The sequence below is a fragment of the Amblyomma mixtum genome, chromosome 9, assembly GCF_055824585.1.
Source record: "Amblyomma mixtum isolate Tamu chromosome 9, ASM5582458v1, whole genome shotgun sequence".
NCBI lineage: Eukaryota > Metazoa > Arthropoda > Arachnida > Ixodida > Ixodidae > Amblyomma > Amblyomma mixtum.
This window is the reverse complement of record NC_143020.1, coordinates 97,012,756-97,084,844: the sequence shown is the minus strand read 5'-3', so window position 1 is coordinate 97,084,844 and position 72,089 is coordinate 97,012,756. Positions and strand designations below refer to the sequence as shown.

The following is a 72,089-nucleotide window of genomic DNA, read 5'->3' as shown; positions in this document are numbered from 1 at the left end:
TATTTCTCAGAAGTTTCGGAGCTTCGTGTAGTGTATATTACGCGAAATGTCGCAGCAGAAATGGCCATAGGAAGCGAGAAATTCACGATTAAAGAAATGGCCCCAAAAGCCAGCGTTACGCATTGCTGTTTCGCTGATCAGTGAAATGCTAAATCAACATCTGGTTAACCTACCTTTGCGATTTTCAGTCCTGCGGTCTCGGCAATCCGTCAGGTGGCGCCACGGACGCATGCTCGTAGCTGAAATGCGAGCTCGCCCATAGAACTCTTTGATAAAAGCCAAGCCGATCGCATGCAGTTTCCATGTTTGCCCCATTTTTTCATATACGGAAACTTTATTCAGCGCAGTTTTATTTCTCTGAAGTTTCGGAGCTTCGTGTAGTGTATATTACGCGAAATGTCGCAGCAGAAATGGCCATAGGAAGCGAGAAATTCACGGTTAAAGAAATGGCCCCAAAAACCAGCGTTACGCATTGCTGTTTCGCTGATCAGTGAAATGCTAAATCAGTTACCTCGTTAACCTACCTTTGCGATTTTCAGTCCTGCGGTCTCGGCAATCCGTCAGGTGGCGGCACGGACGCATGCTCGTAGCTGAAATGCGAGCTCGCCCATAGAACTCTTCGATAAAAGCCAAGCCGATCGCATGCAGTTTCCATGTTTGCCCCATTTTTTCATATACGGAAACTTTATTCAGCCCAGTTTTATTTATCAGAAGTTTCGGAGCTTCGTGTAGTGTATATTACGCGAAATGTCGCAGCAGAAATGGCCATAGGAAGCGAGAAATTCACGGTTAAAGAAATGGCCCCAAAAACCAGCGTTACGCATTGCTGTTTCGCTGATCAGTGAAATGCTAAATCAACACCTGGTTAACCTACCTTTGCGATTTTCAGTCCTGCGGTCTCGGCAATCCGTCAGGTGGCGCTACGGGCGCATGCTCGTAGCTTAAATGCGAGCTCGCCCATAGAACTCTTCGATAAAAGCCAAGCCGATCGCATGCAGTTTCCATGTTTGCCCCATTTTTTCATATACGGAAACTTTATTCAGCCCAGTTTTATTTCTCAGAAGTTTCGGAGCTTCGTGTAGTGTATATTACGCGAAATGTCGCAGCAGAAATGGCCATAGGAAGCGAGAAATTCACGATTAAAGAAATGGCCCCAAAAGCCAGCGTTACGCATTGCTGTTTCGCTGATCAGTGAAATGCTAAATCAACACCTGGTTAACCTACCTTTGCGATTTTCAGTCCTGCGGTCTCGGCAATCCGTCAGGTGGCGCCACGGACGCATGCTCGTAGATGAAATGCGAGCTCGCCCATAGAACTCTTTGATAAAAGCCAAGCCGATCGCATGCAGTTTCCATGTTTGCCCCATTTTTTCATATACGGAAACTTTATTCAGCGCAGTTTTATTTCTCAGAAGTTTCGGAGCTTCGTGTGATGTATATTACGCGAAATGTCGCAGCAGAAATGGCCATAGGAAGCGAGAAATTCACGATTAAAGAAATGGCCCCAAAAGCCAGCGTTACGCATTGCTGTTTCGCTGATCAGTGAAATGCTAAATCAACACCTGGTTAACCTACCTTTGCGATTTTCAGTCCTGCGGTCTCGGCAATCCGTCAGGTGGCGCCACGGACGCATGCTCGTAGATGAAATGCGAGCTCGCCCATAGAACTCTTCGATAAAAGCCAAGCCGATCGCATGCAGTTTCCATGTTTGCCCCATTTTTTCATATACGGAAACTTTATTCAGCCCAGTTTTATTTATCAGAAGTTTCGGAGCTTCGTGTAGTGTATATTACGCGAAATGTCGCAGCAGAAATGGCCATAGGAAGCGAGAAATTCACGGTTAAAGAAATGGCCCCAAAAACCAGCGTTACGCATTGCTGTTTCGCTGATCAGTGAAATGCTAAATCAACACCTGGTTAACCTACCTTTGCGATTTTCAGTCCTGCGGTCTCGGCAATCCGTCAGGTGGCGCTACGGGCGCGTGCTCGTAGCTTAAATGCGAGCTCGCCCATAGAACTCTTCGATAAAAGCCAAGCCGATCGCATGCAGTTTCCATGTTTGCCCCATTTTTTCATATACGGAAACTTTATTCAGCCCAGTTTTATTTCTCAGAAGTTTCGGAGCTTCGTGTAGTGTATATTACGCGAAATGTCGCAGCAGAAATGGCCATAGGAAGCGAGAAATTCACGATTAAAGAAATGGCCCCAAAAGCCAGCGTTGCGCATTGCTGTTTCGCTGATCACTGAAATGCTAAATCAACACCTGGTTAACCTACCTTTGCGATTTTCAGTCCTGCGGTCTCGGCAATCCGTCAGGTGGCGCCACGGACGCATGCTCGTAGCTGAAATGCGAGCTCGCCCATAGAACTCTTTGATAAAAGCCAAGCCGATCGCATGCAGTTTCCATGTTTGCCCCATTTTTTCATATACGGAAACTTTATTCAGCGCAGTTTTATTTCTCAGAAGTTTCGGAGCTTCGTGTAGTGTATATTACGCGAAATGTCGCAGCAGAAATGGCCATAGGAAGCGAGAAATTCACGGTTAAAGAAATGGCCCCAAAAACCAGCGTTACGCATTGCTGTTTCGCTGATCAGTGAAATGCTAAATCAGCACCTCGTTAACCTACCTTTGCGATTTTCAGTCCTGCGGTCTCGGCAATCCGTCAGGTGGCGGCACGGACGCATGCTCGTAGCTGAAATGCGAGCTCGCCCATAGAACTCTTCGATAAAAGCCAAGCCGATCGCATGCAGTTTCCATGTTTGCCCCATTTTTTCATATACGGAAACTTTATTCAGCCCAGTTTTATTTCTCAGAAGTTTCGGAGCTTCGTGTAGTGTATATTACGCGAAATGTCGCAGCAGAAATGGCCATAGGAAGCGAGAAATTCACGGTTAAAGAAATGGCCCCAAAAACCAGCGTTACGCATTGCTGTTTCGCTGATCAGTGAAATGCTAAATCAGCACCTCGTTAACCTACCTTTGCGATCTTCAGTCCTGCGGTCTCGGCAATCCGTCAGGTGGCGCCACGGACGCATGCTCGTAGCTGAAATGCGAGCTCGCCCATAGAACTCTTTGATAAAAGCCAAGCCGATCGCATGCAGTTTCCATGTTTGCCCCATTTTTTCATATACGGAAACTTTATTCAGCGCAGTTTTATTTCTCAGAAGTTTCGGAGCTTCGTGTGATGTATATTACGCGAAATGTCGCAGCAGAAATGGCCATAGGAAGCGAGAAATTCACGGTTAAAGAAATGGCCCCAAAAGCCAGCGTTGCGCAGTGCTGTTTCGCTGATCAGTGAAATGCTAAATCAACACCTGGTTAACCTACCTTCGCGATCTTCAGTCCAGCGGTCTCGGCAATCCGTCAGGTGGCGCCACGGACGCATGCTCGTCGCTGAAATGCGAGCTCGCCCATAGAACTCTTCGATAAAAGCCAAGCCGATCGCATGCAGTTTCCATGTTTGCCCCATTTTTTCATATACGGAAACTTTATTCAGCCCAGTTTTATTTCTCAGAAGTTTCGGAGCTTCGTGTAGTGTATATTACGCGAAATGTCGCAGCAGAAATGGCCATAGGAAGCGAGAAATTCACGGTTAAAGAAATGGCCCCAAAAACCAGCGTTACGCATTGCTGTTTCGCTGATCAGTGAAATGCTAAATCAGCACCTCGTTAACCTACCTTTGCGATCTTCAGTCCTGCGGTCTCGGCAATCCGTCAGGTGGCGCCACGGACGCATGCTCGTAGCTGAAATGCGAGCTCGCCCATAGAACTCTTTGATAAAAGCCAAGCCGATCGCATGCAGTTTCCATGTTTGCCCCATTTTTTCATATACGGAAACTTTATTCAGCGCAGTTTTATTTCTCAGAAGTTTCGGAGCTTCGTGTGATGTATATTACGCGAAATGTCGCAGCAGAAATGGCCATAGGAAGCGAGAAATTCACGGTTAAAGAAATGGCCCCAAAAGCCAGCGTTGCGCAGTGCTGTTTCGCTGATCAGTGAAATGCTAAATCAACACCTGGTTAACCTACCTTCGCGATCTTCAGTCCAGCGGTCTCGGCAATCCGTCAGGTGGCGCCACGGACGCATGCTCGTCGCTGAAATGCGAGCTCGCCCATAGAACTCTTTGATAAAAGCCAAGCCGATCGCATGCAGTTTCCTTGTTTGCGCCATTTTTTCATATACGGAAACTTTATTCAGCCCAGTTTTATTTCTCAGAAGTTTCGGAGCTTCGTGTAGTGTATATAAGGCGAAAAGTCCCAGCAAATATGGCCATAGCAAGCGAGAAATTCACGATTAAAGAAATGGCCCCAAAAGCCATGAATGCGCATTGCTGTTTTGGGGATCAGTGAAATGCTAAAGCAATACCTGGTTCACCTACCTTCGCGATCTTCAGTCCAGCGGTCTCGGCAATCCGTCAGGTAGCGCCACGGACGCATGGTCGTAGCTGAAATGCGAGCTCGCCCATAGAACTCGTTGATAAAAGCCAAGCCGATCGCATGCAGTTTCCATGTTTGCGCCAGTTTTTCATATACGGAAATTTAATTCAGCCCAGTTTTATTTCTCAGAAGTTTCGGATCTTCGTGTAGTGTATATTACGCGAAAAGTCGCAGCAAAAATGGCCATAGGAAGCGAGAAATTCACGGTTAAAGAAATGGCCCCAAAAGCCAGCGTTGCGCAGTGCTGTTTCGCTGATCAGTGAAATGCTAAATCAACACCTGGTTAACCTACCTTCGCGATCTTCAGTCCTGCGGTCTCGGCAATCCGTCAGGTGGCGGCACGGACGCATGCTCGTAGCTGAAATGCGAGCTCGCCCATAGAACTCTTCGATAAAAGCCAAGCCGATCGCATCCAGTTTCCATGTTTGCCCCATTTTTTCATATACGGAAACTTTATTCAGCCCAGTTTTATTTATCAGAAGTTTTGGAGCTTCGTGTAGTGTATATTACGCGAAATGTCGCAGCAGAAATGGCCATAGGAAGCGAGAAATTCACGGTTAAAGAAATGGCCCCAAAAACCAGCGTTACGCATTGCTGTTTCGCTGATCAGTGAAATGCTAAATCAACACCTGGTTAACCTACCTTTGCGATTTTCAGTCCTGCGGTCTCGGCAATCCGTCAGGTGGCGCTACGGGCGCATGCTCGTAGCTTAAATGCGAGCTCGCCCATAGAACTCTTCGATAAAAGCCAAGCCGATCGCATGCAGTTTCCATGTTTGCCCCATTTTTTCATATACGGAAACTTTATTCAGCCCAGTTTTATTTCTCAGAAGTTTCGGAGCTTCGTGTAGTGTATATTACGCGAAATGTCGCAGCAGAAATGGCCATAGGAAGCGAGAATTTCACGATTAAAGAAATGGCCCCAAAAGCCAGCGTTACGCATTGCTGTTTCGCTGATCAGTGAAATGCTAAATCAACACCTGGTTAACCTACCTTTGCGATTTTCAGTCCTGCGGTCTCGGCAATCCGTCAGGTGGCGCCACGGACGCATGCTCGTAGCTGAAATGCGAGCTCGCCCATAGAACTCTTTGATAAAAGCCAAGCCGATCGCATGCAGTTTCCATGTTTGCCCCATTTTTTCATATACGGAAACTTTATTCAGCGCAGTTTTATTTCTCAGAAGTTTCGGAGCTTCGTGTAGTGTATATTACGCGAAATGTCGCAGCAGAAATGGCCATAGGAAGCGAGAAATTCACGGTTAAAGAAATGGCCCCAAAAACCAGCGTTACGCATTGCTGTTTCGCTGATCAGTGAAATGCTAAATCAGCACCTCGTTAACCTACCTTTGCGATTTTCAGTCCTGCGGTCTGAGCAATCCGTCAGGTAGCGCCACGGACGCATGCTCGTAGCTGAAATGCGAGCTCGCCCATAGAACTCTTTGATAAAAGCCGAGCCGATCGCATGCAGTTTCCATGTTTGCCCCAATTTTTCATATACGGAAACTTTGTTCAGCCCAGTTTTATTTCTCAGAAGTTTCGGAGCTTCGTGTAGTGTATATTACGCGAAATGTCGCAGCAGAAATGGCCATAGGAAGCGAGAAATTCACGGTTAAAGAAATGGCCCCAAAAACCAGCGTTACGCATTGCTGTTTCGCTGATCAGTGAAATTCTAAATCAACACCTGGTTAACCTACCTTCGCGATCTTCAGTGCAGCGGTCTCGGCAATCCGTCAGGTGGCGGCACGGACGGATGCTCGTAGCTGAAATGCGAGCTCGCCCATAGAACTCTTCGATAAAAGCCAAGCCGATCGCATGCAGTTTCCATGTTTGCGCCATTTTTTCATATACGGAAACTTTATTCAGCCCACTTTTATTTCTCAGAAGTTTCGGAGCCTCGAGTAGTGAATATTACGCGAAAAGTCGCAGCAAAAATGGCCATAGGAAGCGAGAAATTCACGATTAAAGAAATGGCCCCAAAACCCAGCGTTACGCATTGCTGTTTTGGGGATCAGTGAAATGATAAACCAACACTTGGTTCACCTACCTTCGCGATCCTCAGTCCAGCGGTCTCGGCAATCCGTGAGGTAGCGCCACGGAGGCATGCTCGTAGCTGAAATGCGAGCTCGCCCCCTAGAACTCTGATAAAAGCCAAGCCGATCGCATGCAGTTTCCATGTTTGCGCCATTTTTTCATATACGGAAACTTTATTCAGCCCAGTTTTATTTCTCAGAAGTTTCGGAGCCTCGTGTAGTGTATGTTACGCGAAAAGTCGCAGCAAAAATGGCCATAGGAAGCGAGAAATTCACGAATAATGAAATGGCCCCAAAACCCAGCGTTACGCATTGCTGTTTTGGGGATCAGTGAAATGCTAAAGCAACACCTTGTTAACCTACCTTTGCGATCTTCATTCCAGCGGTCTCGGCAATCCGTCAGGTGGCGCCACGGACGCATGCTCGTCGCTGAAAGGCGAGCTCGCCCATAGAACTCTTTGATAAAAGCCAAGCCGATCGCATGCAGTTTCCTTGTTTGCGCCATTTTTTCATATACGGAAACTTTATTCAGCCCAGTTTTATTTCTCAGAAGTTTCGGAGCTTCGTGTAGTGTATATAAGGCGAAAAGTCCCAGCAAATATGGCCATAGGAAGCGAGAAATTCACGATTAAAGAAATGGCCCCAAAACCCATGATTGCGCAATGCTGTTTTGGGGATCAGTGAAATGCTAAAGCAATACCTGGTTCACATACCTTCGCGATCTTCAGTCCAGCGGTCTCGGCAATCCGTCAGGTGGCGCCACGGACGCACGTTCGTAGCTGAAATGCGAGCTCGCCCATAGAACTCTTTGATAAAAGCTAAGCCGAACGCATGCAGTTTCCATGTTTGCGCCATTTTTTCATATACGGAAACTTTATTCAGCCCAGTTTTATTTCTCAGAAGTTTCGCAGCCTCGTGTAGTGTATATTACGCGAAATGTCGCAGCAGAAATGGCCATAGGAAGCGAGAAATTCACGGTTAAAGAAATGGCCCCAAAAGCCATGATTGCGCATTGCTGTTTTGGGGATCAGTGAAATGCTAAAGCAATACCTGGTTCACCTACCTTCGCGATCTTCAGTCCAGCGGTCTCGGCAATCCGTCAGGTAGCGCCACGGACGCATGGTCGTAGCTGAAATGCGAGCTCGCCCATAGAACTCTTCGATAAAAGCCAAGCCGATCGCATGCAGTTTCCATGTTTGCCCCATTTTTTCATATACGGAAACTTTATTCAGCCCAGTTTTATTTCTCAGAAGTTTCGGAGCTTCGTGTAGTGTATATTACGCGAAATGTCGCAGCAGAAATGGCCATAGGAAGCGAGAAATTCACGGTTAAAGAAATGGCCCCAAAAACCAGCGTTACGCATTGCTGTTTCGCTGATCAGTGAAATGCTAAATCAGCACCTCGTTAACCTACCTTTGCGATCTTCAGTCCTGCGGTCTCGGCAATCCGTCAGGTGGCGCCACGGACGCATGCTCGTAGCTGAAATGCGAGCTCGCCCATAGAACTCTTTGATAAAAGCCAAGCCGATCGCATGCAGTTTCCATGTTTGCCCCATTTTTTCATATACGGAAACTTTATTCAGCGCAGTTTTATTTCTCAGAAGTTTCGGAGCTTCGTGTGATGTATATTACGCGAAATGTCGCAGCAGAAATGGCCATAGGAAGCGAGAAATTCACGGTTAAAGAAATGGCCCCAAAAGCCAGCGTTGCGCAGTGCTGTTTCGCTGATCAGTGAAATGCTAAATCAACACCTGGTTAACCTACCTTCGCGATCTTCAGTCCAGCGGTCTCGGCAATCCGTCAGGTGGCGCCACGGACGCATGCTCGTCGCTGAAATGCGAGCTCGCCCATAGAACTCTTTGATAAAAGCCAAGCCGATCGCATGCAGTTTCCTTGTTTGCGCCATTTTTTCATATACGGAAACTTTATTCAGCCCAGTTTTATTTCTCAGAAGTTTCGGAGCTTCGTGTAGTGTATATAAGGCGAAAAGTCCCAGCAAATATGGCCATAGCAAGCGAGAAATTCACGATTAAAGAAATGGCCCCAAAAGCCATGAATGCGCATTGCTGTTTTGGGGATCAGTGAAATGCTAAAGCAATACCTGGTTCACCTACCTTCGCGATCTTCAGTCCAGCGGTCTCGGCAATCCGTCAGGTAGCGCCACGGACGCATGGTCGTAGCTGAAATGCGAGCTCGCCCATAGAACTCGTTGATAAAAGCCAAGCCCATCGCATGCAGTTTCCATGTTTGCGCCAGTTTTTCATATACGGAAATTTAATTCAGCCCAGTTTTATTTCTCAGAAGTTTCGGATCTTCGTGTAGTGTATATTACGCGAAAAGTCGCAGCAAAAATGGCCATAGGAAGCGAGAAATTCACGGTTAAAGAAATGGCCCCAAAAGCCAGCGTTGCGCAGTGCTGTTTCGCTGATCAGTGAAATGCTAAATCAACACCTGGTTAACCTACCTTCGCGATCTTCAGTCCTGCGGTCTCGGCAATCCGTCAGGTGGCGGCACGGACGAGCTCGTAGCTGAAATGCGAGCTCGCCCATAGAACTCTTCGATAAAAGCCAAGCCGATCGCATCCAGTTTCCATGTTTGCCCCATTTTTTCATATACGGAAACTTTATTCAGCCCAGTTTTATTTATCAGAAGTTTTGGAGCTTCGTGTAGTGTATATTACGCGAAATGTCGCAGCAGAAATGGCCATAGGAAGCGAGAAATTCACGGTTAAAGAAATGGCCCCAAAAACCAGCGTTACGCATTGCTGTTTCGCTGATCAGTGAAATGCTAAATCAACACCTGGTTAACCTACCTTTGCGATTTTCAGTCCTGCGGTCTCGGCAATCCGTCAGGTGGCGCTACGGGCGCATGCTCGTAGCTTAAATGCGAGCTCGCCCATAGAACTCTTCGATAAAAGCCAAGCCGATCGCATGCAGTTTCCATGTTTGCCCCATTTTTTCATATACGGAAACTTTATTCAGCCCAGTTTTATTTCTCAGAAGTTTCGGAGCTTCGTGTAGTGTATATTACGCGAAATGTCGCAGCAGAAATGGCCATAGGAAGCGAGAAATTCACGATTAAAGAAATGGCCCCAAAAGCCAGCGTTACGCATTGCTGTTTCGCTGATCAGTGAAATGCTAAATCAACACCTGGTTAACCTACCTTTGCGATTTTCAGTCCTGCGGTCTCGGCAATCCGTCAGGTGGCGCCACGGACGCATGCTCGTAGCTGAAATGCGAGCTCGCCCATAGAACTCTTTGATAAAAGCCAAGCCGATCGCATGCAGTTTCCATGTTTGCCCCATTTTTTCATATACGGAAACTTTATTCAGCGCAGTTTTATTTCTCAGAAGTTTCGGAGCTTCGTGTAGTGTATATTACGCGAAATGTCGCAGCAGAAATGGCCATAGGAAGCGAGAAATTCACGGTTAAAGAAATGGCCCCAAAAACCAGCGTTACGCATTGCTGTTTCGCTGATCAGTGAAATGCTAAATCAGCACCTCGTTAACCTACCTTTGCGATTTTCAGTCCTGCGGTCTGAGCAATCCGTCAGGTAGCGCCACGGACGCATGCTCGTAGCTGAAATGCGAGCTCGCCCATAGAACTCTTTGATAAAAGCCGAGCCGATCGCATGCAGTTTCCATGTTTGCCCCAATTTTTCATATACGGAAACTTTGTTCAGCCCAGTTTTATTTCTCAGAAGTTTCGGAGCTTCGTGTAGTGTATATTACGCGAAATGTCGCAGCAGAAATGGCCATAGGAAGCGAGAAATTCACGGTTAAAGAAATGGCCCCAAAAACCAGCGTTACGCATTGCTGTTTCGCTGATCAGTGAAATTCTAAATCAACACCTGGTTAACCTACCTTCGCGATCTTCAGTGCAGCGGTCTCGGCAATCCGTCAGGTGGCGGCACGGACGGATGCTCGTAGCTGAAATGCGAGCTCGCCCATAGAACTCTTCGATAAAAGCCAAGCCGATCGCATGCAGTTTCCATGTTTGCGCCATTTTTTCATATACGGAAACTTTATTCAGCCCAGTTTTATTTCTCAGAAGTTTCGGAGCCTCGTGTAGTGTATGTTACGCGAAAAGTCGCAGCAAAAATGGCCATAGGAAGCGAGAAATTCACGAATAATGAAATGGCCCCAAAACCCAGCGTTACGCATTGCTGTTTTGGGGATCAGTGAAATGCTAAAGCAACACCTTGTTAACCTACCTTTGCGATCTTCATTCCAGCGGTCTCGGCAATCCGTCAGGTGGCGCCACGGACGCATGCTCGTCGCTGAAAGGCGAGCTCGCCCATAGAACTCTTTGATAAAAGCCAAGCCGATCGCATGCAGTTTCCTTGTTTGCGCCATTTTTTCATATACGGAAACTTTATTCAGCCCAGTTTTATTTCTCAGAAGTTTCGGAGCTTCGTGTAGTGTATATAAGGCGAAAAGTCCCAGCAAATATGGCCATAGGAAGCGAGAAATTCACGATTAAAGAAATGGCCCCAAAACCCATGATTGCGCAATGCTGTTTTGGGGATCAGTGAAATGCTAAAGCAATACCTGGTTCACATACCTTCGCGATCTTCAGTCCAGCGGTCTCGGCAATCCGTCAGGTGGCGCCACGGACGCACGTTCGTAGCTGAAATGCGAGCTCGCCCATAGAACTCTTTGATAAAAGCTAAGCCGAACGCATGCAGTTTCCATGTTTGCGCCATTTTTTCATATACGGAAACTTTATTCAGCCCAGTTTTATTTCTCAGAAGTTTCGCAGCCTCGTGTAGTGAATATTACGCGAAAAGTCGCAGCAAAAATGGCCATAGGAAGCGAGAAATTCACGATTAAAGAAATGGCCCCAAAACCCAGCGTTACGCATTGCTGTTTTGGGGATCAGTGAAATGATAAAGCAACACCTTGTTAACCTACCTTTGCGATCTTCAGTCCAGCGGTCTCGGCAATCCGTCAGGTGGCGCCACGGACGCATGCTCGTCGCTGAAATGCGAGCTCGCCCATAGAACTCTTTGATAAAAGCCAAGCCGATCGCATGCAGTTTCCCTGTTTGCGCCAATTTTTCATATACGGAAACTTTATTCAGCCCAGTTTTATTTCTCAGAAGTTTCGGAGCTTCGTGTAGTGTATATAAGGCGAAAAGTCCCAGCAAATATGGCCATAGCAAGCGAGAAATTCACGATTAAAGAAATGGCCCCAAAAGCCATGATTGCGCATTGCTGTTTTGGGGATCAGTGAAATGCTAAAGCAATACCTGGTTCACCTACCTTCGCGATCTTCAGTCCAGCGGTCTCGGCAATCCGTCAGGTGGCGGCACGGACGGATGCTCGTAGCTGAAATGCGAGCTCGCCCATAGAACTCTTCGATAAAAGCCAAGCCGATCGCATGCAGTTTCCATGTTTGCGCCATTTTTGCATATACGGAAACTTTATTCAGCCCAGTTTTATTTCTCAGAAGTTTCGGAGCCTCGTGTAGTGAATATTACGCGAAAAGTCGCAGCAAAAATGGCCATAGGAAGCGAGAAATTCACGATTAAAGAAATGGCCCCAAAACCCAGCGTTACGCATTGCTGTTTTGGGGATCAGTGAAATGATAAACCAACACTTGGTTCACCTACCTTCGCGATCTTCAGTCCAGCGGTCTCGGAAATCCGTGAGGTAGCGCCACGGAGGCATGCTCGTAGCTGAAATGCGAGCTCGCCCCCTAGAACTCTGATAAAAGCCAAGCCGATCGCATGCAGTTTCCATGTTTGCGCCATTTTTTCATATACGGAAACTTTATTCAGCCCAGTTTTATTTCTCAGAAGTTTCGGAGCCTCGTGTAGTGAATATTACGCGAAAAGTCGCAGCAAAAATGGCCATAGGAAGCGAGAAATTCACGGTTAAAGAAATGGCCCCAAAAGCCAGCGTTGCGCAGTGCTGTTTCGCTGATCAGTGAAATGCTAAATCAACACCTGGTTAACCTACCTTCGCGATCTTCAGTCCTGCGGTCTCGGCAATCCGTCAGGTGGCGGCACGGACGCATGCTCGTAGCTGAAATGTGAGCTCGCCCATAGAACTCTTCGATAAAAGCCAAGCCGATCGCATCCAGTTTCCATGTTTGCCCCATTTTTTCATATACGGAAACTTTATTCAGCCCAGTTTTATTTATCAGAAGTTTCGGAGCTTCGTGTAGTGTATATTACGCGAAATGTCGCAGCAGAAATGGCCATAGGAAGCGAGAAATTCACGGTTAAAGAAATGGCCCCAAAAACCAGCGTTACGCATTGCTGTTTCGCTGATCAGTGAAATGCTAAATCAACACCTGGTTAACCTACCTTTGCGATTTTCAGTCCTGCGGTCTCGGCAATCCGTCAGGTGGCGCTACGGGCGCATGCTCGTAGCTTAAATGCGAGCTCGCCCATAGAACTCTTCGATAAAAGCCAAGCCGATCGCATGCAGTTTCCATGTTTGCCCCATTTTTTCATATACGGAAACTTTATTCAGCCCAGTTTTATTTCTCAGAAGTTTCGGAGCTTCGTGTAGTGTATATTACGCGAAATGTCGCAGCAGAAATGGCCATAGGAAGCGAGAAATTCACGATTAAAGAAATGGCCCCAAAAGCCAGCGTTACGCATTGCTGTTTCGCTGATCAGTGAAATGCTAAATCAACACCTGGTTAACCTACCTTTGCGATTTTCAGTCCTGCGGTCTCGGCAATCCGTCAGGTGGCGCCACGGACGCATGCTCGTAGCTGAAATGCGAGCTCGCCCATAGAACTCTTTGATAAAAGCCAAGCCGATCGCATGCAGTTTCCATGTTTGCCCCATTTTTTCATATACGGAAACTTTATTCAGCGCAGTTTTATTTCTCAGAAGTTTCGGAGCTTCGTGTGATGTATATTACGCGAAATGTCGCAGCAGAAATGGCCATAGGAAGCGAGAAATTCACGGTTAAAGAAATGGCCCCAAAAACCAGCGTTACGCATTGCTGTTTCGCTGATCAGTGAAATGCTAAATCAGCACCTCGTTAACCTACCTTTGCGATTTTCAGTCCTGCGGTCTGAGCAATCCGTCAGGTAGCGCCACGGACGCATGCTCGTAGCTGAAATGCGAGCTCGCCCATAGAACTCTTTGATAAAAGCCGAGCCGATCGCATGCAGTTTCCATGTTTGCCCCAATTTTTCATATACGGAAACTTTGTTCAGCCCAGTTTTATTTCTCAGAAGTTTCGGAGCTTCGTGTAGTGTATATTACGCGAAATGTCGCAGCAGAAATGGCCATAGGAAGCGAGAAATTCACGGTTAAAGAAATGGCCCCAAAAACCAGCGTTACGCAGTGCTGTTTCGCTGATCAGTGAAATTCTAAATCAACACCTGGTTAACCTACCTTCGCGATCTTCAGTGCAGCGGTCTCGGCAATCCGTCAGGTGGCGGCACGGACGGATGCTCGTAGCTGAAATGCGAGCTCGCCCATAGAACTCTTCGATAAAAGCAAAGCCGATCGCATGCAGTTTCCATGTTTGCGCCATTTTTTCATATACGGAAACTTTATTCAGCCCAGTTTTATTTCTCAGAAGTTTCGGAGCCTCGTGTAGTGAATATTACGCGAAAAGTCGCAGCAAAAATGGCCATAGGAAGCGAGAAATTCACGATTAAAGAAATGGCCCCAAAACCCAGCGTTACGCATTGCTGTTTTGGGGATCAGTGAAATGATAAACCAACACTTGGTTCACCTACCTTCGCGATCTTCAGTCCAGCGGTCTCGGCAATCCGTGAGGTAGCGCCACGGAGGCATGCTCGTAGCTGAAATGCGAGCTCGCCCCCTAGAACTCTGATAAAAGCCAAGCCGATCGCATGCAGTTTCCATGTTTGCGCCATTTTTTCATATACGGAAACTTTATTCAGCCCAGTTTTATTTCTCAGAAGTTTCGGAGCCTCGTGTAGTGAATATTACGCGAAAAGTCGCAGCAAAAATGGCCATAGGAAGCGAGAAATTCACGGTTAAAGAAATGGCCCCAAAAGCCAGCGTTGCGCAGTGCTGTTTCGCTGATCAGTGAAATGCTAAATCAACACCTGGTTAACCTACCTTCGCGATCTTCAGTCCTGCGGTCTCGGCAATCCGTCAGGTGGCGGCACGGACGCATGCTCGTAGCTGAAATGCGAGCTCGCCCATAGAACTCTTCGATAAAAGCCAAGCCGATCGCATCCAGTTTCCATGTTTGCCCCATTTTTTCATATACGGAAACTTTATTCAGCCCAGTTTTATTTATCAGAAGTTTCGGAGCTTCGTGTAGTGTATATTACGCGAAATGTCGCAGCAGAAATGGCCATAGGAAGCGAGAAATTCACGGTTAAAGAAATGGCCCCAAAAACCAGCGTTACGCATTGCTGTTTCGCTGATCAGTGAAATGCTAAATCAACACCTGGTTAACCTACCTTTGCGATTTTCAGTCCTGCGGTCTCGGCAATCCGTCAGGTGGCGCTACGGGCGCATGCTCGTAGCTTAAATGCGAGCTCGCCCATAGAACTCTTCGATAAAAGCCAAGCCGATCGCATGCAGTTTCCATGTTTGCCCCATTTTTTCATATACGGAAACTTTATTCAGCCCAGTTTTATTTCTCAGAAGTTTCGGAGCTTCGTGTAGTGTATATTACGCGAAATGTCGCAGCAGAAATGGCCATAGCAAGCGAGAAATTCACGATTAAAGAAATGGCCCCAAAAGCCAGCGTTACGCATTGCTGTTTCGCTGATCAGTGAAATGCTAAATCAACACCTGGTTAACCTACCTTTGCGATTTTCAGTCCTGCGGTCTCGGCAATCCGTCAGGTGGCGCCACGGACGCATGCTCGTAGCTGAAATGCGAGCTCGCCCATAGAACTCTTTGATAAAAGCCAAGCCGATCGCATGCAGTTTCCATGTTTGCCCCATTTTTTCATATACGGAAACTTTATTCAGCGCAGTTTTATTTCTCAGAAGTTTCGGAGCTTCGTGTGATGTATATTACGCGAAATGTCGCAGCAGAAATGGCCATAGGAAGCGAGAAATTCACGGTAAAAGAAATGGCCCCAAAAACCAGCGTTACGCATTGCTGTTTCGCTGATCAGTGAAATGCTAAATCAACACCTGGTTAACCTACCTTTGCGATTTTCAGTCCTGCGGTCTGAGCAATCCGTCAGGTAGCGCCACGGACGCATGCTCGTAGCTGAAATTCGAGCTCGCCCATAGAACTCTTTGATAAAAGCCGAGCCGATCGCATGCAGTTTCCATGTTTGCCCCAATTTTTCATATACGGAAACTTTGTTCAGCCCAGTTTTATTTCTCAGAAGTTTCGGAGCTTCGTGTAGTGTATATTACGCGAAATGTCGCAGCAGAAATGGCCATAGGAAGCGAGAAATTCACGGTTAAAGAAATGGCCCCAAAAACCAGCGTTACGCATTGCTGTTGCGCTGATCAGTGAAATTCTAAATCAACACCTGGTTAACCTACCTTCGCGATCTTCAGTGCAGCGGTCTCGGCAATCCGTCAGGTGGCGGCACGGACGGATGCTCGTAGCTGAAATGCGAGCTCGCCCATAGAACTCTTCGATAAAAGCCAAGCCGATCGCATGCAGTTTCCATGTTTGCGCCATTTTTTCATATACGGAAACTTTATTCAGCCCAGTTTTATTTCTCAGAAGTTTCGGAGCCTCGTGTAGTGAATATTACGCGAAAAGTCGCAGCAAAAATGGCCATAGGAAGCGAGAAATTCACGATTAAAGAAATGGCCCCAAAACCCAGCGTTACGCATTGCTGTTTTGGGGATCAGTGAAATGATAAACCAACACTTGGTTCACCTACCTTCGCGATCTTCAGTCCAGCAGTCTCGGCAATCCGTGAGGTAGCGCCACGGAGGCATGCTCGTAGCTGAAATGCGAGCTCGCCCCCTAGAACTCTGATAAAAGCCAAGGCGATCGCATGCAGTTTCCATGTTTGCGCCATTTTTTCATATACGGAAACTTTATTCAGCCCAGTTTTATTTCTCAGAAGTTTCGGAGCCTCGTGTAGTGTATGTTACGCGAAAAGTCGCAGCAAAAATGGCCATAGGAAGCGAGAAATTCACGAATAATGAAATGGCCCCAAAACCCAGCGTTACGCATTGCTGTTTTGGGGATCAGTGAAATGCTAAAGCAACACCTTGTTAACCTACCTTTGCGATCTTCATTCCAGCGGTCTCGGCAATCCGTCAGGTGGCGCCACGGACGCATGCTCGTCGCTGAAATGCGAGCTCGCCCATAGAACTCTTTGATAAAAGCCAAGCCGATCGCATGCAGTTTCCTTGTTTGCGCCATTTTTTCATATACGGAAACTTTATTCAGCCCAGTTTTATTTCTCAGAAGTTTCGGAGCTTCGTGTAGTGTATATAAGGCGAAAAGTCCCAGCAAATATGGCCATAGGAAGCGAGAAATTCACGATTAAAGAAATGGCCCCAAAACCCATGATTGCGCAATGCTGTTTTGGGGATCAGTGAAATGCTAAAGCAATACCTGGTTCACATACCTTCGCGATCTTCAGTCCATCGGTCTCGGCAAACCGTCAGGTGGCGCCACGGACGCACGTTCGTAGCTGAAATGCGAGCTCGCCCATAGAACTCTTTGATAAAAGCTAAGCCGAACGCATGCAGTTTCCATGTTTGCGCCATTTTTTCATATACGGAAACTTTATTCAGCCCAGTTTTATTTCTCAGAAGTTTCGCAGCCTCGTGTAGTGAATATTACGCGAAAAGTCGCAGCAAAAATGGCCATAGGAAGCGAGAAATTCACGATTAAAGAAATGGCCCCAAAACCCAGCGTTACGCATTGCTGTTTTGGGGATCAGTGAAATGATAAAGCAACACCTTGTTAACCTACCTTTGCGATCTTCATTCCAGCGGTCTCGGCAATCCGTCAGGTGGCGCCACGGACGCATGCTCGTCGCTGAAATGCGAGCTCGCCCATAGAACTCTTTGATAAAAGCCAAGCCGATCGCATGCAGTTTCCTTGTTTGCGCCATTTTTTCATATACGGAAACTTTATTCAGCCCAGTTTTATTTCTCAGAAGTTTCGGAGCTTCGTGTAGTGTATATAAGGCGAAAAGTCCCAGCAAATATGGCCATAGGAAGCGAGAAATTCACGATTAAAGAAATGGCCCGAAAAGCCATGATTGCGCATTGCTGTTTTGGGGATCAGTGAAATGCTAAAGCAATACCTGGTTGACCTACCTTCGCGATCTTCAGTCCAGCGGTCTCGGCAATCCGTCAGGTAGCGCCACGGACGCATGGTCGTAGCTGAAATGCGAGCTCGCCCATAGAACTCGTTGATAAAAGCCAAGCCGATGGCATGCAGTTTCCATGTTTGCGCCAGTTTTTCATATACGGAAATTTAATTCAGCCCAGTTTTATTTCTCAGAAGTTTCGGATCTTCGTGTAGTGTATATTACGCGAAAAGTCGCAGCAAAAATGGCAATAGGAAGCGAGAAATTCACGATTAAAGAAATGGCCCCAAAAGCCAGCGTTGCGCAGTGCTGTTTCGCTGATCAGTGAAATGCTAAATCAACACCTGGTTAACCTACCTTCGCGATCTTCTGTCCAGCGGTCTCGGCAATCCGTCAGGTGGCGCTACGGGCGCATGCTCGAAGCTTAAATGCGAGCTCGCCCATAGAACTCTTTGATAAAAGCCAAGCCGATCGCATGCAGTTTCCATGTTTGCCCGATTTTTTCATATACGGAAACTTTATTCAGCCCAGTTTTATTTCTCAGAAGTTTCGGAGCTTCGTGTAGTGTATATTACGCGAAATGTCGCAGCAGAAATGGCCATAGGAAGCGAGAAATTCACGGTTAAAGAAATGGCCCCAAAAACCAGCGTTACGCATTGTTGTTTCGCTGATCAGTGAAATGCTAAATCAACACCTGGTTAACCTACCTTCGCGATCTTCAGTGCAGCGGTCTCGGCAATCCGTCAGGTGGCGGCACGGACACATGCTCGTAGCTGAAATGCGAGCTCGCCCATAGAACTCTTCGATAAAAGCCAAGCCGATCGCATGCAGTTTCCATGTTTGCCCCATTTTTTCATATACGGAAACTTTATTCAGCCCAGTTTTATTTCTCAGAAGTTTCGGAGCTTCGTGTAGTGTATATTACGCGAAATGTCGCAGCAGAAATGGCCATAGGAAGCGAGAAATTCACGGTTAAAGAAATGGCCCCAAAAACCAGCGTTACGCATTGTTGTTTCGCTGATCAGTGAAATGCTAAATCAACACCTGGTTAACCTACCTTCGCGATCTTCAGTGCAGCGGTCTCGGCAATCCGTCAGGTGGCGGCACGGACACATGCTCGTAGCTGAAATGCGAGCTCGCCCATAGAACTCTTCGATAAAAGCCAAGCCGATCGCATGCAGTTTCCATGTTTGCCCCATTTTTTCATATACGGAAACTTTATTCAGCCCAGTTTTATTTCTCAGAAGTTTCGGAGCTTCGTGTAGTGTATATTACGCGAAATGTCGCAGCAGAAATGGCCATAGGAAGCGAGAAATTCACGGTTAAAGAAATGGCCCCAAAAACCAGCGTTACGCATTGCTTTTTCGCTGATCAGTGAAATGCTAAATCAACACCTGCTTAACCTACCTTTGCGATTTTCAGTCCTGCGGTCTCAGCAATCCGTCAGGTAGCGCCACGGACGCATGCTCGTAGCTGAAATGCGAGCTCGCCCATAGAACTCTTTGATAAAAGCCAAGCCGATCGCATGCAGTTTCCATGTTTGCCCCATTTTTTCATATACGGAATATTTAGCCCAGTTTTATTTCTCAGAAGTTTTGGAGCTTCGTGTAGTGTATATTACGCGAAATGTCGCAGCAGAAATGGCCATAGGAAGCGAGAAATTCACGGTTAAAGAAATGGCCCCAAAAACCAGCGTTACGCATTGCTGTTTTGGGGATCAGTGAAATGCTAAATCAACACCTGGTTAACCTACCTTTGCGATTTTCCGTCCTGCGGTCTCGGCAATCCGTCAGGTGGCGCCACGGACGCATGCTCGTAGCTGAAATGCGAGCTCGCCCATAGAACTCTTTGATAAAAGCCAAGCCGATCGCATGCAGTTTCCATGTTTGCCCCATTTTTTCATATACGGAAACTTTATTCAGCGGAGTTTTATTTCTCACAAGTTTCGGAGCTTCGTGTGGTGTATATTACGCGAAATGTCGCAGCAGAAATGGCCATAGGAAGCGAGAAATTCACGGTTAAAGAAATGGCCCCAAAAACCAGCGTTACGCATTGCTGTTTCGCTGATCAGTGAAATGCTAAATCAGCACCTGGTTAACCTACCTTCGCGATCTTCAGTCCAGCGGTCTCGGCAATCCGTCAGGTGGCGCTACGGGCGCATGCTCGTAGCTTAAATGCGAGCTCGCCCATAGAACTCTTTGATAAAAGCCAAGCCGAACGCATGCAGTTTCCATGTTTGCGCCATTTTTTCATATATGGAAACTTTATTAAGCCCAGTTTTATTTCTCAGAAGTTTCGGAGCTTCGGGTAGTGTATATTACGCGAAAAGTCGCAGCAGAAATGGCCATAGGAAGCGAGAAATTCACGATTAAAGAAATGGCCCCAAAAGCCAGCGTTGCGCAGTGCTGTTTCGCTGATCAGTGAAATGCTAAATCAGCACCTGGTTAACCTACCTTCGCGATCTTCAGTCCAGCGGTCTCGGCAATCCGTCAGGTGACGCTACGGGCACATGCTCGTAGCTTAAATGCGAGCTCGCCCATAGAACTCTTTGATAAAAGCCAAGCCGATCGCATGCAGTTTCCATGTTTGCGCAATTTTTTCATATATGGAAACTTTATTAAGCCCAGTTTTATTTCTCAGAAGTTTCGGAGCTTCGGGTAGTGTATATTACGCGAAAAGTCGCAGCAGAAATGGCCATAGGAAGCGAGAAATTCACGATTAAAGAAATGGCCCCAAAAGCCAGCGTTGCGCAGTGCTTTTTCGCTGATCAGTGAAATGCTAAATCAACACCTGGTTAACCTACCTTCGCGATCTTCAGTGCAGCGGTCTCGGCAATCCTTCAGGTGGCGCCACGGACGCACGTTCGTAGCTGAAATGCGAGCTCGCCCATAGAACTCTTTGATAAAAGCCAAGCCGATGGCATGCAGTTTCCATGTTTGCGCCATTTTTTCATATACGGAAACTTTATTCAGCCCAGTTTTATTTCTCAGAAGTTTCGGAGCTTTGTGTAGTGTATATTACGCGAAAAGTCGCAGCAGAAATGGCCATAGGAAGCGAGAAATTCACGATTAAAGAAATGGCCCCAAAAGCCAGCGTTACGCATTGCTGTTTTGGGGATCAGTGAAATGCTAAAGCAACACCTGGTTCGCGTACCTTCGCGATCTTCAGTGCAGCGGTCTCGGCAATCCGTCAGGTGGCGCCACGGATGCACGTTCGTAGCTGAAATGCGAGCTCGCCCATAGAACTCTTTGATAAAAGCCAAGCCGATCGCATGCAGTTTCCATGTTTGCGCCATTTTTTCATATACGGAAACTTTATTCAGCCCAGTTTTATTTCTCAGAAGTTTCGGAGCTTTGTGTAGTGTATATTACGCGAAAAGTCGCCGCAGAAATGGCCATAGGAAGCGAGAAATTCACGATTAAAGAAATGGCCCCAAAAGCCAGCGTTACGCATTGCTGTTTTGGGGATCAGTGAAATGCTAAAGCAACACCTGGTTAACTTACCTTTGAGATCTTCTGTCCAGCGGTCTCGGCAGCCCGTCAGGTGGCGCCACGGACGCATGCTCGTAGCTGAAACGCGAGCTCGCCCATAGAACTCTTTGATAAAAGCCAAGCCGATCGCATGCAGTTTCCATGTTTGCGCCATTTTTTGATACACGGAAACTTTATTCAGCCCAGTTTTATTTCTCAGAAGTTTCGGAGCCTCGTGTAGTGAATATTACGCGAAAAGTCGCAGCAAAAATGGCCATAGGAAGCGAGAAATTCACGATTAAAGAAATGGCCCCAAAATCCAGCGTTACGCATTGCTGTTTCGCTGATCAGTGAAATGCTAAATCAACACCTGGTTAACCTACCTTTGCGATCTTCAGTGCAGCGGTCTCGGCAATCCGTCAGGTAGCGCCACGGACGCATGCTCGTAGCTGAAATGCGAGCTCGCCCATAGAACTCTTTGATAAAAGCCAAGCCGATCGCATGCAGTTTCCATGTTTGCGCCATTTTTTGATTTTCGGAAACTTTATTTAGCCCAGTTTTATTTCTCAGAAGTTTCGGAGCTTCGTGTAGTGTATATTACGCGAAAAGTCGCAGCAAAAATGACCATAGGAAGCGAGAAATTCACGATGAAAGAAATGGTCCCAAAATCCAGCGTTACGCATTGCTGTTTTGGGGATCAGTGAAATGCTAAAGCAACACCTGGTTAACCTACCTTTGCGATCTTCAGTGCAGCGGTCTCGGCAATCCGTCAGGTAGCGCCACGGACGCATGCTCGTACCTGAAAGGCGAGCTCGCCCATAGAACTCTTTGATAAAAGCCAAGTCGGTCGCATGCAGTTTCCATGTTAGCGCCATTTTTTCATATACGGAAACTTTCTTCAGCCCAGTTTTATTTCTCAGAAATTTCGGAGCTTCGTGTAGTGTTTATTACGCGGAAAGTCGCGACAAATATGGCCATAGGAAGCGTGAAATTCACGATTAAAGAAATGGCCCCATAAGGCAGCGTTACGCATTGCTGTTTGGCGGGTCAGTGAAATTCTAAAGGAACACCTGGTTAACCTACCTCTGCGATCGTCAGAGCAGCGGTCTCGGCAGCCTGTCAGGTGTCATCACGGACGCATGCTCATAGCTGAAAAGCGAGCTCGCCCATTGAACTTTTGCAGAAATGTACTCGCGCATCACAAGCAGTTTCCATGTTTCCACCGTTTTTTCTTTTAAGGAAGCTTTATTCGGCCAGAGAAACGCCATCCAGCCAATGATATTCACCGTCTGTTTGCAGAAGGTATTCCAGTGCCTTAAATAGGTATGGGATAATAGTTAATGGAGAATACGTAAGCAATCTGCGATTTGTTGATGACATTGCCTTGGAAAGTCACTGATGAGATCAACCTCAAAGCATGATCAACTGAGTTATTCAGGCAAAGCAGAACAGTGGGGATAAAAATTAACATGCCAATAACTGAAGTAATGTTCAACAATCTAGAAAGGCAACAGCAGTTCGTAGTTGGTAGCCAGGTGCTGGAAGTAGTAAGAGAACATGTCTACTTAGGGCAGGTAATGACCGCAGATCCGGATCATGAGAGGGAAATAACTAGACGAATAAGAATGGGGTGGAGCACCTATGGCGGGTTCGCTCAGATCATGGATGGCAATTTTCCAATATCCCTCAGGAGAAGAGTACAAAACAGCTCCATATTACCGGTACTCGCCTATTGGGGCAGAAACGTGGAGGCCAAGAAAGAGGGTTCAGCTTAAGTTAAGGACAATGCAGCAAGCTATCATGTCCTGGTGTTCCGCATTGTTTCGTCTGTTTCGTCCGTTCTGATGTTAAGAGCTCCCCTATGATAATGAAGGACCAACTAGCCCTTTGCAAAGCAGTGGTGAAAATTTACTCTAATGATACAGACGAGTTGTCTGGTGAACAGAATATCGGGTGTTGCGTGCTGCAGCTAGGTCGGTTTGTGTGTTAGGTCCTCGTGATCGTTTGTTCAACTCTGGAAAAGAGAACTTGTTGCTACGGCCAGACCCCAACTTCTCCTAACATGCTCGTGCAAATGGAAATGTCTTTTAACATTTTTGCTTGAGATCCACAGCGTCTCTTGTGTTTGGCCGTCGGGTACATATAATGTCTAAAAAAAAAGGGCGCGCGTCGTGACTTGAATGTCCGCGTGACTTTTTTCGCTGATGATCGAAACAATGCTTGCCTCGTTGCCGCTTGTGCTGATAGATGTATTTCGACGAATCTTGAGGCGGTTTTTATTTCTTTCTGCTCGATGATATTAGGAGGACCTGACGTTCTTGAGGGGCAACTTTACTTCTTAAGTAACCTTCCTGTAACCAGTTCTATTCCACGGTCGCAGTGATTCACTATCATGTGACTTGTAGCGCTTAGCGTTCAACAAAAGAAGGTACTTGAACCCTGCCATAGCAATAGTAGGCGCTTGTTCAACGCGCCTCTTCTCCGCGTGCTTGCTGCTACGTGGAAAAAGGATAATGTAGTCTGCATGTACCACGAATAAGTCGACGTTTTTTTATGAAGACTAGAAATTCAAAAGTGAGGCCCTTTATCCTCAGGCGTATATATTAACTCGATGCAGAAACCAACTGCGCTGGTAAGAATGGCCTTCATTCAAGAAATACCAAAGTTTACGTAATTTCGGAGGCGATGCTCATTTGCCCATCTACAAGGTTCGCCAGAAATACCCAGGCCTCAAGTTGTTCTTTTCAGCAGTATATTCTTTCACTTAAGACGCCTACGAAGCTATCAAGGTCCTCAAGGCGAGGATAATGCCTCTACTGCACTACTGAAATATCTCAGTTTTGAAAGCGTCGTAAATGGTCCAGCACACGGTTCACAAGCAGGTTTGAGAACTTTTCACGCACCCTAAGCATGTCTTTGTTAAAAAAACAAAGGAAAAAAGTCAAACAGGCACACTCATAGCTTCGTGGCCTCATCAAATTCTCTTACCCCTAGCCATCGACACCCAATAAATCATTCCGGCAGTCAGCAGGCCACGGAAGTATGAAAATCACTTCTCATTCTTAAAATTTCTTAAAACGAAAAAAAGAAATGCTGTGGTTCGGTTTTATGGGGTTTAACGTCACAAAGCGACTCAGGCTATGTGGGACGCCGTAGTGAAGGGCTCCGGAAATTTTGACCACCTGGGGTTCTTTAACGTGCACTGACATCGCACAGTACACGGGCCTCTAGAATTTCGCCTCCGTCGAAAGTCGACCGTAACGGCCTGTAATGAACCCGCATCTTTCGGGTCAGCAGCCGGGTGCCATAACCACTGAGCCACCGCGGCAGCTAAAAAAAAATGGGCCCCAGAAAACATATCTGGGATTAAAAAGGCAGTCGCTTATTGAAGGGCAACGCCAAAGAAGTGATGCAACTCCACTTCGATGTGTTTGAAACGCTGACCTTAAGTTGAACTATTAGAATGGCATTAGGGACGCTGTTTTTTCCTCGCCGAGAAATGAAGCTGTTGACCAATGTTAGTGTTCGCTTGTATGCGGGCAAATGTAAAAATTTTCGGCTTCTGCCTAGCTGCGCTGGGTGTCATTCGACCACCCACGTCAGCAACACCCTGACCCATGCATCGCATAAGAGAGCGCGTCATTGTCTTCGGCGCGCTCTCCAGAAAATCCGTGCATTATGTACAGTACGCATATATAGAGTACGCATTATGTAGAGTGCGCATATATAGTGTACGCATTATGTAGAGTACGCATTATGTAGGGTACGCATGCCGCGTACAAGTCCTCAGAAGTGGGCTGGTAATTCACAGATAATTTTTAAACAGTCTCGCTTTCGCGCCTCGGGGTGCCCACTTTCGCGCGAAACCTCGCACAACGCGTCATGCAGCGCACGTGACGTCAGCACGTGACGTCACTGGCTTGTCAAACACGTGAGCGAAGAAGGCGGGGTGCCCGGCCGAGGAGTCCGAGGCGTGTTTCCCTATCCACGCTCTCCTGTATTGTTTAGCCGTGGGAGGAGAGCAGCGGCAAATAACAAATAAGTAAACAAGCTAGCCGGTTTGGCTGAGTGACGCTTACACTGGTGGAGCGGGTAGCCGGTCTGTAATCTTTATTTTTTCTTGCTTGGTCCGGTGTACGAGTTGAGAGGGAAAACGCGGAGGCTGTTTAAATCACTGATATCTCTGGTGGTATATAAGCTAGATCCGAAATCTTTGCGCTAGAATGATAGGTAATGCACTATCTATCAGTATTTCGGATTTTTTCTTTCTTTGTTCCCCTGTGTGGGAACTGTTTCAGTGCCCCTTAAACGCGACTTCAGCTCGCGATAAGTGCGTGCGTGCGTGCGTGCGTGCGCGTGCGCGTGCGCGTGCGTGTGTGTGTGTGTGTGTGTGTGTGTGCGCGTGCGTGCGTGCGTGCGTGTGTGTGCGTGCGTGCGTGCGTGCGTGTGCACGTGTGCATGTGTGCGTGCGTGCGCGTCAGTTTCTAGGACCCCGAAAAGGCGCGTGACGCCCATAAGCAAACATTTCCTGCGTTTACCCGTGCGAAGAACAGGAGAGTGCCTAGAAATGGCAGAAAATAGCAAGTGTTTACTAGAAGACGTACAAACGGGGTACGTATTGTGAATGTAGTCAGAATTTTGATAGTAATTACACACCGGAGAAGTGCCAAATATCATGTATCCTGCCGTAGCCGCTGCAATGCTAATCACCTTCTTTAAAGAAGGTAAAAATGCGAATATATTTTAAATGCCGGAGCCTCACCGCTCGGATTTGAGGTATACGTTGAAAATTGCTGTTCAGCGGATTAACTTTGGCCACCTGGGGCTCTTTAGCACACCAAAATCTCAGTACTAAAATGTTTTTTTTTGCTTTTTGTTGCTCTTGGAATGCAGCCGCCGTGACCGGAATCTAATGGTGACAGAACGCAAAGGGCCCAACTCTATGGGGATACAACAACAGCGGCAGAACGACAGCGACAGAACGCCAGCGGCAGAATGGCAGTGGCAAAACGTCAGTGGCACCACGCCTGCCGCACAGTTTTAGCGGTAGAATGAAATTTGACATGCTGGGTTTCTTTAAAGTACAAAAATCTGACTACTCCAGAGTATTTCCGTTTTGCCGCCATTGGAACATAACGAAAGCAGAACACTCGCGGCAGAACGCCATTAGTATGAAGTATGGAGCGACTGCAGTGCATGTTAAAGATCCCCAGGTGGTCGAGATTATTCCGGGGACATCAACTACGGCACCTCTTTCTCTCTTTCTTCTTTCACTCCTACCTTCCTCCCTTCCTTCACGGCGCGGTTCAGGTGCCCGCCGAGATATCTGAGACAGATACTGCGCCATTTGCTTTCCTCAAAAACAAAAAAAAAAAACCACTGCGGCGTTTGCCTTGGTAAAAATAGGTGACGAAGAAGGCACGGTCCGGATCATTGAATTATGGGTATGAATTCGGTTGCGCTAAAAGCGCTAGGGCGCCAGCCATTATTGATGCCGTACACCCCCCGCGAAAATTTCGTGAGATGAATTCACCCTCCCCATCCTAACGCCACTCTTTCTTCAAGCCCTCCTCCCCCTAACCGGACCTTCCTTCTCGGAGGGATGACCCTATGTAATCTCAGCCAATGACGAGTACAAGTCCTCTTGCCGAAACGTCAGCAAGCACCCTGAGTCTTTCCCTTCCTTGTTCACTTTGGGATTATCAAGAACCACCTGTCCAACCTCTCTCTACACTGAGCGCAACGTATAGTTTGTGCAAGGTGCCCCGATTAAGTGCATCTACGGTCCTTTGATCTTGCGCTCCGGCATCTTTTCTTAGAAACTGTGCGCGGTCAAATCTCCTGAACTCAATAACATTTTCTCATTTGTGCTTTCTGAAGTACTTTGACGCATACATACGAAGGCGAAACAAAATTCAGCTGAGCCTATAAGCACCACTCAAAAGAAACATCAGTAACCATTTTCATAAGGTCGGGAAACCAGAGTTCGGATTTTCACATTTTTCGAGGTGCTTACACAATTTCGGCATATGAAAGAATTTTGACAAAATTTTAACTGCAACAAATTTTCACGTTTTCGCTGCGCAACGTTCATAAGACTCGTATTGTTCAACACTCGTTCACCTATAATATTAGGATTTCAAGAAAGAACATACTATTGGACAATTAAACAGGAAACACAGGCCGACGCTACGTAAAAATGCTTAAAGAGCAGCTAAAAACATGGATATGCAAACAGAAAATGTGAACAAGAGGGTTCAGCGTAAGTTAAGGACAACGCAGCGAGCTATGGAAAGAAAAATGATAGGTGTAACGTTAAGAGATCGGAAGCGGGCGGAGTGGGTGAGGGAACACACGCGGGTAAATGATATCCTAGTCGAAATCAAGAGGAAGAAGTGTGCTTGTGCAGGGCATGTAATGCGAAGGCAAGATAACCGTTGGTCCTTAAGGGTAACGGAGTGGATTCCAAGAGAAGGCAAGCGTAGCAGGGGGCGGCAGAAAGTTAGGTGGGCGGATGAGATTAAGAAATTTGCGGGATTACGGTGGCCGCCCCTGTCGAAGGACAGGGTTAATTGGAAAGACTTGGGAGAGGCCTTTGCCCTGCAGTGGGCGTAGCCTGGCTGATGATGATGATGATGATATACGAAGAGTATCCCATAATTTCAAATCTTATCGAAGAAACAAAAACTAAGAGCACATTCTTAATTCTCAACCTAGCCCCAAATAAAGAGTTGACTTTAAATCCAGTCAAAGTTGACAGACGACTACAGCGTGCATTACATCCCTTTCGTCCATCTCATAATCGAGCTGGTGCACTTCTGACGTCATGCGCCAACAAGCCTAAATCAGCACTTGTTGCTCATAAACATGAAACAGAAAGATAACGCAATAACATTGAAATATTCAAATATCACTTGATTCAAAGCGAGTGTTCCAGGTTTGGTTGCAGAACTAACCGGTACTTTAATCCTTTCCTGCCCAATACCAGCTCAGACTGGAACCACCTACCCGCCTGCATCGTCTACATTCCATAACCATAAGCATTCAAATTCGCGCTTCTTCATCACCTACGTTAATAACTATCCTTATTGTATTTGGTTTGGTGTAATCGCTTGCCCCTCCTGTGTGTAACGACTCAACGGCCCTGATAGTAACAAAATAAGCAAACAACAAACAAACAAACAAACAAACAAACAAACAAACAGACAAATAAATTAATATCAGCCATATATTGCATGATACTTGGACTTAGAGCTGATTGAACGCACGTGGTGTTAATAAGCACAGGAGACCACGTTTTCACATACAGAAGCCAAAGAAAGCGGACTTCTGCGTCATGTCCACTAAAACACAGTGACAGTTCAAACACTTCAAAATTGTGAAATATACTGCATGCATTTGGTAGCTGTGTTGAAACCTATGTTGAAGGTGAAACCTGGGTAATACGTTAGTCCATTGCGCTCCACCAAAAAGCCGAATACGCGGAGTACATTTCTGTTGAGAATTGCGTTCAAAAGATTTAAATGTCTGAATCCCAGTCCAAAGGCAGTTAGGAAAGATTTTTCTCACCTCTGAGGGGTACCGATCACCTAGTGGAGAAGATATTCTGGTAAGGAAGAATCAAGTACTTGTTAATTAGCCACAATAGTGACGAAGCCACGAATTTTTAATTCTTAATTGCAGGTGATGCAGTAGAAAAATTCAGGCCAAGACATTCCCTTGCATTGAAAAGCCTAAGCGAGCTACAACTGCTGAATGACATGAGCAGTATATGCGTTTTTTTCTTTAATTTAACTTAGTATCATTGTAAAAGCACTGCTAGAGGGAATATACGAGCTGAGAATTCTACAATAATTGACGAGTGTGAAGGAACAAACATATAACAAGGTGTACAAAAGGCAGAACAAGGTTCATGAGAGATCAAAACGGGGAGGTTGCAAATGGGAGGGTTTAATATCCAAATGCAATGAGCGGTTCATATATGGGCAGATGTTTAAAGCGCAATAAACGCGTGCACGAGCAGATCTTCCCAAACGCTCTCATAAAAGAATCAGAGACGGGCGTTCTCCCTTGCACGCGGATTCCTATTCCCATTACTGCAAACGAAGTACAGATAGGACTACAAATGAACAAAAATAAAAAGGCAACACTATATGTAGTACCTGGAACTAAACTGAAAATGACGATTATGCGGAAACATTTTTTTTTAAATTGTGCAACTGCAATGCGAGATGCTCCTTGCTATACAATGAAAGAAATTTGTGATTTTATTGGAAGACATTAGAATAAAGTGCTAAAGATAAGAGCGGACGGCGTCCCTCAAGGACATTTTGATTACGGGGCCTGGGGATATCTTCTTACGCCACGACTTCGATAACGTTTGTCCTTTTATCAGAACCATCTAAATTTCATTTGCTTCCCAATGTTCGAGGGTGACAAAAAGCTGAGGAGCGAAAGAAAAAAAAAACGAAAGGACGCAGCCGTACAGAATTGCGCACGTTCGTGATAAGCCGTGTTCGAGCAACAATCTTCAATAGTTCGCGGTTTGTGAAGCTAGACATTGAAAAGTGCAAACGTTCGACGTAGAGCTGTGAAAACCGAAACCACATTTACTTGCCCTTCCATTTGGCCGACACATACTCCTAGACGTCAGGGCGTTCTGACACTTCGTCAGCTTTCTTACATTGACAACGGGAAGGTCCTCGCCCTTTGACTTGAGCACCGTTTGTTCTCTGCACTTCAAGTGTGACTGCCAGGTGATATTGTGTTACTTTTATGCTTTTCCAGTTGTCTTTCGTGCCCCGCGCTGAAGTTAGTTTGGTTTTATTTCTTTAAACGCGTCCTATCTCAGCGGTCCATGGTAACGAGAGGACAGGAAGGTGGATTTCTTGACGACACAAACTGGACAAGGAGGCGGGGAGCCAGAGGGCACACGCTGAACAGAAAGAAGTAAAAATATAGTAAACTTTTTTTTCCTTTATTTGTTTCTTAGAACGTGTCTAAGGGGGGGCCGAAGCTAAAGGCGTAACAACGCCTGACGGGGCCTCGGCCCGCCAATACAAATTCAGCACAAATAAATATTAATTATTACATTTCGGCAAGCGGCACTGCACTTGTGAGTCAAACAAAACATTTGCACATCTGATAATGAAATGTAAATAAATGCATAAAAACACGGTAGTAGCAAGGCTAAAATAATGAACTTTGGGACAGAGAAAACACAGAATATTTTTTTTAATCTGACTTCCTTCTTTCTAGCGGATAATACGCATGCAAAAGCACACAATGTATTTACAAAGCAAAGGAAAAACCGCTTGAAACCTTAACACTCTTTTTTGAATACAGGAAATCTTTTATAGAAATCTACACTGAAATCGGTTCTGTTAAACATCTTAATTGTTTGAAAGTTTAATGCTTGTCGTCCATAGTTTGTTCTTATAGCTGGTAGTCTAAGTGTAGGGTTTCGGACTGAATAGCGAGATGAATTACCTGAGGAAGTTGGATAGAGTTTGTATTTATGAATCCATAGAAGTAGCTTGAAGTCTTCTAGTGTACACCCTTTGGGAAAGGGTGCGCGCTAGAGGCAAACTTACTTCCTTTTTACACCCGTATAAGTGTATTCTCGTTTGGAATGTATTTAGGCAATCTTTCGACAGAAGGACTTGTAATCGTGCATCCAAAGCATTTCCGCGGGTTGAAAAATTGGCAGTGGCTTCGCTTGGTAATGCCAGGATATACGTAGCGGAAGCGAGCGCACCGGCGAGGCAAGTGGTGTGACGTCATGCCAGATGGCGCGGCGAGCGCGCGGCGTCCGCCAGCTGCGGCGGTTGCTAGGCAACGGCTCAAGGTCAGTTTCTGTGCCTCCTCGGAGCACCGCCACAGCGAAATCGCAAGTTCCTGGCCAATGTAGCTTTCGCAACAATAGGTCCTTAGCTCCGAGGAGGAACATCCGGCGGGGGAAGAGGGTGTGATGTGGGCTACGAAGTGGGATGGGGGCAGTGAAGTTAATATTGGGAAAAAGTAGGACAACGCTGCTGCTAAATTGTTTTCCCGTAGTTTTTCTTCAAAGTTTTCAAACTGTTTCAAATCAGACTTCATCTTCTAGATTCCTTATAAAGGTTTATTTAACTACGTAGGCGGGAACGTCTACACATCAATCAAAGACTTTCCCTTCCTGCAGGTCGCTGTAACAAATGTCAACGTCATCATGACCTCAGAGGCCGAATGGCATGCCCTACAAGATGACGTCATTTAGAAGTATCCGAGGACGACGCGGCAGCTAGCTATAGCATGCGAGCTCATAGCAACGCTAGCACATGCGGTCCCAGATATGAAAGGCGGCGTCCTTCAGATGTTCACGTGCTGACATAACTACATAAAAAAATTTATGGTCGATTTGCGCAGTTAGGCCAAATGCCAATTAGGTGCGCCAGAACTTCCGTAATCAGTTCGGTTCCGGTGTTCGGATCATTGTTCACGAATGGAATTTGTTCGAATAGGGATAACGGGCCAGTGCACATACATGCAGAATTGGTCATTCTCTATCCTACGTTCATAGATCCCTGGCAGTCCTCTTACCATTCCTGGCGCAGTGGTGCAGGGGTTAAGCGATAATAAGTGATCGGCTTCCCGGAAACACGCACGCGCGCGCGCACGCACGCGCGCACGCACGCGCGCACGCACGCGCGCACGCACGCACGCATGCACGCACACACGCACACACACACACATTATATGTATGTATATGTGTGTGTACAGATATATAAATAGCACAAAAAGGCAAACGTACGTACTTGCTTGCTAGAGGTAAAATGCGAAAATCGAGAAAAGGTAAACATTTATTGGGAGTCGACGTTTCGGACAGGGCCTTACTGTTTCAAGTCTATATATATATATATATATATATATATATTGTTTAAAAAAATGAGTCCTACTACTTTCAGAACAGACCATGTATATATATATATATATAGCACAATAAGGTAAACGTACTTGATTGCTAGTTTAAAATAACATGCGAAATTGAGAAACGCTTCGTTTATTGGGAGTCGACGTTTCGGACAGAGCCTGTTTCAAAGGACAGGCTCTGTCCGAAACGTCGACTCCCAATAAACGAAGCGTTTCTCAATTTCGCATCTTATATATATATATATATATATATATATATACACATACATATATATATATATATATATATACACATACATATATATATATATATATATATATATATATATATACATATACATATATATATATATATATATATATATATATATATATATATATATATATATATATATATATATATATATATATATATATATATATATATATATATATATATATACATGGTCTGTTCTGAAAGTAGTAGGACTCATTTTTTTAAACAAAATTTATTCAAGGCAATAGTACAAACTATTAGAATTTTTCAAGGTAACACCCTTCCGCACCTACACGCTGCTGCCAATGAATTTGAGTTTTCGTACAAATCCAGGAACGCCTGGACCGGAATGCTGTTTAGCTCCCTTGTCACGGCCTGTTGAACCACCTCTACCGATCCGTGATGTTCCCAGTTGAGCGTCGATTTTATTCTCGGGAATAGAAAAAAGTCTGGCGGGGCCAAGTCGAGGCTGTAGGGGGGCTGAGGCATTGTTGCCGCCTTGTGCTGGGCAAAAAATTGGGGTCCTCATTCACATGATAAAGAAGATCCTACCGGTTGGCCTTTTCCTCCTCTGACAACACTCCCGGCACCAACTTCGCGCACGCTATCCTCATGGATAAGTTTTCTTTCACGATCTCAAAAAATTGGGTTTCAGGAATGCTCAAGTCATCAGCAACCATTCTGATACTCATTCTACGATCACTGTTAAGTAAATGTTTCACTCGCTACACATTTTCGTTGGTCTTGCTGGTCCAAGGGCGTCTGCAGCGGTCGTCTTCCTTCACTCTTTCTTTACCTTCTCGGAACAGCTTGTGCCACTCAAAAAACACATGATCTACCCATGGAAGCGTCACTGTAGCCCTCCTTAATCATGTTGTGAGTCTCTTTGCCCGTTTTACCAAGATTTACTCAAAATTTGATCGCGTATCGCTGATCCAGTAAACGCACGATGATTCTGCGTGACGAGACGTTTTGACAGGGGTTCACAGTACAAGCGACCTGCTCTCTTCAACGGCCGAGAGCCGACTGCCCATTTTCCCCAGCAGTCCCAATATCCCCCTTCAACGATCCTGCACGCGCAAACCACCTCTCGTCCGCTCGCCCAGGAAAAAACCAGTCCTACTGCTTTCAGAACAGACCCTATATATATATATATATATATATATATATATATATATATAGAGCCGCCGCGGTGGCTCAGCGGTTATGGTGCTCGGCTGCTGACCCGAAAGACGCGGGTTCGATCCCGGCCGCGGCGGCTAGAATTTCTTTGCAGGAGAAATTCTAGAGGCCCGTGTACTGTGCGATGTCAGTGCACGTTAAAGAACCCCAGGTGGTCGAAATTTCTGCAGCCCTCCACTACGGCGTCTCTCAGAGCCTTAGTCGCTTTGGGACGTTAAACCCCATGAACCATATATATATATATATATATATATATATATATATATATATATATATATATATATACGTGCTTGGAATTGAACCCGGGACTTTCAGACTTCAAGATGAGCATGCAACCAATTGGCTACAAAACCTCGTTTTTTTTCAACTTGATATTTATCCCAATGATGCGAGGTTTTAGGCACATGAACTGTCGGGAAATATTAGGAAAACTGAGGCAAATCAATACAGGTAAGCAACGAAGCATGACAAAAGAGTCAATGCAGAGCTCATAGCTAATACATCATAATACGACACATCTAATGAACAAAGAACGAAAAAAAAGACTATCAACAGAATGAACATCTACAAATATTACGAAAACAGTGGCAAATAAATGCACGTAAACAAGGAAGCACGACAAAAGAGTCAGTGCAGATCAGACAGCTAATGTATCATAATACGACACACCTAAGCAACAAAGAACTAGAAAAAAGACCATGAACAGGATGCAAATCTACAAATATTAAGAAAACAGTGGCAAATAAACGCACGTAAGCAACGAAGCACGACAAAAGAGTCAATGCAGACCTCATAGCTAATACATCATAATACGACACATCTCAGCAACAAAGAACTAGAGAAAAGACCATGAACAGGATGAACGTCTACAAATAATACGAAAGCAGTGGCAAATAAACGCAGGTAAGCAACGAAGCAAGAAAAAAGAGTCAATGAAGATCACACAGCTAATGCATCATAATACGATACATCTAAGCAATAAAACTAGAAAAAAGACAATGAACAGGTCAGCATAGGAGTGAGTGCCACTCCGGATCAAACTTGGTCTGGGCAGGCTATTTTTTTTTTCAGGTGTAAAATGATTGTACTTAAATGGTCTTTAGCAGAAAGAATAGATTAACAATATCGGTCCATCGTGCGTGTTTTTCAGAGGCTGTATAATCCAATTAAAAATCACATATACAAGGGTTCATCAATAAATGGCAGCGCAGCAAGATATTGTACAGTATGGGGAGTCAAATTAATTCTTTTTTTTCAATATCCGTTGCATGAAGTCTCAGAAGAGTATTAAATCTTTACTGTTAATGAATCAACGCCGAATCATTGCAGGAGCATCACAAACGCTCCAGTTAACCGCAGACACAAAAATACCCTTTTTCTGGAGCCATGTTTTAGAAGGAAATGTCTACATTTCCCCCCAAAAATGTTTTTGCACATGAAGAGTGGGTTTGGTTTTTACACTTTGATCTTATCCAAAAGGCCGAGAAGCGATGAAGCGAAGGGCACTTACGTACTCTCCTGAGTGATTTTGATGTCTCTTTTGAGATTCCGTAGCAAAATCCCCCCCCCCCCCCTTAAAACGCTGAAAAAGAAAGGATAGCGACAAAGCAGAAAGCAATGATAAGTAGTCTCTCGCTGCTGACGCAGGCGGCAGTTTATTCTTCCTGGCACAAACTTTTCTTGGGAACGAACCACAAGTTTTGACAAGGTTGACGTGTGAAGTCGAAAAAGGTCTTTGAGGTTGGTTGACCGCACATTCATTGCGGTCGCTTTAATACACACTGATGTCTAAAAAGGCAAGTTCATGGATCCAGGAAATAACGTCTCAATCAAAACATTTGTCACCTGTTTTCTGGAGAGAATATATAGGTACTGTAAAGAAAAACGCTGATTGAGCAAATGGAATGTGTCGACAACTTTCTTAAGAAAACACCACAAAGGCTGCTTACGTACGAGACCAGTGGGTGCAGATAGAACAGGCAAACATGCCCTTAATCACCGGTCAAGCACAGCTACGAGGAAGCGATGCTTCTCCCTTAATAAAAAAGAAAAAGTTTGAAACAAGCTCATGGACAAAGGAGGTGAAGACCGGTTTTGCCAGATTCTAGAGGGTGAAACAAATTTTTCAGAAAAAGCAGCTTAAAAAAGACCTGGACAAGGGCGATACGGCAAGGAAAGGCGCTCAACTTACAACAGCTTTTATTGTGAAAGTATTCACACTTATAAACAATCTGTCGAGCCGTGGCTATCGGCTTTACAGAATGGCTATTGCCAAGAGCTATTGCCAGCCTCAAGAACGCTCTCGGCAAAACTTGCCCGCATCTTATATCAGACGCGTTCAACCGTCAAGCTCAAAGACGGCTGAGCGCTGCGTACCCTCACCACCTCCTGGTTTCAGTCGCTGAAGGCCTCCCGAAAAAGACGCGCAGGGAGGTGCAAACGTGCGATGCCCGCGCACAATGGCAGAACGTAGCGGTGTTACCTTACGTATGCACTCACTGTCGCGCAATCTGTAAAAGGTAGACCAGCGTTACGACGGGAAAGTCGTGTTCTCCGCTCCCCACAAGCTGTCCAAGCTTGCAGTATAAATGATCCGGAATCAACACAGCAGCGTGGCTGTGACAAAAAAACACCGGCGGCCTTGTGTTGAATGGGCAGAAGGCGTAGTATACCAAATTCCCTTAAGTTGCGGAAAGACGTGCGTTGGGCAAACTGGGAGATGCGTGAACAAGCGGTGACGACAGCATGCGAGGAACTTCAATAACGTGTGCAAGGGAAAAGATTTTAAAGGTTTCCTCTCATGTCATTATATATCTTACTTGCCAGGATTGTTCACCTGCTCGTGATAACACCACCGTAACCAGAAAGAGCAAAGAACGCATCACAAGAGAAATCGCAGAATCTGAACAGATATGTAGTCTGGGGAAAGGCTGTATCACCACCGCCGCTACCACCCTTTCCCAAAAAGAGCTGACTTATTTTCGCATGCGGGAACGTTAGCCACGGCTGTACAGAATGTTTATAAGTGTCAATACTTTCACAATAAAACCTGTTTAAGTTCAGCGCCCCGTCCTTGTTGCCTTGTCCTTGTACACGACATTTTTTGCGCTGCTTTTTCTCAAAAATATGGACCAACACGCCCAGCTCGCCGCGTGAAACAAGTTGTTGCGAAGCGAAGGTTCCCAATGAGAGCGCCGCACAAAAGTCGCAGAAATTCCATGGGTCGCCTGTACTATTTTCCTTGCACCATGCAACAATTACATTATGTATTTTATCTTCGAAACGAAGACATTGCATTGCATACTTGTGCTAGTGGAAACACCGACAGCTCCCTACCCATCGAAGTCTGGGTTTCTGCCCGGACGGACGAGATGTGAGGATTTCAATGAGGCCCACTATTGCGATGCTGAAGCAAGGGAACCCTGAAATACCGCAAGTCTTCGCATTGCTTCTAGGCGAACAAAGGTGGGCTTGGTGTATGCGTTTTCTTACGACGGTATGTTGACGAGTAGGTGCGTCTTTAAAAAGTAAAATAAAAAATAAATAGTTAGAAAACGGTGTGTTCGCATTCGAAGCGAGTTAGTACTATGTGCCCGCTTTCATTTTTTTTTTGCCTTTTCCATTCTATACAACCTCAGATTTAAGTGAAGATAGCATCTTTGTTGTTGGCTAGAATGCGGAATTCTATTGATACAGGCAAACTTCAGCTTGTCCTGAGTGCTTCTTCCATGCTCCATTGTTGTTGACACCATTGTTTCTTATAAGTACTAGCCATTTTTAATCATATTCTCTTTTCATTACTGCGATTACGAAAGCTGTGTTTTTTTCTTTCGTTTTTTTTTCATTGCCTGCTCGTGTTCTCCTTGCTGCTTAGATCTAGCTTGTGACACTTCCTGTTAATATTACTCACACTTTGCGCTGTGAATTGTATTCAGCGTTGAGTGCCGCAGATGCGTAGCGTTTCGCAATTTGTTGGACGTTCTTGGGCTCTTTTGTTGCCATTTTCTAATAGGAATAGCCCGCGCAAGTTTTAGGTGCAATAAAGTGGTGATTATCGGACAGTCATTTTTGTTTTAGTTGTATTTTATGCTGCAACTTTCAACAGCGCTATCTCCTAAAGGTCATCGCGTGAACGACTGAACACAAATATACATAAAGGAAAACGTTTTCCTAGAAACGCCCACTAACACGAGTGACGTACACCCGCCGTCAGAAGTCTTTAGGCCACAACGTTCACTTGCAGTGGAATGAATGTTCCTCTAATTCCTCCTATAGCGGAATATTCAAAGAACATGACAAACAGGGAGCTTCTTTACCGCGGTAAGAAATCTTCTTCTAGAATTTCAAGACCCTGTGGTCTTTGATGGTGCGTCATTGCTCGATAATGCAGGTCGAACGAAAAGCTTTTGGCATGAAGACTTTTGAACAAGGGTGTACACGCGGGGAAACATCAGATTACTTTCTATGGCAGGTCTAAACAACGAGCCCTTTATTTTATGCTTCATACATGGTAGAAAAACTTCACGCCCAGCATTGTGCAACAGACGGATACTCGGAAACGAAAATAAAAAAAAGCAAATGCGAAAAATAGCCTTGCAAAGACAACTTCAGGGTGAAACAACCCAGGACAGGTGATCTTTACTGCCTCTGCTTTTACAGCTAGCCTCTGACGTCTATTTCAGAGCGTGTGCGTATCTTCTCAGCCTGCACGTTCTATTATGAGGAAAATGCTATCGGTCTGTGGAAGGTAACCGACCATCTCAAATACTTAATTTGCACACGAAGACAGAACTGAACAAAGCATAGTCTCGACGCGAAATGGCAGGTCCAGCCGGAAAGTAAAAAAAAAAAGAAACATTGACCTTATCGTGTCCAGCGCCGACCGCGGTCAGCAATCACGTGACCATGTTCTGAGATCTGCGGCTGTAGCTCATCTACAAAAGCGAAGAGCTCCCAAGCTCTGCAGTGGACAGTGGACACCTCCACAATGAAGTTCGTCGGCTTGCTCCTTCTCTTGATAGCGCATGTCAAAGGTAAGCGGATGAGAGGTTTAGTTCATCATTGAAAACAGTTTCTTCGCGTCAAATGAGATTCGTTAACGATGTCCACTCACGCGAATATCGGCGTCATTGAATGCCTTCAGGTTTATTCGTGTGTGCATCAGGAATCAGTGAATTATATATGAAATGCGTGCGCCTTGGCAGGATGGTGATGTTATTTATTCTTTTTAGTGGCTACTTAACGAGTTACCAACCAAGAATCTTGTTTGAAGCCTCGGACTAACTCGGATAAGCTCGGGTTTGTTCGGAGGAGCGTCGCTCAAGTTGTATCCGATGAGGGTGACCTTTAGGGTGTCCTTAAGCAAATCTAGCTTAGCGATAGCCCATGTAGAAATAAAATAAATACCGCCGTGACTGAGTTTCAAACCCGCGTTAGGCGCGAAGAGATCAGCTTCGCTGGCCACTACACGAGTGCACTATGCTATCGCCGCAGCCAATCACGCCTCGTGTTAAACTACAACGCAATCTCGCGCTCTGCTTTGCACATCGTCGTCTGCATCAACTTCCACCTGCGGAGAGAACAGATCCGATCAGCTCAGCTTAAACCCCGATCAGAGCATATTCTGATTTTGATATCGTTGCCAGACGTGCCGACGACCCGGCAAAGCAGAACCATGAGCCAATCAGGCTAAACACATGCTTTCGCACGTGTATTCGGTTTAAGTAAGTTAAAGCCCTACGACTTTTTCGTCCTTGTTTTAAATGTAACAGTGAGCTTGAGTATGTGAACACAGACTTGAACAAGGGGTGAAAAGGAAGCCTCTGTTCGTTGACCAATGTTGCGGCGTTGTTTCTTGTCTTTGCCGGGGCATGGGCTCAATGTACTTGTTATCGAAGGCCCAAGATGGCTCACTTGTCGAAACGTTGGCTTTTATCTATTATAATTTAGTTTGGCGAAATTTCGATTCTTAGAGTAACCCGAGCATTCTTCGAGCATAGTAACAGGGAATGTCCTGCGTAACTCAAAGGTCGGTCCAGGATATCTAGTGTCTAAGGATTTACGCAAGGAGCGAAGATTCGGCGTTCAATTGCTGCGGCTATAAACAACAGTGGGATGTCCTTAATATGCAGAGTTGAAAATCAGATAAACGCTGAGAAGTTTAGAGCATCACTACAAGCCGTTTTTTTTGCAACATCGTGGTTTAAACACGCGGTTATATCGTCACGAAGCGGCAGAGTGCTGGCACCCTCAGGCGGCCGTGCCAGGAGTTAGGGCTCAGTTCGACCCAAGGTTCTTTATACAACGGTATAACGGATGGCTCGATGCCACTCGGAATTATGGGGGGTCAGTGATGCCTCGCTTTGTCACCTAGGGCCCCAATTCACTGCCTATTACGGTTGTTGCCTCGACATATCTTCCTATGATCCTTCTTCTTTCCTTTTTTTCTCTTTTAACAAAGCAACCAGCTGCAATACAACATTTCGCTTGAAATGTCAGTGCATTAATACCCCCTCTCGCACCCTCATTAGAGCGCCAACTGATAAAAGTCCACCTGGAATTTAGATCGTAGAGGAATATTATTCAGGACTCCCACCTGAATATTGCATTCCCATCATTTAGCGGGCGACCAGTCAAGTTTCCTCTTACGACATGCAAATACAATAATCCCGTCTGGCCAAGGAAAAGCTCCGTGTAAAAGTATTGGATAAAAGACCCGTGCGCTGATATTCAAAGACATATAATAAAAGGAGAAATACTCATTGGTCTCCACGCAAGAGCAGCCATATGGCTAGAAAGGAATCTATGAAGCGTGCACAGAAAGTTCGTAGTTGAAAAATTTCTCTTGGTCTGGGATTCAAACAAAAGACCATGACCTGTCCGGAGTGGTGTCTTTGTTAACCAAGCTAGACTGGACGGCTGGCAAATGGTAGGGAGAGACAGAACTGATGAACAACTCGAAGTGGAAACGGTGTTAGTCCAACGTTTAAGGGAATTCCTACTGACCAGGACGAATTTTTTTTAACTACGAATTTTCTACAAAAGCTGTACAGTTTTTCTTCGTAGCCGCGTGGCTGCGCTTGAGTGGATGCTAGTGACTAATTAGTCCATCATTACAAATCAACTCCACCTTGGGGGAGAAAGGGTCCGGCACCACGGACCCGGAACAGTTGGCTCGGTGGTAACGTACACCAGCGCCAAATTTAGCGGGCATCCAGGCAGCCTAGCCAGAACCAAATCCGAGCGCCACCTATCATATGCTCCACTAGGCTTTCTTTAATGTAACAGAAGTTCTCTCATCAGCGGAGTCGGCGCTCCTGTCTATCTTATTTACTCCGTGGTCGCGACTGAAGCCCCGGAATGCTGGCAGGCTTTCCAGGGCCTGTCCGAGGATGTACTCTGATCTTGATCTATTTCCTGCTTGTGCCTTTGGAGCTGTACCATGCCCCGTCCTTATAAAAATGGTCTATAGACACTCTATAGACTTCTTATTGACTTAGTGACTTCCTTTAGATATTGCTTTTTGTCTATTCATAGGCTATAGACTGTGTATGAACGAAAGTCTACTAAAAGTGTATGGCCATAAATCTATAGATTGTCAATAGACTCTGTATGGCATTTGTATTGCCTATTGACTATTCTTTAGATTTGTCTATAGACAGTCTATTGACTTTATGGGCAAAAGTTCATAGACAATCTAAGACCGTCTAAAACTTTTTTGAGAAGGGCGGCCGGCAACGGTTTTATCTTTTCCGAAAAAAAAACAACCTTTCACGAGTAAGAGTGAGCGAGGATGAAAAGAAGAAGCCGCACAAAACTGCCGAAATGTAGCAGAGTTCTACGACCATCTCGGTCAGTTATGGCGAACAAGTCACGGCTCAGTCTCAATGTTCCGCTAGCCTGTGCTTCAAGCGAAATGCGCGTTTGGCCTCTAGAGACCGCCGTAAAAGAGCGAAACTAATTCAGGGGTTTCGGCACTTAACTTGTTTCAGGATACTCGGCTTTGATGCATACTTGTAATGCGCGACCTATCTTAGAGAAAGCGAAGACTGCCCAGTGTATGTCATGACATTAACGTTCAAGCAGACCCTCCATCTTCGCCTCTAAAAGCAGGAGCATTAACATTTAAGTTCGCGGGAAGCCGCTTGTAGTGTCACGAATGTCCACAGATTTCTCTTTCCTTGCAGGACAGTTTAAAGTTCAAAATCTGCGAAGTGGCGAAACAAGGGTATCGAAATGATGACCTTAAAATTGCGGGAAACTATTGCAGTAAACCTCGCATCTTTACATTTGAACTATAAGAAAAAAAAAGGATGGGATTAGTTCTACATAGTTCACTTTTGCTTTTTTAAAAAGCACAAGAAATCGCTGCGATGAAACTACTCAAGAATAATATCGCGATATGTAGAGACGTGTATGCCTTTAAGAAGATAATAAAAAGAAACGTGCTTTGAATTAAATGGCCAGTTATTACTGCTGCTGTCATGATGTACATCCAATGCGTTCAGATACAGGTTCATGTCGCCTTCCTAAATTTTTTCTTCAATTCATACAACGAAAGTGGTTTCATTTAGTAACTGCGTCTATTCGTTCCTTAGATTTTTGCCATTTGTAGAATCAATCAGTCAATCAATCAATCAATCAATCAATCAATCAATCAATCAATCAATCAATCAATCAATCAATCAATCTTTGTCCTCAAATCTCTTACCTAATACTAAGACCCCGACAACGCTGCGGTGCTCATATGTCCAACATCCTAGGATAAAAAATTTGAAGATTAGAAAATTGCCAGATACTGTTGTGGAAATATTGAAGGAGATGGTCCATTCACCTGATATGTAGCAAAATCCTCCTTTTCAAGTGTTTTTATCAGTCGCGTCGAACGGTTAAGACTGCCATAGACAACAAATGGGGAACGTTTTTGCGACAGCAAAAACATTAATAGAAAAAAATGTAAGTCTGCCGTCCGGTGATCTACAGATATATTGATTGCAGTAGTGAAAGCCTACATTATATGAAAAAGCATTGCGTTCATAAACGGTTTGACGCTCAAATATACTGGGGTCCTGAATCATTGGGTATGACATTTTGTACTACTAACCAAAGCTTCTAGGTTCAGTCTGTGCGTGTAAGCACAGTTAGATAAGCAGTATTTATAAAGGTAAAATATCAAATAAAATCTGTAACACTGACAACTTTTAAGTTGGCCACCATCATCATCATCATCAGCCTGATTACGCCCACTGCAGAGCAAATGCTTCTTCCATGTCTCTCCAACTAACCTTGTCCTTCGCCAGTTGCGGCCACCGTATCCCCGCAAATTTCTTAATCTCATCCGCCCACCTAACTTTCTGCCGCCCCTGCTACGCTTGCTTTCTCTGACACTTATCCGCGGCTAATTCCTCCCACAGGGTCGCCGAAGCCCAAGCTGGTCTATCCCAGGCTGCTGGAAGAGAGATCCTCAGATGGGAGGATGGTTATGCACGTTCATGATGACCTGACGCTCAACCTCAGGAAAGCGTCGGTGGCGGCCCCCGCGCTGCGTGTGATAACGGAGGAAAACGGCCGACCCGTCACGCTGTTCGTAAGTACAAAAAGAAACAAGAAAATTCCATACAAAGTCTCACACCACTGAGCTACCTTTCTCACACAATTTTCGAACGTGCTCGAAAAAAATTCGCTGTAGCTTAGCTTGGTTAAGCCCGGTAATTGCGAAAGCAATATCCGTTCGTACGCCATGGTACAGCTGGTAGTGTAGCTGGTGGTGGTGCTTGTGGTTAGACTTGTGGTGATGCATCGGTTATATAATCCAATCCAAACCAATCCAATCCCTTGCAATCCAATCAAATCCATTCCAATCCACTCCACTCCAATCCAATCCAATCCACTCTAATGTAATGTAATGTAATGTAATCCAATCTAATCTAACCTAATCCAATCCAATCAAATCCACTCCAATCCACTCCTATCCAATGCAATGCAATCCAATCCCATGTAATCTAATTTAATGTAATGTAATCTAATGTAATCTAATTCAATCCAGTCCAGTCCAATCAAATCTAATCTAATCCAATCTAATGCAATCTAAACCAATCTAATGCAATCAAGGTCAAATGAAGGTCAATGGTGGTCACCGCCGTGGCACGATGGTGGTCACCGGCCGCGGCACGGCAAAGGCGTGAAAGTGCAAGTAGTATTGCTTTCGCAATAAAAACAAAACCTCACTGCCAAGGTTAGCAACAGGAAATCTCTCCTTGCAGTCTGACCACTGTGGGTGACTCTGGCCACAAACTGAACAGGACAGTTATCTGAGGTAAAATACATAAAAGAAGTACTGAAGCTGCACTACGACCAAACGTAAGCGTAGGGGGACAACGCCATAAGAACTCACACAGCGCCTCATTTGTTCAGAACCCCGCCGCGGTGGCTCAGTGGTTAGGCGCTCGGCTGCTGACCCGAAAGACGCGGGTTCGATCCCGGCCGCGGCGGCTGAATTTCTTGAAGGCGAAATTTTAGAGGCCCGTGTGCTGTGCGATGTCAGTGCACGTTAAAGAACCCCAGGTGGTCAAAATTTCCGGAGCCCTTCACTACGGCGTCTCTCATAGCCTCAGTCGCTTTGGGACGTTAAACCCCAATAAACCAAACCTAAACCAATCATTTGTTCAGAGCCTCTCGAATTGATTGAAGCACCGTTATAGTTCGGGACCATTGCGATAACAGAATTTAAAACGCACCTACACAATTTTAAACATCAAGAATAACATAGATCGGTGCGCAAAGGGCGCCTAACACCGATAAATCATGTTCTTTCTGTGAGCTGTGTCGAGCGCTCTATATTTAAAGTTCACAGATGAAACTTGCGACTACCGCACGTCATCGCTGCTGACTACCGCTGCGGAAAGTGTTGGTTGTTGCAGTTTTAGCGGACGGTGAACGACAGCAATGATAAACGGTCCTGAGTTTCATGGATTAAAAATTAGTTTTTGACGAGTACGGATGAGCCCTTCCCGGAGATTTAAATAGGAACAGGAGACGTGCGGGAGGTCTTTCCTTGCATTTTCCGCAAAGAGAGCAAAATCGTATGAGGTCCGTGATGTTCACACATTGAAATTGAAACCACGCCAAACGGGTTACGGTGAACGCGCCCTCAAGGAAGTCGACCGGAACGTGTGCCAATGAATTCCAGTTCATTTAGAATTATTTGCAAGTATAGCAGCTCATACGATACAGGGCATTCTGTCCTGTTGTACTAATTATCGCTTGCTCTCCGCGTAGCCGTAGAATTTCTGTACGTTTGCGCATCGCCGTCACCATTATTTTCGCTGCGGAATGCCTGACGTCCTCTCTTGACCTTAGGACTGTTATTCTACCCTGGCAACCACGAGGAGAACGTAGATTTATGAGAAGTTAGCTTCAAACGTCCGTATGGCTTTGTATACAAAGACGTATTCGTCAGCATAACATGAATTTCCATCTTTAAATTACTGATTTAATTTAATACCTTCACGCCATTATTTGAAATGCTTAAAATAATTATCCTTTAGAAAAGCTTTAAAGGAGGTGTAGCCACATTAAAACTGAAACTTTGCACTGTGCTCATAGGCGTAAGGAAGGCTGCGGCAAGCAAGAAATTCTATTCATTTATAGCGTTACATTCACGCCGACAACTATTCTCGTATTGTGTGTCTAATCTTCACTCCACTCCTTAACTAAAATTACGTGTTCACAATCCGCGCGATTGCGGGTATTCTTAGGTAACACAAAATGAGCCTGGAGTTTTGTCGCCTACATCACGTCTGCCTATATTCCGTTCGTTTTCCTCCCTCCTCATGTCTCGTAGTACAAGGGTGAAGACATCGACAGAGACCTGTACGAAGACGAAGAAAAGATCGCCTCAGTTGCCGTAACTCAAAATGAGGATGGCCTGCACATCGTAAGTACTCCATCGACAATACGTTGTTATGCATTGATTGCTGTAGTCGTATTGCGTCATTGTCGCCCCTAACTTAACGACTCTTGTCTGCTAGAAGGCTTGTGCCAGAGCTGATCATGGTTGGTTAATACTGATAATAAAGTTGCTGTTTGGCTTTGGTTAGCAGTGTGCCCTTTCCAACCGATCCGAGCGCATCCAGAAAACCATCTGGGTCGCAGGTTCTAACGCTGTCGGCTTTCAGATAGATTAGCATTTCACGTTGGTTTCTGGGAAAGATGTTCTTAACAAATGACTTTGGTCTCTTAGTTAGCAGAGCCTTATAGCCACTAGAATAAACTCTTGCTGGTTTATAATTTATTGGAAGGGAGCTGGGGTACTAAATGCAGAACACCGTTGTTCAGTGCGCAACGTCGTCTTCTGTTTAACTTCATCACCATGTTTCTTCATAGTGTCAATGAATAATTACTCTTTTATTAGAAATCTACTTCCCCTTGGGGTAATTACCCCAAACATTTGGCCAACACTGTGCCCATTTCGACTTATTGGCAAATTCTCTCTCGCCCTACAATGTGCTAGCATGTTTACTATCATGTTTGTGCCACGTAGCGCCTACACAGGTGCTCTGTAAATAGTGTTTTGCGCGCGCGCACGCACACACACACACACACACACACACACACACACACACACACACACACACACACACACACACACACACACACACACACACACGCGCGCGCACGCGCACACGCGCACACGCGCACACGCGCACACGCGCACACACACACGCACACACACACGCACACGCACACACACACACGCACACACACACACACACGCACATACGCACACACACACACGCACACACGCACACACACACACGCGCGCGCACACACACACGCACACACACACACGCACACACACACACACACACATCCTGTCTGCACAAAACCATGTAAATAAATACCATGAAAGAAAGAAAAAAAGTCCCGGTTAGCTCAGTTGGTAGAGCGATTGCTCCGGTGAAGCGGTGGTCCAGGGTTCGAACCCTGGACCAGGAATAATTTTTCTGTAACTACGAAGTTTCTTAGAAAGCTGAGCAAGCTGCAGCCCAATGGCTGCGCTAGGGTGGATGCCAATGAGTAATTACTCCCTTAGTATACCAAACTCATTTTCTTTTGAAGCATTCACGTTAAAGGGTGATTAATGATTTGTTTTTAAAACCCCCAATTTTGCTGCCACTATGAGAACAACAGAACTGTTTCGTAATTATAAAAACTTATTATTGAATGGAAGAAGCGCTTCAGCCTGCTTTTTTTTTATAACGCGCGATATGCTTTCTATGCATCCAGAAAGGGCTGGTCGGTCCTCAGCACAGAATCGAGCCAATGCCAGTCGTAGGAAGATCGGAAGACGGCGTTGTTCCTCACGCCATCTACGAGATCGAGCAAGATGAGATGCTGGATAAAGCACTCTCCCACAGTGAAGAACGTAAGTTATCTTCTACAGTATCTTCAGGAATCTCGCAGTAATCAGCAAAATTATCGATACTGACCCCAAAGCTTCGTTTCAGCCTAATTTGCAGCTACAGAAAAGAAACAGTGTGCGGCTATAGCTACTAAAAATTCGTGACGGGTAAAGAAATCCAACTTCATGGCAGAATACCTCCGAAGCGCCTGGCTTGTACCAATATGATGTTCGAATCAGAGAATATGAAACTACCCTCGCCCCCCCCCCCCCCTTTCTTAGCTGCCGGAAGCAGAACACTTTGACAAAATATTTAAAAAGGCGAATTATGTGCGGCGAACAGAAATATGAAACTATATACAAAACTGAAAAGAAAACAAGCGTGAGAATAAAAAAAAAACCCTGATGGACGTGTTTTGTAGTATTTGCCTACAAAGCAATTCTTGGACCAGTGCAGGACTATGCTCAATTCACCTAGAAGCTTCAGAAAAAGGTATTACAACGTAAACAATTTTCGATTTCAAGTTTCATGATGCAACAGAGGTATGAAATAAACTGCCCACCCATGTCATACATACTTCTGCATGGCAACATCTGGGGCAAGTTCTGACCAATATCTTAATTAGAGCTAACCGTTTGCTCACTTTGTGCTGTATTGTAATGTTTCCTGTGTGTATTATTGCTTTCCGTGCCGTAAGCTTCAACATAACAGTATTGAAGCTTGTATTTCCACTTATCCTAATTTGTGCTATTACTCGTTAGAGAGAGGAAAGGACGAAGAGGTTCTTGACAATGAATAAAAAATGAACAAGGGTATAGGGGAAGCCGGTAGCCTCAATCTGCTCGCCAACATTTCGACAACAATTCTTTTGTCGAAACACTGGCTAACGAAACTTTGGCTAACGAATTGGGGCTTCCACGCAGCCCTTGTTTATTTTGTTTTATAAATTTTTATGAATTATATTTTACTATTACTTGTTTTCTTTCTTTCTTTCCTTCCTTCTTTCCTTCTTTCCTTCTTTCTTTCTTTCTTTCTTTATTGTTTCCTCAGACACAGTCCAAGAGGGGGCCGAGGCTAAAGGCAACGGAGCGCCTGACAAGGGCCCCGGCCTCCTTATACAATGTACATAAAACAAAACTAGCATTACAAAGTTCGGTCAAGCAGTCGTCCTAGGATCAGTCAAAGGGAAAACAAAAGGTGGCTATTTCCTGTCAGAATCACATGGCATTAGAGACAAGTTCATTTTCTGTACAACAGAGTGGCGATACAAAAAAAAAAAACAGTAATTGAGTGGTACATCGGGAGTATACTGAATACAGCATTAAACCAATACATGATTTACACATTAGCAATTATTAGACGCAACCGTGAGAGTAGTCGCCAAGCGAAGACATTAGATCATATTACAGTTGGTAAGACATAACAAGAGGAATATAAGATAGAACAAAGGTTACACTTTTCGGAATAGTTACAGTAAATAGAATTTAGTACCGGTGTTCACAAGAAACTTCTTACAGTATTTCTTAAAAAATTGTGCACCTTTATTAAAGTCTATCTGCATCATATCTGTTCTGTTCAAAGCATTCGTTATTTGGAAAGATAATGCTTGTCTTCCGTAGTTTGTTCTAACTGGCGGCATTATTCGTTTTGGATTTCGAATGCTGTATGAACTTGAACTATGTACTGTGGGAATATGTAGCCTGTATCTATGGCTATCTATGGCTATCTATGGCTATCTATGGCTATCCATTGCAGTAATTTAAAGTAGTATACCTGGTCAGACTTCAACATATTATATTTTACAAATAATGGCCGTGTTCTCAGAGACTGCTTATTTCCTTTCTAGTCTTCTAGTATACGTAATATTTTCTTTTGTAATACATTAAGCCTGTAGTAATTAGAGTTTGTTGTCGTTCCCCAAGTAAGGATACCATAGCTTATTCTGGAGTAAACTAGAGAATAGTACAGCGCCTGTTTTGAGCGTTTGGGTATTAGATGTTGTACTTTATAAATGCAGCCTATTGTACGAGACAGGCTTGATTTAAGTTGATTAACATGAGTGTTCCATGAGAGGTCGGGGCAGAACCAAACACCTAACAATTTTTGTTCGGTAACCTGTTCCAGTGGGTGTCCTTCAAATGTAATACTAACCGAGTTGCAGTCTTGTTTGTTTATTGGCTTGAAAATTAAGTACTTAGTTTTATTTATATTTAGACCCAAGCAGTTTCTGTGAAGCCATTTAGATAACTGTATTAGATAATTGTTAACAGAGTTCTCTAGACAGTGCGTGGTTTCTCCAGTAAAAAATACATTAGTATCATCTGCATACATTATAATTTGCGGCGATTCAGGGATTGTTGTACTGTCATTCACGTAAACGAGAAAAAGGAGGGGTCCCAAAATGGAGCCCTGGGGAACACCGTGTTGGATTTCAAGTTTGATGGATCACCAGTTGTTAACACATACATACTGATAACGTTTCTCGAGGTAACTTCGAATTAGTTTTAGTGCCACTCCTCTCATGCCATATGTTTCCAGTTTTTGTAAGAGAATATCATGTTGAACAGTATCAAAGGCTTTGCTTAAATCTAGAAATAAGCCAAGAGTAAGCAGTTTTTTTTCAATGCTTTCAATTATCTTATCCTTAATGTTAATGAGTGCAAGCTCTGTTGATTTATAAGCTTGAAAACCGTATTGAGCTTCTGTTATCACTCGGTGCTTCGTAAAAAAACCAGTTAACCTGCTATTGATGACATGTTCAAATACCTTCGAAAACACAGTCAGAACAGAAATTGGCCTGTAATTACTAATGCTACTATCATCACCGCCTTTATAAATAGGTGTGACTTTTGCGATCTTTAACTCGTTCGGGAAATCTCCGCTAAGGAGCATTTGATTTATTATGTGCGATAGTATAGGACTTATGAAGCATAACACATGTTTAATAGGCGAGGCCTTTATCCCGTCATCACCGCAGGCGACATGGTTTTTTATTTTTCTGATTATCTCTTCAGTTTCACTAGGTGTTGTCGGAGCAAGATTAAGGGACTCTGGCAAAATGCCGTCTTTCCCTGATTTTAATGTATATTTGTGTTGTGTTCGAACAGTTTGTATTCCCTCCCTGCCATGACTCTCATATGCGGGTTGCCACTCTTAATCATAGCAATGCTCTTTAAACTTCTTACCTGTTGCCCCTAAGAGCAGCTACTTCTTTTTTTTTTGCTTTCGTGCTCTATCCAGCACACTTCCTTGCTTTAATGGCGGCCGCCGCGCATGAAACACGCGTTTATCATTTCAGACGGAAAAGCTGTTATCAGTGAGAGATGGAATGGAGGATATCAGCGACAGCCCCAGAGAGTTCCCGAAAACTTCACCGTTGAATTATTCGTCATCTTGGACCGTCCTCACCACAACCACTTTTCTACAAACGAAGAGTTGTTGATCTACCTGTGTGTCATGATCAACTCGGTGAGTACTGTGTGATACATTTTTTCTCATTTGAAGCCAGCACCTAATGGCAATAAGACGACCATGGTGTGACCTGAAGCTTAATTTTTCATTATAACAAATAGATGACATGAATATCCCCTTTGAGACAGGGCGGCAGGAGCTGCCAACAAGTTCCCGAAGGAGGGCTTAGTGCGGCGAAAACAAAGCAACTTGTGGTAGAGTATCCGCCGCGCTTTTGGGAGGTGCAGGGATAGTAGTAGTAGCAGTAGTGGTTTATAAAAATAATAATTAAAAGGAAGGAAAAGAGTTTTTCTAGCCCCGGAATCTGCCATCGCTACGGGAAGCAACTAATCTGGGGCAGCGGAAACAGAGGGATAGCAGGCAGACTAGAGAAATGAAATGAAAGAGGTGAGGGGACAGGCAGAAGGGATAAGGGGTAGAGAGGGACTTTATACAAGTATTGTATTTACACAATAACATATGTAAAGGTCGAGCGCGTGTGATGTCCATAACCAAATAGGAAGGAAAGTGCACGCGCACAACAAACAGGTTTCGATCCCCAGAGCTGCCGGGTACCCAACGGTCTTTTAATGGGTGCCAAATTTTTCTGGGCCTGGTACTCTGCTTTTCTGGGATGAAGTACTCAGAAAAGGGCCTTTGGACAACCTCACACACCTGAAAGAATAATAGAGCCTATTTGGTTCAAGACCCTTTTCCCAAGCATTTCACCTCGCAAGAGGCGAGCACCAAGCCGGGGAAAATCTTGTACCTATTTAAAAACCGGTGGGTAACTGAAGGCTGTCGGGATTGAGCCCAGAATCTCTCAGATGCTAAGCCGCCCTCCAGAACCAAGTCTTACCAACCAGCACAAACTTGCTCTTTGCTCACAAAGCTCGTCTCCTGATGCCATTTCGGATCTTCTTATCATACGCCTTTGTGGTTCCGTGTAACGCGGCGTCGGATACTTTTTTTTACTAAACTTTGCACTAATGGTAAATTGGCTTTGATTACATTTAACTGCGTGTAGTCCTTGTCTCTAAAACATCAATTCTCTAGCCGTCTCTCAGCTATTATCTTGCGAAGATGCTATTTTTGACAATCACCAAATCCAAAGACCTCGCGGATACGTTAGCTGTAGGCAGCATGCGTACACTCAGTCGGGCACTGCGGCATCATAATAAAATATGCTCAGTCTTCTCACTGTCATCAGTTTTACTAACGAATCTACATGTCGCTCATCAAACACCAACGTGGGAAAAATTTTCTAGTCTAACTGCAGCCCAACCTAGCTTAAAAGGGCAGGGCAATGCTTTTATTCGCCACGAAACTCCTCTTATTTCATTCTCTGCCGTCTTTGCAGTCCGTATTTGCGAGTACAGCCCTCTTCGACGAAAACTTTGTGTTAAAATATTGTAAGGTACTGTTATGGAAATATTTAACGTAATGATCGATCCATTCTTCCGCTACGTAGAAAAAAAAAAGTTTTTCCATTGCTCGCATCAAGTAGTCAAGGCTGCCGTAGAAAACCAACGGGTAACGTTTTTGACGATGGCCAAAACATTGATAGCAAGAAACTGCAAGCCTTCCGAGAGAATACCTATGGATATACCGATTGTTATAGTTGGGTTTGTGGTTTAGGGGGGTTTAACGTCCCAAAGCGACTCAGGCTATGAGGGACGCCGTTGTTAAGGGCTCGGAAATTTCGACCAACTGGGGTTCCCTAACGTGCGCTGACAGCGCACAGTACACAGGCCTCTAGAGGTCTGCCTCCATCAAAATTAGACCGCCGCTGCCCGGATTGAACCCGCGTCTTTCGGGACAGCAGCCGAGCGCCATAACCAGTGAGCCACCGCGGCGGGCGACTGTTATAGTGAAATCTTATAACATATGAAAAAATTGCGGTCATAAAGTTTTAATCGCTGAAAAATGATTTGTACAGATTTGGGTGAGAAGAAATTCTCTTACCCGTACCATACTAACCCAAGAGTTTCCTTTAATGCGAACGCATTACTTGGCTATATCGACAATTTCATGTCAACAAAACGTGTTGGCAGCGATTTCTCCATTCGTGTGAGAGTTAAGTGAAAAAGAATGATTGTGCATGATAGAGGATGATATGAGGATGACACACGCCAAAATTTGGTCGATGTGGAGAAATTAGCTAATTAATTTGAGCCAAAAATGTCACTCAAACGTTAAAATAGTATTGTATGTCGATATAGTGCGAGGACGTGAGAAGAGTAAAAACACAATTACGGGACATAGGATGATAAAATGTCGTTGTACATCAAATTTGATTGATCTGGAGTAATTAAATAATTAATTAAATGCCAAAAGGTCATTTAGACGTCAAGATAGCCCTGGACATGCATTGGAAGTAAAAATTAGAAGTAAAAAAAGAGGAACAGTCAAAAGAAAGACAAAGATATAACAAGAGAGGCAAACAGTCTTAAGTGAAGCAAAGAGAGACTAGTGTGAAGGAGGCATCAATGTTTTCGCATTCTCCCCAATGTGGGTCGCCGCAGTGATATCTAACGTCTTTTTTTCTTTTTCAGGTAAACTTGAGATACAGCCCGGCGAGATTTCCCAGGGTTAAGATTATGATTACTGGCATGGACAAAAGCACGGTATTGTCGCCCCATCTTTGACTGTAGCCGATTGTGCGTCTTCTGCTTTTGTTGGAAGGAAGTGCCTGCAATGTTTAGTTTTTTTTTTCAGAACGAATCTTACGCCGTTCTGGCTAAACAAAGCAACAAATACATATTTGACGAAGGAACGCTAAGCAATTTAAAAGGTTACGCCCACGACAGGGAAAGCACATATGGACATCCAGATGTTGTGTACTTAATGACCGGGTATACTATACTGCCTTTCATACATATCACTGGGAAATTATTGGAATCGCTATTTGTTGTTTCGATATACTTATTGGCGTTTCTTCCTTTTTTTAAAGCCGAGACGTATACACGGTGATCAACGGACAGGCCTCTGTTAACGGCTTAGGTGAGTGATAACAAAGATTGTCAGCGCAAGTGTCATAAGGGCCTTTGAGTGGAAGCTAAGCTCATTTTAAGATTGCGCCGTTGCAGAGAGAACAATAAAACAGGAATTTGTGCATTAATATACAACCAAGTTTCTCGGTAGACCGCTAACAAAAAAAAAAACTACGCTCCGCAGATTCTTCAGCACACTGCTGCCAAACGTTAAATTTAATCAAAGAGAAGTACCTTAAACAATTTCTTCGCAAGTTTTCAGCTGTCACTACTTTTTCATGTACAGCATTCTTGGATAAAAATTTTGAGTACTGGAATATTGTAAGCTACTGTTATGGAACTATTGAAGATAATGGTCCATTCTTTGGAAGTGTAGCAACACCTTTCTTTTGACGTTTTTTTCATCGATAGCATCTAACAGCTAAGACTGCCCTTGAAAACTGGTGGGGAACATTTCTGAGAATAGAAGAAAGTTAATAGAAAAAAAAATGGAAGCCTGCCGATGGGAGATTTGCGGATGTATGGATTGTTTTAGCAAAATATTCAATATGCGAGAAAATTACGTTCATAAACTCTTTCGCGTTGAAAAATACTTTTGTTCAGAATTATGAGAACAAAGAATAACTGCGCAAAATAGACAGGACAAGAGCGAAGAAAAACCACACGGGACAAGCGCAGACTAACAACTGGTTTATTGCTCCAACGCCTCTTTCCATCAACAAAAAAGCGCATGCGCACCAACAATCATCTCGTAAAACCAAGAAACTAAACTCCTTGCGGTACAGGTGTACAGGAGCATCGCTAAAACATTTGTCAGGCCTTCATCTCGCGATTTCCAAGGCCTCGATAATTTCACATTTTTTCTTATCCCTCACGCGTTCGATTACCTTAGTCCTGTCGAAAAGCGGATTACAATCTTTTTCATCATACTTGTAGGTCTTACAATGCTCAGAGTGCTGCGTGTACTAGCCTCACCGCTGCAAAAACTTGCGAGGCCAGGTGGTTGGGCTACTGTCTGCGCAAGAAACTGCGCCCGCTGGAGGTGTTGGGCTTCTTCGGGGTTCTTGGTTACTCCGAGGGACATTGGAAAATAATTACAAAGATTCTGAGAAGCGAATGCTGGAGACACGTCCGCCTGTTGCAAGACTGGCTCCGGTTTCTGTGCTTCAGCTCGAAAGGAACTGGTCTTGTAGGCTTCCGGACACTCAAGGATTACCAAGTCCTGGCTGAGGCAAGTGCTGAATTCCTTTGGAACATGCGGCGAATGAGCCTACTCACTATCCCCAAAAAGCAGGTTGGTGCTGTTCCAGTTGTCTACTTTGGAGGGGCGACCGTTCCACACAGCGTTGAGATTTTCCTCAACAAGGTCCCGAAGTTCAGCCTGGAAGTCCCCCTGAGCAAGCACGAGGCTTTTACGGCGGCGCATAGGAATGCTGACAAAGTTCAAGGCGAAGAGAAAGAACGTTGCCATTTAGAATGTGTTGATACGATCTGCAACAACTTCAAGGCAAGAAGAAAGAACACTCCATGGTGAGATCTGGGGCAAGCTATTTTAGAAACTCTGACCTCGCTTTGATGATAGCCGACAGAAAAGGAGGTTTGAGGTCTTGCCTCAGAGCTTTTTAGTAAGAAGGCCATGTCACCTGTCATAAAGAACTTTACGAGAACAGTTCTGAAGCCGTCTAAAGCGAAGGCAAAGGCGGTTGCACTGTTAAGGGATCTGAAACTCGACCGGCTAAAAAGTTAAATGGTGAACAACAAGGACCTTGTGCTCACTGTGTTCTTCAGGGCCAAGAACCAGAAAATAGAGAGCTCTTTTAGAGCCATTGTTACAGAAACTGGATCCTGGCAAGCTGTGGTCAGTCAGCACCTTCAGCGCCATCTGGGAAGTCTGGCGCCTGACAATCCGTACAAGGTCAGCAGCTCGGACCGAGTGGCGGAAATGTATGTTAGGGGATAGCCTCTCTGCTGTTAACTCGGGCTTCTCGATTGACATTGAAAAGTTGTTCTACTCCCTTCCCCACGATGACCTGTTCCGTGCAGACCGGAACTGTATCGAACGATCTGGTGCTGTGTCTTTTCAGGATGCGTGCGGTATTTCCGTGGAAGGTTTTTGGAATTGCTTAAGGTATATCTTACTTGAACGATTGTGAGTTTTCAGGATAAATTTTACGTGCAGAAACGCGGCATTTGTATCGGGCGGTGTGCAGCTCCTCTTTTATCTGAGATCCTTTTAGCTGAAATTGACCGCTCGCTATCGCGGGTACTATCTGACGACCGTACCGCTCGGGTGTTTCGATACGTCGACGACTTTTTAATCCTTTTAAATATTGACCAAGGGAAGACTTGACGCAGGTTTCGATGGAGGTTTTAGCATCCTTTAAGTCAGCTTTTCCCACTTTTAATTTCACCATTTAACTTCCTGATAACTCTTGTTTGCAATTCTTAGATTTAAAATTATTTTTAAAGATCCTGACCACCTCAGCTGGGCGTACATGCCTAGGTCAAAAAATTCACTTCTGCCCTTCAACTCGTGCCATTCGAAGCTGGTCAAGAGGGGTATTGCGTCAGCTTGCCTCAGGTCTTTGTTAGCCAAGTCCTGTCGACAGAAGGTTCAGGTTAGCTCTAATGTTCATGTTGATCGCCTTCGGTCTGCTCGTTTTCCGCTGGCCCTTCTTCAGGCGGTCGCTGAGTCCCTTTTGAAGTCCTTCCGCCCAAACTCAAAACTTCGGGGGGCGGATGCACAAGAGAGGCGGAAGTATGAAGTCATGCCCTATGTTCACAGGGTCTCGCACGGCCTGAAGAGTGCCGCCGGTAAATTCGGCGTAGAGGTCTTTTTTTTTCTGAACCTTGCAAGCTATCGCATTTGTGCTATTTAGCGAGGAAAGATAAGCCAAAGAAGGTTGTGCGTGGAATTAACCACAAGAATAAGTTCGTGCACTGTACATCGAATTTAATCTATCAGATTCCGCTGAGCTGTGGTAAGGTGTACGTCGGGCAAAGTGGCGGGTACATCAACATTAAATTATTCGAGCATACCAATTCCTTAGCTGATTCAAGGGGGCAGCATCTGTCTAAGCATAAGGCTAGCAAGTATGATGACAAAGATTGCAATCAGCTTTTCGACAAGACTAAGGTTATCGGACGTGCGAGGGGTAGGAAAAAACGTGAAATTATTGAAGCCTTGGAAGTCGCGAGATTAGGGCCCCACAGATGTGTTAGCGACGCTTCTGTACACCTGTACCGCATGGAGTTGGAGTTTGTTTTCATGAGATGATTGTGGCTTCTGTCTTTGTGGTTCATGCGCTTTGTTGTTGAAGGAAGGAGGTTTTGAAGCAATAAACCAGTTGTTAGTCTGCGCTTGTCCCGTGTGGTTCTTCGCTTTCCGTCCTTTTTGCGCAGTTATTCTCTGTTCTCATAATGTCGTACCAACTAGCTCCTCATCGCACTCTTCTATTGTCCAGAATTGTTAAGTATGTTGTAGTTCTTTTTAAATGTCTTGTGCATAATTGTAACGAATTCGAATATAATAAGGGGAGGGGGTGGACATCGCCTATAATGTTTATATCGCGTTCTAACCGCCGTCAATACCAATATCCCTTAAGCAAAAAGTATATAACAGGTGTATATTACCGGTACTCACTTACGGGGCAGAAACGTGGAGGCTAACGAATAGGGTTCAGGTTAAGTTAAGGACAACACAGCGAGCTATGGAAAGAAAAGTAGATCCGGACTGAAGCACATTTCTTGTTCACGAAAAGAAACCATGTCCCGTTCTCTAGGAATCGGCTACGTCTCCAGTATTTGCACGTACTTCAAAGTGGCTCTCGGAGAGGACAGACCAGGACGGTACACGGGAACTCACACACTCACCCATGAGCTCGCTCACGTGTAAGTAACTTCTCAAGGCGAGTACGTGCAACGTGCGTGTTGCGTACCTGCAGTTCTTTATATCCCCACCTTTTCTGTTACCTTCACACATCCTCTCATGGCTATAGTTAGGCCTCCATCTAGAGTGAGGCAGTCATCGCGCCTTTCATTTCCTCACAGCATCTTCGTCCGCAAATGGTGTGTGTGTGTGGTTTTTGGCGTCTTTATATTACAAGGTATCCATAGTCGGATACAACTTAAGTCTGCAGTGAAGCTCCGCCCACATTCAGCCTCCGAGCACAGAACTCTTTCACGATGGCCAGCGGAGTAATACAGAACGCCGGGGACCGCGGCCCAGTGTTAGCAATTGCTGTTTTTTAAGTTGTACAATCTTTGAGATCGCTAGACGTCTATCACCAGTAAGCAACTGGCTCCGAACAGGGTCGGTCGGTCGGTCGGTCGGTCGGTCGGTCGGTTTATTTAAGTTTTCTTTACAAAAAAATTGAGGGCGGCAAGAAAAAAAGCAGTCCTCGCGACCGCTTAACAAGCCTCACCAACCCTACATAGTGGCAGTTTTGTAGTGACTGAAAAGTCTTACATTGCACTGCTTTCCCTCTTGGACAGCTGTGTTTCTTACTCAGGATATATCTGAGACGTAGTCTCGCGGTACATGACATACGGCGGCATTTCTGAGGCGAACAATACGTCTGCCTCAAACTGCGCACGCGGTGATTGCTGAAGGCTGCTGATGGAAACCAGTGCCTTCTGAAAAACTGACGTTGAAATGAAACAGGCTTTCTTAAGCCACGCGTGATGAAAGCTTAAAGGTGCTAAGGAAATTACTGTAAAGCTTTTTATGCGAGCTTCTGTCGTCGTGCGGGTCGCTGTTATAGCGGTCAGTGCCGCATGTTTACCCATGGCACGTATTCTAGTAGTCGAGCCGCTGAACCTGATCGCATTTTTCACCCCTGTTCAACGATGCGCCCACTGAAGCAAAACAGACCACGCAGTCAGTATTCTTTCCTCCGAAAAATACAACTATGACCCCCAAAGATTTAGGAAGAAAGCTAAGGTATTTTGCCTAGCTGAAAATCTCGAAGGGAATTCTTTATCATAGACCCAACGCACAGGATTACAAAGTAAGGAAAAAGGGGACAGACGCCACGTCGAATAAAGTTTCAGACCGGCACTCAATCGGTCTTGTGGGTAATAGTTCTTTAATGCGAGCTATTACTAGACTGAGCAAGGAGGCTGTACTTCCAAGGGTACTTTCGGTACTGTTTGAACAGCGAAGCCGCCTTGAACCATCCCAACAAAACTTCCAGCATTGTGAAGCCCAATGCACAATTCTGCGCTAGTTTTCAAGCAGTAGATGCGTCTCACAGGCTTGTTCGATACGTTGCAAGGAATATACAGTCGAACCTCGTTATAACGAAATGGTCTATAACGAAGTAATGGGCGTAAGGAAGGAATGAATAATGTCACGTTGTAGTGACGGCAGTCCAGCGGTCAGGAAGACACCAACCAGTCTTGTAAACGAAGCTCTTGATTTGGGCTGACTTGCGCCCGCAAAAGAACTGAATCACTCGGCGGCGGCGTAAGCAACAAACGTGCTCGTCAGTCGTCGAACTACGAATGCCCGCTGCTCGCGGCATCGTTCAATTTAAAGCCGGCAAGGAAACTTCGAGATAACAGGTCGAGATCATCTAGAGTTATCTAGAAACACGTAGATGCAGCTCTTCATGGCTGTGATTAATACAGATTAGTCCGGTCGGTTCTTGCTGCCTTTCCTGCGGCCTTGCGCGAACGGACGGACACTACAATGATACGTGGCAATATTTCCCTTGGAAGCTCGGTCAACACCGGCTATAACGAAGTCACGGCTATAACGAAGTAATCGCCGCGCCCCTCAACTTCGTTAAAACGAGGTTCAATGCTAGTAAGTTGGAGTAATAGTGCGCAAGCATTATCGTCACATTTTATTCACACAGCAGGCCCCTCCCCTCCTATGCTGAGCGTTTCCAGTTTGTTTCCCATATGTCTGCTTGAAGTTAGAGCCATTTTGTTACCCCTCAACGCTGCCGATCAATGACTTCTTACGGCCCTTTTTGAATCTTCATCGCACCCCCCCCCCCCCCCCCCCCCCCGAAAAAAAAAAAAGAATACGGTGTTCCAGAATAGCCTCGTAGATGCTTAATGACTCGCCCATTTCGAGCGCCTGGTTATTCAACCTGCAGCCTTGGTTCCGTCAACATCATGTGTATTGCGAGGGCCCGATCAGTATCAAGCGGCCCTTTACCCCAAGGGTAAACAAGCTGCCTAATAAAAGCTGCGCATTCGAGAAAGGGAATAGTAGTGGAAAGACTGGAATTTTTCTTAAAATACGTTACAGTGCGTTTCTTTGCAGGCGATGGAGCCTTCCTTCCTACTGGTGTTCATCGGCGCCTGACGACGTCATTATTGATTTTTCCGAAACGAAAAGTTAGGCTGGCACAAGAAATTAATTTTAACCCACAGTGACCTCATAGCAAGTACGGGCACCGCTTAATGCATTTAACAAAGGAGTGTATAATGCAACCGCGCAGAACGACGAGGGACGAAGAGAGGAAAGCACAGGTCAAAACGCGGAACACCTTGCATTTAATCGGGACTAAAATCGAAAATAGCATATGGCCTGAAACGAGCGCATGTAAGCTTGTGCCCTCAACAAAACGGTACTTGCTGGTGAAAGAATACAGGGTCTGTTCTGAAAGTAGTAGGACTGGTTTTTTCCTGGACGAACGGGCGGACGAGAGGTGGTCTGCGCGCGCAGGATCGTTGAAGGGGGATATTGGGAATGCTGGGGAAAATTGGCAGTCGGCTCTCGGCCGTTGAAGAGAGGAGGTCGCTTGTACTGTGAACCCCTGTCGAAACGTCTCGTCACGCAGAATCATCGAGCGTTTACTGGATCAGCGATACGCGATCAAATTTTTAGTAAATCTTGGTAAAACGGGCAAAGAGACTCACAACATGGTTAAGGAGGCCTACGGTGACGCTTCTATGGGTAGATCAGGTGTTTTTATAGTGGCACAAGCTCCTCCGAGAAGGTAAGGAAAGAGTGGAGGAAGACGACCGCTCCAGACGCCCTTCGACCAGCAAGATCAACGAAAATGTGCAGCGAGTGAGACATTTACTTAACAGTGATCGTAGAATAAGTATCAGAATGATTTCAGATGACTTGAGCATTCCTCAAACCCAAGTTTTTGAGATCGTGACAGAAAACTTATCCATGAGGAAAGCGTGCGCGAAGTTGGTGCCGGGAGTGTTGTCAGAGGAGGAAAAGGCCAACCGGTAGGATCTTCTTCATCATGTGAATGAGGACCCCGATTTTTTGCCCAGCACATGGCGGCAAGGCTGCCTCAGCCCCCTACAGCCTCGACTTGGCCCCGCCAGACTTTTTTCTATTCCCGAGAATAAAATCGACGCTCAAGGGGGAACATCACGGATCGGTAGAGGTGGTTCAACAGGCCGTGACGAGGGAGCTAAACAGCATTCCAGTCCAGGCGTTCCTGGAGGCGTACGAAAACTGTAAAACTCATTGGCAGCAGCGTGTAGGTGCGGAAGGGTGCTACCTTGAAAAATTGTAATCGTTTGTACTATTCTCTTGAATAAATTTTGTTTAAAAAAAATGAGGCCTACTACTTTCAGAACAGACCATGTATGGCACACCAGATACTGTCGTTTGCAGCATTTTCTCTAGAAAGTGATGTTTTTATTATGGTGATTTTGTAAAGTACACAATTTTTTTGGCAGTTGATAAAAAGTCGGCAGACAATCTGTGAGATGTCTGTAGAAGATTGTGTGAGGGGATTTATCGCTAGGTACGAATGCGCGTGACTAACCCAGTCGAAAAACACAACAGTAAAGTTTTTGTTGTCCCAACAGATTTTCTGTATTGTTTTTTACTTAAAACATGTAGCGACAACTGAAATGTTTGTAGTGACAAGAGAATTATGTGTCGTTACTGCAGAGAAGTACTATATAAGTACAGACTACAGAAAAGTACCGCATAAAAAATTAAAGCACTACAAGACAATACTACAAAACCAAATAATTATCGATCGTTACGACAAAATCACAAAACATTCTGTCGTATTTTTGACACGGCTCTCTCGTTTTTTTTTTTTTTTTTTTACTGGGTAGGCTAAAGGTTACGGCTAAGGGATAAGGGTTAGGACTACACTCTAAACACAACTACAGCTGTATGGAAGAAAAAAGAGAAAAAGTTGTCCTCTAGCCACACGCTTCTTTAAAGGGTGACCGCTAGAGGACGATTTTACTCCCTTTTTATTCATCTCTCTTTAGAATGTTAGGAGCTAGGGGCTAGCGGCTAAGGCTAGAGGTTATAACCAATCAACACTTCTCTGAAATTAAATTTTGTAACCCTGATTCTGACCAGCTGTTTCCACTATGTCTTCCATTAAAGCCTAGGCGCGCATCATGACGGTGATGCCTCTAAGACTAACGGACATCCGGGTGCCAAGAATTGCCCTTGGGACGACGGACACATCATGAGCTACGTAAACAAGGGCCCCAGCCACCACCAGTTTTCCCGGTGCAGTCTGGAACAGATACAGTACGTTGTCAGGTGAGGCCAGAAATTTCGCATTGCACAACTCTGAATGTGGAAGAAAAAAAATTCGCGAAGCCTAATAACCTTGCATAGGTTCACGTTTGCAGCGCAAATGAAGACGCGAACAAACAAGCAGAAACGGCAAGCATGATCGCTGATATGTTTGTCGCCCCTGTTCGTAGTTTGCGCGTTGTTGTTGTCCTCAGGAGAATGTGTCTACTTTGTCCATATGTTAATATGCGTTGCAAACAGGAATCCATGTGGAATTCACCAACTAATACGCATCAAAATCCATCTGACTCTACCCTTCAACAGCTATTTATGAGCTTAAGCTGGAACTTTCACTTCTTAGAAACAGTGTTTGAGGAAACGGTACCAAACCTGCTCATTTTTTCGGTGAATTCGGCTTAGTCTTGACATCTGTTAAGTGTATTTGTTAGCGATTTTACGTTCAAGTTTACTACTGCGATACAATTAGAACTCTCATCGAAAAAAAAGCGGCGTCAAATAATTCTCAGGTGACAGATGGTGTCATCAGCCACCTGCCAACTGTGGCAGGTTAAACAAGCCCTACCAGTCACGTCCGGCAAAGGCATCAACACCCTAAGATGCTATTGCATTAGCAACACACTTTGTAATTGGTGTCTCGTTAAAGCTTTATAATGGTAGACTGCAGTTTCCAGGTGGCGGTCTAAAGTCAAGGTGAAAACAGTGTTGTAATAATATATACGAAGCATTTCGCGGTGCACCTTCTTTATTTATGTACTTTTTAAGGTCTTTTGCACTATTATCAACCGGAAACGAAACCAGACAGCTTGCTTCTCCAGGTTACAAAATTTGCAGATACACACGCGAAAGGCCGTGTACACCTGCTGCAGAAATGCTTTTCTGCCAAATGCTCGTAGAAGCCCCTCTACTTTGTCGAGGCTATCTTCCTACTCCTCTCCCTCTTCATCCTCCCTTTCTTTCAAGTGCACTTCTATAACATGAATTACATGAAACCTAGACGGCTATGAATGACGCGGTCATGCACACAGTGTGTGCTTCTAAAGACACGGGAGGTCATTAGTGTTATTTAGAGGCGAGCTTAGACTCGGACCCGTAATCCAGCCTGCGTCCCTTTCGAACGTGTCCCTTCCAGCGGCTCCTTATTGGTCGAAACACTGGAAGCGGATGCGGCGGCTCATCCACTTTCCGCGTTTCGGCCAATCAGGTGTCGCCGAAAGTGGTGTTTTCCATCATCATCATCATCATCATCATCATCAGCCTGACTACGCTTACTGCAGGGCAAAAGCCTCTCCCATGTCTCTCCAATTAACCCTGTCCTTCGCCAGTTGCGGCCACCGTATTCCCGCAATCTTCTTAATCTCAACCGCCCACCTAACTTTCTACCGCCCGCTACTACGCTTGCCTTCTCTTGGAATCCACTCCGTTCCCCTTATGGGCCATCGGTTATCTTGCCTACGCATTACATGCACTGGGTTCCCACCCTGATGAGCACTGCTGTACAGACTACAAAGATTTGGCAGAATAGTGCGGACCTAGAACTGAGTGGGCCAACAAAATTAATGAATGAATTAATTCGTTTAGTCATTCCAAAATCTGGTATGAAAGCCATAAAACTACAATGCATTTCTGAATTAAAAAGCCAAAAGAGCAATTCGATTAATGAGGCACAGTATGCGTTAGCATTTAGGTTCACCTCAGGGCGGTGGAGGATGGCATAATCCAGTGCATCAGTCACCGTGTCACGCTGTACCCCTCTCCACACCCCTCGGCTCTGCTTGAAGACCCCAGTTTCCCTCTCGACAACAGCCGCCGCTCTCGACAACAGTCGCTGCCCTCGCACCGACTGTTGTCGAGAGGGAACCTCTCCATCCTTTCCTCACCTTTCTCTCCACTTTGCCTCCTCTCCTCGAAGGTTCACACGCAGGACACTAACGCCTGACGCTTCTTCCTCAAATGGAAGCTCTAATGACAACGCATTAAAAATGTACTCTGAAAATGTGCTGCGCCTGTTCTTTTTGCGCCCTCCTTTAAAGGGTGCCTCAGATTCAACAGTTCTCGTTGCCGATCCGCACTCTTCCAGACTTGCTGGCCAGGCGTGCTGGACGATTAAGAGCAACGGATATTTGGTCCAGGGTCAGTACCCGGGCTCAGTAGTGCTGCCTAGCAAAGAGTTCTGCAAGGACGTCATCAATGACAACCAAACTTTCATCCACAACGTCACGGTAAGAGAATTTTTATTTCGATACCCTCATTGTAACCTGTCGCGTTTTTTTCAATAAGTTACGAATGCTATTCAAATACATCAGAACGTTTTATGTAGCTAGCGCTGTCAGCTGGCGTTTTGCCAAAAAAAGCAGCTGCGGTTCCGCCCCTGATTGGTGTAAAGGGAACGCCATGTCCTAGCGTGCGTAAAGTTTGTGTGCTGTGCTATCGTTCGCATCACTAGCCGTCATCAACCTCAGCGAGAGTGACCTTGAGTCCTTCTTTTAACTTCCTCATCCCATTCCCCCTTACTCAACCTATGCCTCATTACAAACACCCACCGCGGTGGCTCAGTGGTTATGGTGCTCGGCTGCTGACCCGAAAGACGCGGGTTCGATCCCGGCCGCGGCGGTTGAATTTCTTTGGAGGAGAAATTCTAGAGGCCCGTGTGCTGTGCGATGTCAGCGCACGTTAAAGAACCCCAGGTGGTCGAAATTTTCGGAGCCCTTCACTACGGTGTCTCTCATAGCCTTTGTTGCTTTGGGACGTTAAACCCCATAAACCAAGCCTCATTACAAACCTCTCGAATAAAAAAAAAATGCCATGGAGCCACATCACCCAAAACTGGCTTGAAATAGTGAAATGGCAAGATAGATTCTCCGATGGCTGCTGTGACATCGGCGCCAATCCTGTTGCTCTCTGCACCATAATACATAGCACTCAAGTGAGGCGGATGACGTAACGTGAATACACCTTATATATGGCTCGCACGTGACGTCGGGAGCGCTGTGATTGTGCTCTCATGGTGCAAGTGTGTCAGAGCAGCAGTGGTGAAAGGATTAGAAAAATCTTCGGCGTGCGCCTTGGTAATTAGCATGTAGGCCATCGCGGTATAAATGAAGCCGTATGTGGCGTAAGCTGCTCACACGAATCTTCGTCCTTTGAAGGCCTTACGACTTTGGCTCTTGTATTCTACTTCGGCGCAGGTCAACGAACGGACCTGCAAGGTCCAGTGCATGTATTTCAAGAGGGACACCAGCTACGGCTATTACAGCAACCAAAGGTGGATTTACTACCGAGAAGTGGACGCACTTGACTACATGAGCTGCGGAGGCACAAATGTAAAAAACATCAAAGCATTTCTTTTTATTTTCCTCCTTATGTTCTCTTTCCTTGACTGATGCTGCGGTTACTTCTCACTCGTGTTTGGTCGAATAGAATTTGTAGGATGGCAGGATATCTTGGTGATGGCCTTTAGCTGCCTAACGCATTTCCGATGTGACCGTGTGCCATTTAAAGAGTCAATTTCGCAGCTCTTTAAACAGTTTATTATTCCCGGAGCTAACTGTTTAAATGACAGATTTTCGTGCAAAGCAAATGAACCTTGCTCTCCTAGGCCCCTGAGTTAAATGACTTGCTCCCTCCACCACACAACACTCAAGAATACTTCGAATAATCCGAAAGATCGTACTTCTTATACCGCACAAGATCTATTTATTTGGCGTACGCAGTGACCCAAACTGTCTCATTTGTCTTCCTCATATCTCAAACACAAACACCGTGTAAAAGTATTTTCACGTACAAAAGTAATTAAACTTACCCTAATTTTCAATATCCCCGTTCACAAACAAGAGCCTTTGACTATAATCGGCGATCTTAAGGCGAACAGGGCTCTTGGCGTTTTAGTCCGTATAGCACCGGGTGGTCATATATATAGTACGGAGGGGCTGCGTAGTTTTGCAAAGAGTGGATGACCAATATTTCATTGAGAAACAGTGCCGAGGCCACCGCCTCTTATGCTTTAGACTTATGCTTTAACCCGTTGGTCAGTACGAATATTAGCTATGCTATTTCTCCCGGTCGAAGGGTACCCACGATGCGCAAGGGGCGGCTTTCACACGTATGCTGTTCTCAAGCACTTACGGACCAACCACACACTTCTAGAAGCCGTCCGCTCGCACATCACGGGTAGGTACCACTCGACCGGATGAAGTGTGAGATATGGAGTATAACAAGGCTCTTGCCATAAGAGCCAAGAAGGAACGGGTGTAGATTTTCTCGCGGTGTACATGGGAAGGTCGTAGTTATTCAACCGCCTGCTATGTCACATAAGCATATGCAAGTGGATAAGACGACATCATTACAGCCGGTCGACACTTTTGGCTTGAGTGTGAGATATAGATTATAACAAAGCTCTTGCCATAACAGGCACGCGGAAAGAGTGTGGATTTTCTCGAGGTGGACTTGCAATGGTCGCATTATTCTAGTACGTGCTTGGTTGTCACACAAGCATATGCATGTGTTGATAATCCATGACGTCATTACGGTCGGCCGACGCTAGGGGCTGGAGGGCATCAATTGAGGGCTATTTGCCGCTCCATTCTTGAGTTGTATCCGAGTATAGTGATTAAGTAACTGCAAAAGTAAGCTTTGCTTTCAATTGATTCAGCGAACATTTCTCAATGGATTTTTTCTCTCTCTGCAGGTTTGCATTCAGGGCGTTTGTGTGAGAAAGCCAAAGTGGGAGGCAACAACCTGGGCCCCAGTAGTCTCCACGACCGAAGCTCCAACCGAAGCTCCGACCACAACTCCACGTGTCACTAGTTCACGCTGTAACTGTTGCTCGGACTGCGGTAACACAGCCCCTACCGGACCCACCTGGACATTATATGGTCCACGGTCGACGCGGACGGGCTACGGGTACCCTCGTTACAGAAGGAATTGAAAAAATAAATAAGCTTTAAAGAAATTAGACCAAAGAATGGTTGAAGTGTCTGCGGTAAAGGCTGCGGCTCTTTGATCGTTACAGCGGACGCTGTAGTTATTTTATTTTATTGATTCATTTATACAATGCTGGTATAGACTCAAGATGAGGCCACTCAACCGGTCGCCTATAAGGATTGAGCAACCGCATCGCATGCGGGATGTACGGGGGTTCGATTCCTAGTGCCGCCGAGTACCCACCGCTGACATATTGGGGAAAAGCTTCCCATGGACTGCTGATCAGCATTTTTTAAATGAAATGCTAGAGTAATGTGTCTTTGACCTCACCTTGAGTAGACGAGAACATCTTGTGGCATGGCGGTCTTTGGCCACAGATGCCCTTGGTCCAAAAAATGATGAAAGTTGGTGCTGTAAGCAGGAACGGTGAATATGGAAAGCAATCTAACTATTACGTAGACAAAACACGCCAAAACACAAGCGTGCTTCCACAAACCCAGAGGAGCAACCGAAGGAATGCACTCGCGAATAACAAATCAGCAGTTACAAGGTAATGTACAAGGGAAAGTAAAGAACACTGGCTGATATCGTGGACCGTGCTCACTACCTTGAGGACTTCCTCACGGCTACCACTGTGTCCCCAGCAGTCAACAGGGGTGGCGACGGCGGGGCTCCGACTGCTGGCAGCATGGACGGCGTATTTCCATTGTTTTATGTGGGCTAATTGCAGTCGGGCAAATTCTGCCGTCAGAAGAGAACAAAGTCTCTCGTCTCCCGGCTTCTTCTTTCCATCCTTTCTCACTCTTACTCGTGAAAGGTTGTTTTTTTTTTCAGAAAATATAAAACCGCTGCCGGGTGGGGCACCGCTCAGCTCTAAAGGCTCAAGCAGCAAACTGATCAAGATCAGACTGCATCTTCGGGCAGGCCTTGGAAAGCCTGCCTGCATTCCGAGGCTTCAGTCGTGACCACGGAACAAGATAGACAGGAGCGCTGACTCGGCTGATGAGAGAACTTCTTCTACATTAGAGAAAGCTTGGTGGGGCATATGATAGGCGGCGCTCGGATTTGGCTCTGGCTAGGCTGCCTGGATGCCCGCTAAATTTGGCGCTGGTAGACTGCTGCCGCCACGCCACCGGTTCCGGGCATGTGGTGCCGGACGCTTTCTCCCCCAAGGTGGAGATGATTTGTAATAATGCAGTAATTAGTCTTTAGCATCCACTCAAGCGCAGCCACACGGCTACGAACAAAAACTGTGCAGCTTTGTAGGAACTTCGCAGTTGCAAAAAAAAAAAAAAAATTGTCCCAGTCAGTATGCATTCCCCTAAAAATGGAACTAACATGGTTTGCACTTCGAGTTGTTTATCAATTTTCTCTCCCCACCATTTGATAGGCGTCCAGTTTAGCTTGGTTGACAAAGCGACCGCCTCGGACAGGCCATGGTCTCGGGTTCGATCCCCAGATCAAGAGAAATTTTTCTTCAACTATGAACTTTCTGTGCAAGCTCCATTGATTTCCTTTTGTCGCCGTATGGCTGCTCTTAGGGGGATGCCAATGAGTATTTTTTCTGTTATTATATGCCTTTGAATATCGGCGGACGGGTCTTTTATCAGAATACCTTTACACGGAGCTTTTCCTTAGGGAGACGGGACTATTGTATTTGCAGGTCGTAAAAGGCAACTCGACTGGTCACCCGTTAACCGATGGGAATAAAATATTCAGGTGGGAGTCCATTAATAATATATCCCTCTATGGTCTCAATTCCAGGTGGACTTTTGTGAATTTGCGCTATAGTTAGGGTGCGAGAGGAGGCATTAATGACACTGGCGTTTCATGCGAAATGCTCCTTTTCAGCTGGCTGCATCGTTAGAAAAGGAAAAAAAAAGGAAAGAAGACGGAACGTAGCTAAATATGTCGAGGCAACAACCGTACTGGACAGTAAATTGGGGCCCTAGGCGACTAAGCACGACCTCATTGACCCCCTACCCATAATTCTGAGCGGCATCGAACCATTCGTTAAATAAATAGCCTTGAATGGAACTGAGCGCTAACTGCTGACCCGGCCGCCTCAGGGCACCAGCACTCTTCCGCTTCCTGACGCTAGAAACACGTGTTTAAGCCATGGTGTTGCAAAAAAAGCAGCGTGTAATGAATGCTCTAAACTCCTCAGCGTGTATCTGATTTTAAACTGTGTATATTAGGGACCTCCGACTGTTATTTGCAGTCGCAGCAACTGAAAGCCGAATCTTCGCTCCTTGAACTAATCGTTCGACATTAGATTTCCTGGGTCGACCTTCAAGTTACGGAGGACATTCCGTGGTACTATGCTCGAAGAATGCTCGCGTTACGCGAAGGATTTAAATTTCGCCAAGATAAATTATAATAGGTAAAAGCCAACGTTTCGACAAGTGAGCCATCTTGGGCCTTCGATAACAAGTAAATTGAGGCCATGCCCAGACGAAGACAAGAAATAATGTTGCAACATCGGTCAACGATCTGAGGCTCCTTTTTACCACTTGTTTAAGTCTGTGTTGTCCAACTCAAGCTTACTGTTCCCGCGAAAACAGTACCCCAAAAGTGGTAGGGTTTTAACGTAGTTAAACCGAGTACACATGTGAAACAATGTGTTTGGTCTGATTGGCTTATGGTTTTGCTTTGCTGGATCGTCGGGACGTCTGGCAATGTTATTAGACTCAGGTTAAACTCCGATCGAGGTTAAAGCTGTTCGCGCTGCAGATGGAAATTGATGACGACGACTATGTGCAACGCACAGCGCGAGATTGCGTTGTAGTTTAACACGAGGCGTGATCGGCCGCGGCGATAGCACAGTGCACACGTACAGTGGCCAGCAAAGCTGACTTCTCCGCGCCTACCGCGGGTTGAAACCAAGTCGCGGCAATATTTATTTCATTCGTTCATGAGCTATCGCTGTGCTATGTTTGGCCAAAGTCACCCTCAAGGTCACCTTCCCAGTGGCTACAGTTGTCGCAACGCTCCTCCGAACTAATCCGAGCTTACCCGAGTTATTCCGAGGCTTCGCACAAGATTCTTGGTTGGGACCGCATTAAGTAGTGGCTGAAAACAAAATAAATAGCGCAAGCGTCCTGGCAAGGTGTACGTATTTCGTATATAATTCACTGATTCCTGACGCACGCTTCATCACGAATAAACTTGAAGTCATACAATGTCACCGATGTTCGCGTGAGCCGACATCTGCAACAAGGCTCACTTGAGACGAAGAAACAGTTTTCAAAGATAAACTAAACCTCTCATTGTCTTACCTTTGACGTGCGCTATCAAGAGAACAAGCAAGACGATGAACTTCATTGTGTAGGTGTCCAGTGTCCACTGCAGAGCTTGGGAGCTCTTCGCTTTCGTAGAGAGCCGGCGTTTAAAAATCGCTGGCATGCTGCTCTGCCTAGGGAGGGGAATTTCGGAGATAAAGACAGAAGGAGAGCAGAGTGGAAGAGGTAAAAAAAAAATGAAGATGAAATGCGGCGATGAAATGGGTACTAAGGATGCAATGGCGAGAGCATGGTCACGTGACTGCTGACCGCTGTCGGCGGGGTAGACACGATAAGGTCAATTTTTATTTTTTTTTTTTACTTTCGGCTGGCCCTGCCATTTTACGTCGAGGCTCTTCTCAGTTCAGTTCTGTCTTCATGGGCAAATTAAGTATTTTAGCTGGTCGCCTACCTTCAACGGACCGATAGCATTTCGCTCATATTAGAAGGCGCAGGCTGAGAATATACGACACGCTTTGAAATAGACGTCAGAGGCTATATCTGTAAGGGCAGAGACAGTAAAGATCACCTGTCCTGCGTTGTTTCACCCTGAATACGTCTTTGCGTGGCTATTTTTCGCATTGGCTTCTTTTGATTTCCATTTCCGAGTATCCGCCTATTACACAATGCTGGGCGTGAAGTTTTCCTACCATTTATGAAGCATAAAGTAAAGGCCTCGTTCGTTAGGTGTGCCGTGGAAAAAGATTGCATGCGTAATACTTGGATGTTCCCCCCATGTACAGCCTTGTCCAAAAGTCTTCACGCCAAAGGCTTTTCGTTCGACCTGCATTATAGAGCCATGGCACACCACCATCAAAGACCACAAAATTCTTCAAGAAGGTTTCTTACCGCGGTAGAGAAGCTTCCTGTCTGTCATGCTCTTTGAATGTTCCGCAATAGGAGGAATTAGAGGAACATTCATTCCACTTCAAGTGGACGCTGTGGCCTGAAGACTTTTGACGGAGAGTGTACATCACTCGTGTTTGTAGGTGTTTCTAGTAAAACATTTTCCTTTATGTGCATGCGTGTTCAGTCGTTCCCGCGATGCTATTCTTATTGGAAAACGCCAACAAAATAGCCCAAGAACCGACAACAAACTGCGCAACATTACGCACCTGCGGCCCTCAACGCAGAATAGAATTCACAGCGCAATGTGCGAGTCATATTAACAGGAAGTTTTAAAAGCTACTCTGAGCAGCAAAGAGGACACGAGCAGGCAATCAAAAAAGGAGAGAAGGAAACAAAGGCTACTTCATCTTGATCTAAACCGCAGTAATAAGAAGAAGATAGAAATAAACGTGGTTAGTACTTATGAAATAACAATGATGTCAACAACAATGGAGCATGGAAAAAGCACTCAGGACAAGCTGAAGTTGGCCTGTATCGATAGAATTCCGCATTCTAGCGAACATCAAAGTTGCTACCTTCACCTAAAGCGGAGGTTATATAAAACGGAAAAGGCAAAAAAAAAAAAAATTACAGCGGGCACATAGAACTACTAACTCGCTTCGAATGCGAACACACCGTTTTCTAATTTTTTTTTTGCATTTTCTTCTTTTACTTTTTAAAGACACCTATTCATAAGCATGCGGTCGTAAAGAAACGCATACACCAAGTTCACCTTTGTTCGCCAAGAAGCAATGCGAAGACTTACAGTATTTCAAGGCTCCCTTGCATCGGCATCGCAATAGTGGGCCTCATTGAAATGCTCACACTTCGTCCGTCCGGCCAGAAACCTAGACTTCGATGGGTAGGGAGCCGTCTGTTTGCACTAGCACAAGTGTGCAATGTCTTCTTCGTTTCGAAGGTAATATACATAATGCAATTGTGGCATAGTGCAAGAAAAAAAGTACAGGCGACGCCTAGGATTTCTGCGACCTTTGTGTGGCGCTCTCATTGGGAACCTAGGCTTCGCAACAACTTGTTTCACGCGGCGAGCTGGGCGTGTTGGTACACATTTTTCAGGGAAAGCAGCACAAGAAAGACGTGGACAAGGACGAGACAACAAGGATGGGCGCTGAACTTACAACCGCTTTTATTGTGAAAGTATTCACACTTATAAACATTCGGT

General features: G+C 45.3%; 1 protein-coding gene across 1 annotated transcript; it reads left to right on the top strand.

The window, feature by feature from the left end:
- The first annotated feature begins 38,456 nt into the window (after positions 1-38,456).
- Positions 38,457-66,741, top strand: LOC149330239 (venom metalloproteinase BumaMPs1-like). Its single transcript, XM_089559395.1, has 13 exons — positions 38,457-38,510; positions 42,891-43,063; positions 45,320-45,412; positions 46,765-46,903; positions 50,179-50,348; positions 52,886-52,957; positions 53,049-53,185; positions 53,284-53,333; positions 57,106-57,214; positions 61,659-61,820; positions 63,895-64,036; positions 65,003-65,137; positions 66,502-66,741. The coding sequence occupies exons 1-13, from the start codon at positions 38,465-38,467 to the stop codon at positions 66,739-66,741; spliced, it is 1,668 nt and encodes a 555-aa protein (XP_089415521.1). The 5' UTR covers positions 38,457-38,464.
- The last annotated feature ends 5,348 nt before the right edge of the window (positions 66,742-72,089 follow it).

Coding starts and splice junctions, on each gene's coding strand:
- LOC149330239 (XM_089559395.1), top strand. CDS start 38,465: ATGAAGTTCGTCGGCTTGCTCCTTCTCTTGATAGCGCATGTCAAAG. Junction 57,215..61,658: donor ACCCATGAGCTCGCTCACGT/GTAAGTAACTTC, acceptor CTTCCATTAAAG/CCTAGGCGCGCATCATGACG. Junction 65,138..66,501: donor TGAGCTGCGGAGGCACAAAT/GTAAAAAACATC, acceptor CTCTCTCTGCAG/GTTTGCATTCAGGGCGTTTG.